The sequence below is a fragment of the Aotus nancymaae genome, unplaced genomic scaffold (genome assembly GCF_030222135.1).
Source record: "Aotus nancymaae isolate 86718 unplaced genomic scaffold, 86718_ANA_hifiasm-v0.15.2.pri h1tg000059l, whole genome shotgun sequence".
NCBI lineage: Eukaryota > Metazoa > Chordata > Mammalia > Primates > Aotidae > Aotus > Aotus nancymaae.
The window spans coordinates 54,584,499-54,656,587 of NW_026988473.1; the positions used below are offsets into that span (position 1 = coordinate 54,584,499).

Consider the following 72,089-nt stretch of genomic DNA (forward strand, 5'->3'; position numbering starts at 1 on the left):
CCTACAGAATGCCCAATCTAATACCTGGCACCATCACTTACTAGTATATATTTTTTGGTGGATTCTTAACTGCTAATGTGCAGCAATTTTCTTATCTGTAAAATTTGGATACAAATGGACCTAAACAGAATTAAAAACAAAAATCACATGATCACCTCAATAAATGCAGAAAAAGCATTTGACAAAATCTGGTATCTCTTTATGATTAAAACTCTCAGCAAAATTGGCAATGCAAATGACATACCTCAATGTAATAAAAGCCATCTATGACAAACCCACAGCCAACATAATACTGAATGGGGAAAAGTTGAAAGCATTCCCTCTGAAAACTGGAACAAGACCAGGATGCCCACCCTCACCACTTCTATTCATCATAGTACTGAAAGTCCTAGCCAGAGCAATCAGACAAAAGAAAGAAATAAATAGCATCCAAATTAGCAAAGAGGAAGTCAAACTGTCACTGTTTGCTGATGACATGATCATAATATGAAGATTAAAAATTAGAAATTTTTCTACCAAATCAAAATGTAATAAAAGATTGTTTAAATTAATGAAGCCTCAGGAATCCCTGGGACAATTACAACTTGTCAACAAAATAATTGGACAATCAGTAAAAGAAGAATAAGATTGAGTAGAATATTATTTTGAGGATAATTATGTTTCTGATATTTTAGATAAATAATACCCATGTGTTCAAGAAACTCAATAAATGACAACAAGGATAAATGGACAAAAAATACAACACTTCCATATATGAAAATGAAATCAGAAATCACTGAATGTAACAAAACAATGAAATAAGTAATTGCTAAATACGCTCTTAATGCACTGAGGGAAAAAAAAGCAAATTATATTCATGGGTTTGTAATAAGAATTAGTGATTATTTTTCATTAGAGACATTTAAAACCAATAAATAATAGTTACATGTTTTTAGGTTTTGTATGAAAATCCAGTCTATAATTTTATATTTTTAAAAGAAAAATCCTCACAAATTGAGGTGAGAGAAGAAGGACTTCTGGAAAAGCAATTATATCTCAGTTAATCCACTAATCATAAAATAAATTTTAAAAATCACTAATAATTCCAAAACCAACATTTTCAGAATCCTGGTAATTAACCAAAAAACAGCAAAAATTTGAGGACCATTTATTCAAAAGAAAACCGCTAAATTTTTATAAAAATTGAAGTAGTTGAAACATTTTAATTTTGCTTACTTCAATTCCCTCTAGCAAGCACTGCAATTTTCTTGAAAACTATCAATTTCAGAACCATTGTAGCTGAGAAACCTCATAGGCATGTGGCCACTAAAAGGGACAGAGCAGCATTGTTGCTCCACGAAAGGTCTCCTCATCCTGAGCATTATTACTACTTGGCCTCTCTTAGCTCCTTAAACAAATGAAAAAACAATCATAATGCATTGTCCTTTGACTTGACTCTCAGCTCACTATCTGTAGGAAAGCCTATTCCCAATTCATTTATTGAAAACGATCAGAGGCAATTGCTGAATATCACAGTTGCCTGATTGTTTAACATCATATTTACTGATGTTATAATACTATTTGTGGCAAGCAAGAGCCTGGTTAAAAACATAAAAGGAAGACTTTAGAAATGAGATCTCCATAGAAAATTCTGAAAAGCTCTGACATATTCCTTGTAATGTACAAGGCAATGTGTATGTTCAGGGCTGTGCATATAGCCAGAAAAGACCTGCAAGTATTTCCACCTCTCATGTCTGGGTCATCTTGAGGAACTGCACATGGGGACATGAAGTCTAAGATAGAGTTGTAAGCTGCCAAAATGGTGAAGGAGTGCCATACCACATAGAGGGATTCCCTTGGCAAAGAGTAGAAAAATCATTTGTTCAAGGTATTTAAGGAGATCTCGGAATAATCACTAATGGATCACTAAAGTATCAAAGCATGGACTGTGAAGACACACAATATGAGAAATAAATACTTTATATAACTTATGGAAGTAATCTAAGAAGGTCACTGATAGCAACAACAACGAAAAGTAGCAAAAGAAAACAATAACAACTGAAATATTACTTCAGAGAGACAGAAAGTCAATTTTTACAACTTTGCACTATGTTACATAAAAGTTTTCAATATTCAGAAACATAGAAGACTCACAGGGACACAAGATAGTATAATTCACATACCGAGGATGAAAAGGTCAATAGAAACATTCCCTGGGGGTACCAGATGTTTGACTAAGGAAGGAAACAATTTCATCTTAATCATTTCAAACATAAAGGAATAAGGGAAATGATAATTGAGGAATCTTTTTAAAAATATGGCAACAATAATTCAAAAAAGAATTAAATTATTAAACAGAAAATCTAAGCTTGTAAAAAAAATAAAGTTAAAAATGACTACGTCGGACTCAACAGCAGATCTGAGCTAGCAGAAGTAAGAATCAATAAATATCAACATAAGTCAAATGAAATTATCCTCTGGGAGGAACAGGAAGAAAGAATAAAGAAAAATTGTCTTAAGGAAGAATTTGCCCTGTAATCTCAGCATTTTGGAAGGTGGAGACAAGTGGATCACGACAGGCCAAGACGGTGAAACCCCGTCTCTACTGAAAATACAAAAATTAGCCAGGCGTGATGGTGGATGCCTGTAATCCCAACTACTCTGGAGCTGAGGCAGGAGAATTGCTTGAACCTGGGAGGCGGAGGTTGCAGTGAGCCAAGATCGAACCACAGCACTCCAGCTTGAGTGACAGAGCAAGACCCCGTCTCAAAAAACGAAACAAAACAAAACAAACGAAAACAAGAAAACATTTGCAATGTGTTTTTCTTAATTTTCAGGTAGCTTGCCTGCACTAAGTTTATTTGCTCTTCTTAGTTTTCTTTTAGATTTCTCTAGTTAATTACACATTTGATTGGCACCTCAGGCCTCTCATTTGACTCGCCACCATGAGACAGTCTCTGGAGACTCTCTGTTCTTCATAGGGGAAACACATGAACACTAAGCGCATATAAGCTCCGGGAGCAAGCAATGTTAACATGGCTGTGCCAGAGGGACTTTGCTGTATGTTTATTTTCCTTTTCATTTTGATTTTCTGTCTCCTAAGGGACATGACATCTTCTCTTCCAGACTTGAAGGGCCTCCTGAGCATTTATGTAGCCAGTTACAAAGCAACTATAACTACCAACTTTACAGAGAAACTTTCTGCTTCAATGATAAACGGTGTCATAGTTTTTAACTGTTACCACATATGCATTTTCCCTAGATGCTGCAGTGAAAAATGATCATTTGTAGATTTGCAGAGGATGTTACAACAGTTATTTAATTCTAATCTGCAACATATTATATATTGTAAGATGGTTTTCAAGATAAAGAAGGTGGAAGTAAATGAGAAAGGAAGATGTGTTAACATGTAAATAATGTTATATATTTCTAAAAGACATGTGGACATTTGAATTAATGTGAATTTCTAGCAGAGAAGAGTAAATAATCCTAGAGGACACACACATACACGCACACAAACAAAACACAAAAACACACACATAGACACACTCAAATATCTATACTCAATATGCTACTTTTTAAGGAAAAACATTGAAAATTTCTAATCAAGGTTTCTGGCTATGTAACTCATGGTCAAAACAATTTTAAAGGAAGATACTCTAAGAATGCAGTTGAAGTGAATGAAAGGTAGGCAAAAACTGTAAATAGACTGATCATCTCTAAAGTCAGAAGCTTCAGTAATAAGATTAAACTACTGTGAAATTATTAAGAGACTGGAGAAGATATACAGGAACATCTGATCTCCACTGGAAATTTATTGGGAGTTTGCTGGAATTCTGTACCTTCTTATTGGTGTTCACAGTCTGATGAAGGAGGCTAACATAAAAATAAACAAATGCAAAGAATACGGTAAGAGTTCTATGAGACATTTAATGACTACTTGACTCAAGTATTAAAGTTAAATAAATGAGATAATGGCTGGGTGGCTGTTGTTTCCATCAATAAAATACAATCAGGTAGAGGAGAATGAAAGAACTTACTGAATTTAGTTTGGGGTATATTTATGTGATGTCGCTAAAAAGCACTGACTATATATATATACATATATATGTATATATGTGTGTATGTGTGTGTATATATATATAATATGTAGTACCTTCAAAAAAGACTGCCTAGAAAATACCATGATATTCAAATAAAGCCACCTACTCTGAAGTAGCAATTTCCAGCAAGGGACTTTCTGGACTGATCCAGAAACAAGCAAAACATTAAAACCCAGGCTCTCAGAAGGAATCAGGTATTTATTTGGTTCAGAAACAGACAAAATAATGGTGCCAACATGTAGTTACAGAGGTTTGGGCAGGTATTCCTATTACCGTCACAGATTGTTTGTTGAAGATAATGTCAAGAATGGACTTACTGAAATAAATGGATGTCTCCAGAGTTTCATTCAAATTAAGCCTGAGAGAAAACAGAGAAGGCTTTCTAGGAGGGAGGGGTGACTGCATAATCAGATCATACTTTGGGGGTATTCTCCATAAATTTCTTGGTGTCTCACTTCTGTTGCCTTAACAGAAAGCTTCTCTGGGTTAGTAGGAAGTCATTTTACTTCTTTTCTCTTGATGTAGATTAGAAATGTTGCCATCTTACAAGTAAATTTATTAGAAACTAAATGATAATGGTTTTAAAATGTTTATACGTATTTACCAAGCACAATTATGCTTGTTTGTAATCTTAAGCAATGTTTCTTCACTTGAATCTATGTATATATTTCTAGGTGGGTTAAGTTGTTTCTTATAAGTACAACTCTATGCTTAACATTATATCCTATTATTTTCCACTGTTCTTTTGTGTGTCTGAGTCTCCCAGAAGCAGATATATGAATGGAACTTGGTAAACCACATTTACAAATGAAAAACAGTCATTTAAGGAGTTGCACAGAGGACAAGTTTAATAAATACTTTTAAATCTTTCATGCTTTGAAAGTTAAATATTTGTTGATTTTGTCTTAAGTTCCTATCTGTGGGGGTTACAGGCTTCATCTGTTCTATGTCTCTGTTATTCTAATAAGAGTTAAAGCTCTGTTTCTAACATATTTTATGACACATTAACTTTTTTCAATTCTTTACTATGAAACACCTCAAACACTCACTCACATAGGCCCAGCATAGCGTATCTTTAATGGTAAAATGCAGATACCATAAACAGGAAAACATTCTCCCATACAGGTATTATTTGGACATCCAGGCAAGGAAGCATTGTCATTACAAGTATCTATTAATATTTATAAAAATATATGATAAGGACATATTTATCAATATATCTTAAGCTTTTACATCAACAAGGTTCAGGACCAGAAATTGCCATAATGCGAGAAAATATAAGTAAGTGTGGAGCAAATATTCTACATTCTTTGTGGGAGGTAGACACTGGATTCTAGGAAGAAGGATAGACAGCTGTTATCAAAATTAAAGGATATGGTCAGAGCAAGAGTCATAAGAAGCTATTCTTGCTGTGTATCTGTTTTAAAAGGATGATTTATAGATGCTATGCTCGTCACTGTCATTATGCAGATGGATCCGAAACCCAGAGCCAGAGCTGAGTCAATAGATGAAATCTATGAATTTACAGAAAATGGACTGGACTTACTAACTGATGTTTTTATTTATTGTAATTTTAAATGATTTGCTAGAATTAGGAAATAAAATATCTCATTATTTTTACATGGTTGTGTTACTCTGTTCATCTTTAAATCTTCTTAAGGAGTTAGCCTAAAATATGTATACATTTACTTTTGATGGATAATATAGCATTTATTGTCTTTAATTTTGACTTTTTTTCTTATACTTTAGCATTAAGAAATCTTATTCTGAAATCCTGATTAAGTTGTACTTCCTAAGGATAACAGTATTATTTAAAAGTAGATGCATGTTGAAACATCCATTAATTATTTTGTGCATGAGAGTGTGTGCATGTGTGTGACTTTGTTTCATATCTTATGTCAATTTCCTTGAAAACACATTCTAAGACTCTAACAGAATTCAACACTTGCTTTGGCACAAGGATGAAGTTACATTGTTACTAACTGCTTTTCTTAGAGGAAATAAAAATTATGTCGTAGAATTAAACAAACTTGCCAAACTCAGAAGAAATAAAAAATAAATACACCAAATCTTCTCATTTACAGAAGAAGATGCTGGATCTCAGAATGGTGAAATGGTTTAACAGGAAATGTATGGATACTGAGGAATAAAGTCATTTCCTCAGGTAGGCTGTTACACAGTATGTCTGGATTCTCCCACATGCAGAATCATGGAAAAATCATTTTGAAATCTTGCTTTGCCTGGGTACTTTGAACTATCATACAACCTCTCAAGTTTTGACATGGGAGACAATGCTACACATCACCACATCTCATCCTTCTTCCTGATTGGTATACCTGGTTTGCAAGATTTTCACTGCTGGATTGGCATCCCTGTCTTCATCCTGTTCATCCTGACCCTGCTGGGGAACAGTGTAATCACTGTTATAGTCAAGCTAGAACCAAGCCTCCACCAGCCTATGTATTTTTTCCTTTGCATGCTGGCAGCGAATGACATGGCACTTGCCTCTTCCACAGCACCCAAAATGCTTGGCATCTTCTGGTTTAATGCTCACAGGGTTGTCTTTAATATCTGCCTGGCACAAATGTATTTCATCCACACGTTTTGCATTATTGAGTCAGCCCTCCTTGTTGCCATGGCCTTTGACCGCTATGTAGCTATTTGCATCCCACTACGTTATACAACCATCCTGACAACACCAGTGGTTGTTAAAATGGGTGCAGTTGGTGTAATTCGAGCTATCCTAATGGTTTTGCCCTGTCCTCTTCTTATTAAGAGACTACCATATTATACTAAATGTGTCATCAATCATGCCTATTGTGAGCACATGGCTGTGGTGAAGTTGGCCAGTGCCAACACCTTCATTAACAGAGTATATGGAATCTCTGTGGCCCTTTCAGTGATGACATTGGATCTAGGGCTCATAGTCACATCCTATATCAAAATCCTTCAAGCAGTCTTTCGTCTCTCTTCCCAGAATGCCCGCTCTAAAGCACTGGGCACCTGTGCTGCTCATGTCTGCACTATTCTTGTCTCCTACACGCCGGCACTATTTAGCTTCCTAACTCACCGCATTGGCAAGAAGGTACCTCCAAGTATCCACATAATTTTTGCAAGTTTGTACCTTCTAGTTCCCCCCACAGTAAATCCTCTGGTATATGGTGTTAAGACCAAGCAGATTAGAGACCAAGTGGTGGGTCTGCTTTTCTCAAAGAAAAAGATTTCTACTAAATAAAACATGTAAATGCCAGCCCTAATTGGTATTGTGACTCTTAAAGACATAGCTACCCTGCTGAATAACTCAAATCAGGTCGCCAAACTGTTCTTTCTTGCTTCTTGTATGCCTTGTAGGAGAAATAATTGATGTTGTACGTTCACTTCATTTAATATTACCTTTCGTCAATGTTTTATGTTTTCAGTTTATATCTGTTTGAAATGAAAACAAATCAGAAATTATCAAAGCTTGCCACATGGGAGACATTTAATATATTTTAATAATTATTTTTATTTTATATATAGTTTTATACTGATAATTTTATTATTTTATATTTCATCCACTAATGTGAAATAACTATATAAGTATTACAATGATTGAAGAATTTCAGTTGATTTGGTCAGATTTCTTCTTGAAAAATGATGTTACCAGCCAGGCATGGTTGCTTATGTCTGTAATCTCAACACTTTGGGAAGCTGAGGCAGGAAAATTGCTTGAGGTGAGAAGTTTGAGACCATCCTGAGTGCCATAATTAGACCTCATTTATACAACAATAATACAAAATGAATTTGATGTTGTGGTTCGCACCTGTATTTCCAGCTACTCTAGAGGCTGAAGTAGGAGGATCACTTGTGTCCAGGAGTTCCAGGCTCTTTATAAAAGAGCAATTTATATCTGTACTCCTTAAATGTGTATTGCAGATAGTTACTTTAAAGAGTACAGTATGGGAATATTTTTTTAAAAAGAAGTTTAAAATGGAGAAACCTGGAAACATTATCTCAACCAAGTCATCAAGGTCAACATACACAGTGATAAATTAGGTTGAAGATAGGTTCCCTTGATATATTATGATCAAAATGTCACTTTAACTCTGTTCTTACTTCCAAAATCACATAAGCAAGCTCTAGTTCTAAGAATGACATCAGATAAATTCCAGCAGGAGGGCATAATACCTGAATAATATCAAGGCCATCAGAATCAAGAAAAGTTTCAAAAATTTTCACAGCCAAAAGGAGCCTGAGCAGACATGACAACTAAATGTAATGTGGCATCCTGAAGGAAACCTTGGGGAAAAAGGGAAATTAGACAAAAAATAAGAAAATGTGAAAAACACTATAGACTTTACTTAATTATAACATATGAGTATTCATTTATTAATTGCAAAAGGTATGCCAATCTAATGTACAATGCTAACAATAGAACAAACTAGGTGTAGAGTCAGTGGGAATAATTTATACTATGCATGTACTCAGATTTCTGGAAATAGCAATCAGTCCTAAGAATAAAGTCAGTAATAATGCACTCCAATGCATAATTAAGTATTTGATACTTTCTAGTGTGCAGATTATCATAAGACACAAAATAACTTAAGACTTGAGTGGTAATGATGATGATGATGATGACAATCAAAATTTGAGAAGAAGAATTGGTTCGTTGTCATTGGAATTATCAGCTTTAACACTACATTTGTTCTGGTGTTAAATAACTTCATGCACTTAACATTTTTAACCAGAGAACAACACTGAAATTTAAGGGTGTTTTTGATTTAAGATTTATTGAGGTATTTTTAAGACAATTTTACACTGAATAATTGAAGAAATATCTTGAGTTAATTGGACTACAATCTTCATGATTTCTGTTTTTTTTATGACATCTATTGACTGATTCTGTATTCCTATCTACTGAATCCATTTAACTAAAAATCCGAGCCTTACTGTCTTAAATGCAAACCTGCAACTTTATATATCAGCACATTAATATAGTGATTAGTATAGATTAGTGTGACCATAAAAACAGTACAAATGATTTTGTTCATATTTATTAGAATTATAATACATTAGACTAAATTTTTTATGCAGTAATGACAATGTAACAAATTTTTAAAACAGATAAAAATATTAACATTTAGTGTTGCTTTTTAAAAATATCCATTATTAAGAGCTGGGTAAACTTTATAATTTGTGCATTTATGCCATCTATTAATTAAAAGTCATTAGCTCTGTGCTCTTCAATCAATTTTGTAACCAAAACAAGTGAAATTGTTTAAGTAGGAGTCAAAATCTTACTGTTTTGAATGCAAAAGTAAAGTTATTTCAGCTCACAAAAAACTTGAGAAAACACAGGTTCTCATCAAGAATGGGACCGCTTCAAAGTGACTTTTTGTTATTTAAAATGAGATAAATGAGAAATCAGGAAGGATTTTTGGAGTAGAAGATCTTGAACACTCCATTTCGAATTTGTTTGGTCTTTACCCCATAAACAATAGGATTGAGCAAAGGAGGGACGAGTAGGTAAAGGTTGGACAGAAGAATATGAATATAGGGTGGAATATGGAACCCAAACCTGTGTGTAAAGAAGGAAAAGAAACCCAGTAGATAAAACTCAAGGAAGACACAAATGTGGGCAATGCAGGTGTTAAAGGCCTTGAATCTTGCTTCCTTTTGAGGCAGATTGAAAACGGTTATAAATATTCGAATGTAGGAGAGTGTGATGAAGATTATATCAAGTCCAAGTATACTGAAAGCCACAAACAGACCATAGATCTTATTAATTTGAACATCATCTGCTGCCAACTTCACGATGGCCATGTGCTCACAATATGAATGTAAGACCACAGTGGTCCTGTAGAATTTCAGCCAGCATTTGAGGAGAATGACACATGGAGATACAAACAGGGCTGCTCTGAGTGTCACCCCAACCCCGATCTGAGTGAGAAACTGGTGGGTAAAAATAACTGCATGTCTCAGAGGATCACAGATTGCCACATAACGGTCCAGGGCCATGGCCAGCAAAATACCTGACTCAATACACTGCAATGAGTGGATGAGCCACATCTGCAAGAGACAGGCATCAAAGTATATTTGTGGCAGGTGAAACCAGAATATTCCTAGCATTTTAGGTAGGATGCAGGTACTGAGAGCAATGTCTGTTGCTCCAAGCATTGCCAGGAAGATATACATGGGCTCATGGAGGCTGCGCTCAGCTTTGATGATGACCAAGAGCAGGGAATTCCCAAACACAGCAATGATGTACATGGCAGAGAAAGGAATCCCAATCCAAAACTGCACAGGCTCCAAGCCAGGGATCCCAATCAGTGTCAGCACTGAAGGCATGAACACTGTGCCATTGAGCTTGAGCATGTTGGCTTACAGCTGCTTTAGAAAGTCTTCCGGTTTAGTTAGCTTGTTTGTTTTCTTTCTTGTGCTATCGGTTCTCACCTGGATTTATAGAAATTTATATGATCAGAAATTAAATATGGCGTTAAGGGTGTTTTGTCGAGCACACTCCTGTACTGGTTAAATAGATTCAGGAATACCTCCTAAAGCCTCTCTCCCTTACTTTTTCTCTATCTCATTTTGTCTCTATTTCAACACAAAAGCATAGAATACTGCACACTATTCAATATACAAAGAAGACCTGCTCACAATTTATTTCTATGTATTTATCAGTCAAAGAATATCAGTTTGGTTTTCCAATAGGCTTAGAGATAAACAATACAGAATAAAATTGATTATATGTTAAATGGTAAACAAGCCAGATGGAAATACCTAAAACTTGATATAAAAAAAAAACTTACCAAATTTTAGATCTAAAAATGTTGTACTGACAAAATTGCACTTGATGAAATAACAGTCTAAAAGAATACTAGCCTAAATCATAATATATTTTATTTATCTTAAAGCATTTTCTCATGTTAATATCATATCAATAAGTAGTATCTTTTAAAAATACATAAGGCAATTACAAAATCATCAGTAAAATAAATCTGAAAGCATCAAACAAATAAACACAAGTATTTCAAATGATCTAGAAAACATTGAAAAGATAAATGTATTTGTTCAATGGAATTTAATTGTGATGTTATTTGTTAACAAGAATAATCAATTTTTATATATTTATTTTTTATATACAGAACATCCGTTGATCTTTATTTTATTTGACAAAATTTGCATTATTAAAAGACAGATAACAAAATTTGAGCTTATACTGAATCTGATAAATTGAGGTCTATAGTATCTTGAATATCATATAAGAAGTATCAGCTGAGGGAAAAGAGAAACACCACATGCAGATGCTCCTGGCAATACAGATATTTACTGTATCTGCAGGTGAGGTCCAGAGTGTACTGTGCATAAAAACAAGCCTAGAGAAAATGCCATTAACTTACTTGGGTGAAATGTTTTTCTTTTGAGGTAGAAGAGGAGGTGGTAAAGAAGGGCAGGCATTCAAAGGCAAATGCAGAATGGCTTCTCCATTTCAAAATGGTAATAAAAATATTTAAATCGTTGCATTAGGGCACACTTGAGGAAAAGAATATTTTAACCAGAGTAGGCTCATTGCATACTGCTTTACTAATATGTACAATTTTCAAGTAATTAAGCAGACTTAAAGGATAATTTTGTTTTAACAGCAGCTATCTATTTTTCTTCTCATCCTCTGAGGCTTGATCTGTTTCAGCATCACAGAGACACTTTCCCACACATTTTCTAGGGAACCATCCCCTCATTCTTGAAATACCTTCTATAAAGGAATCATCAAGAATATTGTCTCCATACAACCAGTATCGTAAACCTTTTGTGGCTAGAATGAGTTCCCCTTTTTGTAGCTGTATTTGGGGGCCTTCTGTCCAGGGCTTGTGAAGAAGGTTTTGATTCTTTTATTCAATGGACAGCAGGTACCACTATAATCTTCTATTACTTCTGACTCTCTTATCTGCTTTTTGTTTCTACTGTTCTATTGTTAAGCTGTACTGGTCACAGCCTTCTCTTACTGGCCACTCAAGTCCATCTTCTTCAAGGATCCCTGACCAATGTAAATACCTGTTTAAACTTCTTCCATCTACTTACCATATTATAAGGAAAAACATAGACTTCATTTAGCTGATAATATTGAATTAGATCTTTAGTCTTCTCTTCAATCCATGATTCAGTAGAAGTTTTGTTTCTGAGAATTAATTTCATCTGGATTAAAAAAAAATCCCAACAGCTATGGTTGTTTCTAAAGCTAATTGCAAGGCAAACAAGGTGGTTTGCAGTTAATCCAAATGGAACAATTGGAAGAGGACCTCTCCTGGCTGCACTCACGTCAATCTTCACTGTGTTCCATCCGGAGGAGAGCCGATTATAAAGCTTTATGTGGCCGGGCGCGGTGGCTCAAGCCTGTAATCCCAGCACTTTGGGAGGCCGAGGCGGGTGGATCACGAGGTCAAGAGATCGAGACCATCCTGGTCAACATGGTGAAACCCTGTCTCTACTAATACAAAAAAAAAAAAATAGCTGGGCACGGTGGCGCGTGCCTGTAATCCCAGCTACTCAGGAGGCTGAGGCAGGAGTATTGCCTGAACCCAGGAGGCGGAGGTTGCGGTGAGCCGAGATCGCGCCATTGCACTCCAGCCTGGGTATCAAGAGCGAAACTCCGTCTCAAAAAAAAAAAAAAAAAAAAGCTTTATGTACGTAGTCATCACAAAAATGAAAGCAGTATGGATATTTATTTCTCATTGGAATATTTGTATATCTTATGTAAAGTCTAATTGTTCTTTGGCTGAATGGGTAGGATAAAATGTCTTTATGCCAAGATTGGGTGTCTAACCTTGCAGAAGAAGAGAGTAAAGTTGCTCTGAACTGATTAAAAAATTTGAATAGAAAATTTATTATATTTTTTCCTGGAGTTGTTCTTTATTGATTCCCTTTTGAAAATACATGAGTTATGCATATATGCACATTACATGGTTTCCTCCAATAATATCTCTGTTAGAAGAAGATTCAGTTAATTAAAACCCTGACTCTTCTGATGCCTTAAGCATGTGTTTAGTTGATTGCTGGATAATCTAGGACTGAGATGAATCTATAATATTGGTAAACAGCCCTCCCATCGGTTTAGCTCTCAGATATTTCCTGAGTGCATGACTGGAAGCCACGTGTGGACTTTCTGGGCTGATCTAAGTATTCTTTGCCTGGCTCTTTATGTTCTTCCTACAAAATCTTACCTCCCTAAATACAACTATCCCATTAGCATTCTCTCTCTCTCTTTCTCTCTCTCTCTCTTTCACACACACACACACACACACACACACACAGAAAAAACACATGTCATTTTTCCCATCAGATCCATTTTAATTAAAGGTAAGACAATATGTATAGGTATGTATAGATACTTTTCTCTCTCCAGTGTGAGATGTGAGATGAAAAAGTTTTACTCCCCAAGAAAACTGTCATTTGCATCATATCCAGTTTTTCATACTTCCTGATCACTTTCTGTGATATTTTGTATTAGCTGTGGTGGAGCCACAGTGTGACTTGTGACCACATTGTGCAAAATTCAGAGCCACAGGAAGGAGCTTTTCTCCGAAGATAGCTTAATAACTAGGAGAAAGCTGATGTCAACTTTGATGGGTATTTCTTCCATCCTAATATCAAAGAATCTCTTACATGGAAAAGACTCAAACACTAGAAATGCTTTATATGTTTCGTTATAAGAATCTTCAATTTAACCTCTTAGCTACTCTGTGTGCTACTAATTCCACCAAGAGGTAAACATCTGTGGATCCAATTTATATTTATACAAAGTATTTTATAGAGAATTCTATTAAAGGACTATTTTTCTAGAACGAGAGTAGAACTCTAAATTACCCAGGGTGAAGATTTACTTTTTATTCATATTGGGTGATGATAGTTTTTTTTCCTTCAGTAGGCTGTACAAAATATTTTTCAGAGGCATCACGGAGTCAGAATTATAAGTGAGCCAAAAATGCCATCTACTAACTCCCTTAGTCTCTTAAGGACTATAAACTCAAAGGTATTTTTGTTTGTTTGTTTTGATTTGCCTTTTAAATTCACCACTTATCCTTGCTGACTAAGGAATATACCAGTCTCCCTGATCCTGTATCCGTCTGTCATTAATTCTCATGATCAACTCTCCATACCCTAATGAGGGTCCTTAATGTGAAGTCATTATTCCATTACTTTTTCATTGTTGCCTATTCAATCAGGCAAAACCTCCTGTGCATAATAACATCCAGATAAGTTACCTTCTGCCAATCAATGCCTAAAAACAGCCTATCCTATATTTGTCCCAGAGAAACCCACAGCTCAGTGTAGTTCCTAAACCATTGTTTTTCTATATAATTCATTTATTTTAATATTTTGCTCCCTCTGTATTTGTGTCGATATATCACCCAACAAACTCCTTCAGAATTTTTATTTTCTGGCGGTGTGTAGAATTAACTTGGGGAATGAGACACCCTGGTTTCAAAGTCATATACATCTAAATTTTGATAATTAAAAAAGTAAAGAAATAAAAAAGCACATCACATTTTATAATTAGCGTACAAAAAGGTAAGAGAGATAAATATTTTTGTGTCTGGATCTTATTTTTTTCCTTGGTGGATACACTAGTACACTAACTCTGCTTTATGCATTAATACGAGGACAATAGCCATGTCTCCCTCCAACAAAATAAACAAAAGTTTCCATTCATGCTTCACATTAGCTTCACAGAACTGCAAAATAAACTTGCACCTTACCTTGGAAAATTACCTATTAGACATTCCATGTCATTTACAGTCTTGTATCCTGACAAATCTCTCATTTTTGTATGCAGTATATTGTCACATGTCATTTTTTTCTTTCTTTGATTCCACTACTCCATATTAGTAATTCACCTTCTTTTACATTTTGTTCATGGTAAAACACATTAGTTACTTCTTTGACACCTGACACAATATCTGTGCTCCCTCTGTGCCTGAAAATCTCACATTTTATCAGTACATTCAGCTTTTCTAACAGAGAAGCTCAATGGTACAGAGAAAACTACAATTCTGAAAAGGTTGCCACTAAAATTTATCCATCTCTGAATTCTCTGGCTAAGTTCTAGAATTTCTACTGTTAAACTTCACCTCTGTCTTCAAATTGTCCGCCATAACTCCTCTCTCCGTCATAAAATGTTAGTTTTAAGTATACAAATTCCTCTTCCTATTCCCAATCCCAGCAGGAAGGACATCTCTCCTCCACTTCTAGGCTAGTCTTCCTGTCTATGTTCTCTGTTTGCTTGCTTATTATCTTTTTGCTAAAGCCTTGTAGTATAAGCATTGAAAATATGTTTGTTTTTCTTCTGCTAACAAAATATTCATGTTCATACACATTATGTTATACTATAAGCAGCGATCTCCTCCTTCTAATATTCTGTTTTACATTTTATTTATAGCTAGAAAGTTCAAATATGAATGAAAAATAAGTATCTCAGATTTAAAGTTTCTTTGAATTAAACTCACTCTTTACATTGCTGTTAGTAGAAATTTTCTCCCTTTTATCCCTAATTCCTTCTGATCAATAAAGTAGGAAATGCCTCCATTCAAAAATTTGGGAAGGTAAACTACTCTTAATTCCACTTAATCACTCATTTTTCCAATGAGGTGAAGATGAATAGTGACTCAAATTGTTGTTGAGATTGGGAAAGGTGTGCATTTCATGGGAGCCACTTTATTGCTTTTGATGGTCTAGCTCTAAGTTCTCGCTTTCTCTCTCTCTTCTTCATGCTCTCTCTCGCGTATCTCTCTATCTACCATCTTTATCTATCTCTATCTCTATCTCTACCTCTCCAATTCACTCAAGACCAGTATGTCTTTCTGTTTCTGCTGTCACATAGTACATAACTTCATTTTGGAATGGTTGTGGCTGGGTGGGGAACTCACTCTACTTCAGGAGGTAGTGAAATAGCTGATTTGGACATGATTTTCAAGTACTATGATTTAATATGGCTTCACTAATCATGTAGCCAACATAGCTCAGTAGATTTAAGATTCCTGAAAGAGATGTTTGATTTTGTGTAATTGCATGTGGAAAAAATCTTATTTCTCTAAAATAGAACTGGATAACTACTTTTCATTTAAACCCAGTCTACACTCAGTGATTAAATGCTTAGCATATAGGAGACTCAATGTAGTATGTACTATTAACATATTTGTTTTTACTTTATATTAACATTGCTAACAAACTTATTTTCAGTATTAACAAAACTATCTTAGAATTTTAAATACTATTTTTAAGTTGTACAATTTATTTAGACTTTTCTCTGTAATCCTTTTTTCTTTAGATTTTCTTGGCCTTGCCACCTGACCAATAACAATTTATCATTCAACTCTCAGTTCAAGAATCACCTCCTCTGTGAAAACATTCCTGACATTCTTAAACAGAGCTAAAAATTCTTCCTTTGGATCTTAAATGTAAGAAGATGACTATTCAGTGCATCCTAGTAGAAATGAATTTAACCTGTTACGTTTCCTGGATCTATTTTACACAAAAACGCATAAAATGTAATATGGTTGCAAATTAATTTATTCTATTGCCCGGAATACATCAGAACAAAGAAGGGATTGTGAGGAATTAGAAAATGTGAGGAATCAATCTAAGAAACATGCTAAGAATCTTAGTATCTTGGTATTTAAACTTTCTTTGTTTCCATTTTGGCATTATCTTCATATATTTTCCTGAGTTGGAGTCAGAACATATACCCGCTTTAGTAAAAAAATCTGAAAAGATACACCATAAACAAGAAAAGAAATAAAAACTGAAAATGTTCACTAAGCCAAGAGAAACTGGTGTCCTAGGTCAAATCCTGACAACTGGATTATTATTTTCCTTTAAGAATTTTTACTCAGAGTAACTTTTTATGCAGAATTAAAGATTCAGTTATCATACTCTCCTTAGATCCTTTATAACCATTTTTCTATCTGTATCTCAGAGGCACCGAGAAGAACACATACTCACAAGTTTAATTTTCCAACCTTCTCATGTGCTTGCACCTACTCATGTTGATGTAACAATACATGCAGTTATAACTAATGAAATTTTAAAGAGATAAATATAGCATCAGCAGTTGTGCAAGAGTATGAGACAATTCTCTTGAGGAATGAAAGACTGATAAATTTTATTCCCTATGGTGAACACTATTTAATCCATCTGCCTTTAAAAAAATGTCGGTATGAGAATAAGGTGTATAAAAATAAATCTAAAACTTCTAGGTCTCTACTCTCTGAATATTAGTGATTCCTATTCCTATCCCACAGAATTTTCACAGAAGAATTTCAGTCTTCTGTTTTTCTTCAAGCTTGAGTTAATAACAAACATGTCAAGGGATGCCCTCCTATCATATCACACACGAGAGAGAAAGAGAAAACTGATTGCATTCATGGTGGGAAGAAGTCAGAACCAATTACCAATTCCAGGAAAGCATTTCCATTATATTCAGAGACTTATAATTTAATTTCATGAAATTTAAAGAACGAGTGAACTGATTGATCATGAACTGTCTGAATAATGAGAAAGAGCTAAATGTTGGGGAGACCAAAGTATTTATACTTTGGAAAAAAAAAAACCAAAAAAGAGAGAGTTCCATATTAAGAGAACTTTAAAGACATGAAGAGAGTTCCTAACTATTCAGCATAGTACTGGTTGGTATGTGCATGTGACAAAACCATTTGAGGGTGGGAAAAATATTACCCTAGACTTTCATAAATAACTTTGGCTAATACTCTCATGAGTATGAATAGAGGATATTTCTGTATGTCAGAATAGAAACCATTACAACTCAAAGAGCATTTGGTGGAATAATCGAAGGTTTATTACTTGAGGCATATTAGCCCTGGTCTAAACAATATCCAGACCTATCTAAAAAGCCTTGACTTCAACACCAGAAATGATCAATTTATGTCCATGTAATATGGCTTTCTTCCAGAACAATTCCCAAAAATGTGTACAGGGATGTAAAATTAACCATCCATCACCTACAAAAGCAACTTTCACAATGTCTGACATCCAATAAAAAGATTAGCAGGAATGTAAAGAAGCAGTAAATATGATACTTAATGAGAAACATCAATCAATTGAGCCCAATCAAGAATTGTCACTAATGTCAGAAATACCAAAAAAATTTAAATAGTAATGATGATGATATTTTATGTACTTATTTGAATAAGGGCTGGAAGATATAAAGACACTTAATTTACACTTTTAGAAATAAAAACTGAAATGCCTTAGATGAAATACAACTAAATAAGATTCAAAACAGATTAGAATATTGAAGAAAAGATCAGTCGACTTGAAGACATAACAATTGAAATGAACCAAATTGAAACACAGAGAGATAAAATGAGCAACTTAAACACTTAATAAACAGAAGAAAGGTTAACAGCAAGTATCAGAGCAGTTATAAATTAAATGAAACACAGAAAATAGAAAAAATCAATTAAACAAAAGGTCATTATTTTGAAAATGTCAAAATGATCTTGCCTTGCAAGATTGATCATGGAAAAAGGTAAAATATATAAATTTTATGTAATAAAAATTAGATAGGTAACACTATTATAGATTGCACTCATGTTAAAAAGATAACAATAGAATATTTTGAGCAATCTTCTACCAATAAATTTTAAAAACTCTTGCAACAGATAAATTTTATGAAAGACACAAACTGCTTTTGTACTCAAGAAGAAAAAGATAGTCTGAGAATAACTAATCTATTAAAATCATTACATTTCGAATTATGAACTTCATACAAAGAACACTCCAGGTGCAGATGCTTCTTTTGTGCTTCTGACAAAATTGCAGGAGGAAGTAATACCAATTCTACATAGACTGTTTCAGAAAAATAATGTATATGGAAAACTTTGCAACTCATTCCATGAGGGCAGCATCAAGGCCAGACAAATAAAATTTATACACGAATATCCCTCAAGAAGACACTTTTCAATTGAAGATATTTATGCAGCCAAGAAACATATGAAAAAAACCTCATCGTCACTGGTCATTGGAGAAATGCCAATCAAAACCACAATGAGATACCATCTTATGAAAGTTAGAATGGCAATCATTAAAAAGTCAGAAAACAACAGATACTGGAGAGGATGTAGAGAAACAGGAACACTTTTATACTGTTGGTGGGAGTGTAAATAGTTCAATAATTGTGGAAGATAGTGTGGCAATTCCTCAAGGATCCAGAACCAGAAATACCATTTGAACCAGCAATCCCAACACTGGGTCTATACCCAAAGGATTATACATCATTCTATTATAAAGACAGATGCACACATATGTTTATTGCAGCACTATTCACAATAGCAAAGACTTGGAACCAACTCAAATGCCCATCAATGATAAACTGGATAAAGAAAATGTGGCACATATACACCATGGAATACTATGCAGCTATAAAAAAGAATGAATTCAGAGCAGTTAGAAATTAAATGAAACAATGAAAATAGAAAAAATCATTAAACAAAAGGTCATCCTTTGCAGGGACATGGATGAAGCTGGAAACCATCATTCTCAGCAATCTAACACAGAAACAGAAAAACAAACACTGCATGTTCTCACTCATAAGTGGGAGTTGAACAACAAGAACACAAGGGTACAGGGAGGGCAACATCACACATTGGGGTCTGCCGGAGGCTAGGGGTCTGGGGAAGCGACAGCATTAGCAGAAATACCTAATGTAGATGATGGATTGTTGGGTGCAGCAAATCACCCTGACACATGTATACCTATGTAACAAACCTGCACATTGTGCACATGTATCTCAGAACTTAAAGTATTATATACACACACACACACAATACTATATATATATTATATACATTATATATATACACACACAATACTATGTGTGTGTGTGTGTGTGTGTGTATATATATGTATATATTTGACTTTAAGTTCTGAGACACATGTGCAGAATGTGCATGGCTTTCTCTGTGTGATATATTACAATGACCAACATTTGAGTGTTAAAAATAACTGGATTATATTTGGTGAACATTTTAGTATATATATATACATATATATACACATATATATACACACACACAAAATATGTATATTTAGTGTATATACACATATATATGGTGCATATACACACAGATATTTATGTATGAAACAAAAATATATATTTAGTGTATATACACATATATATTTAGTGTGTATATATATATACCAAAAAGTTCATTAAATATAATCCAGTTATTTTTAACATTCAAATGTCAGTCAATGTAACATACCATACAGAGAGACTAAAACTACACACATGTACATATAAATACACACATACACACAAACACACACACATATACTATAGTAGTCTTTTGGTTGCTGCAGAAAAATGTACCTAACTGAATTCAACACCCAAGCTGAAAGTTGTGCATATCATTTCCCTTGTTCTCTATCTTACAGATTTGTATATAGATTTATGATCTACTTTGGAAACAGTATGTGGTCTGTATCTAGATTAACATTTTTTTTTGCACATGAATGCCCAATTGTTATAGCATTTTTTAAATCTTGATTGAAGCTTGGCAATCAAAATAATTATATGTTTAAGGCATACAAATTGATATTTTGTCATAAGCATACTGTGCATAATGATTTCAAAAATTATGCTAATTAACATATCCTTCATCCCATGTACTACAGTTTGTGTGTGCATGTGTGTGTGTGTGAGAGAGAGAATTTTTAGGTCCACTCATTTAGCAAATTTCTAGTATATAATGTATAATTATTAACTTTACTTTCCTCACTGTACCTTACATATTTAAAATGTATTCATCTTATAACTGAAAGTCTTACATTTTGACCAACATCTCCCATTTCCTTCACCCCTCAGTCCCTGGCAACTACTGTTCTCCTCTTTGTTTCTCGAAGTTTGACATTTTACATTTTACCTAGGTGATATCATGCAACATTTGCCTTTCTTTGTCTGGCTTCTTTAACTTAGCATAATGTTCTGCAGTTTTATTCACATTGCCACAAATGGAAAGATTTCTTTCTTTTTAAAGGCTGAATAATACTTCCTTGCATAAATATACTATAATTTATTCATCTATTCATCTGTCAGCGGACACTTAGGCTGTTTATTTATATCTTGGCTATTGCAAATAATGCTGCAATGAACATGAGAGTGCAAACATCTTTGAAATTCATATTTCATTTATGTTAGATATAAATCCAGCAGTAGAATTGCTGGGTCATGTGGTACTTCCATTTTCAGTATTTTGAGGAACCTCCATACTTGATTCCAGAGACATATGAAGACTCTCAATTATTCTAAAATGGAAGTGATGTGTAATGATTTACACATTAATGAAGACTCTAACCCAGAATGTGCAACATGACTTTAAAAAACAGTATTATTGAAGAGACCAGAGAATTTACTATAAATAATTTATGTGTGTTCAATAAACAGATATTAAGGATCTACTTACATCATGTACTGTATTTATATTCATAGAAACACAAAATTTCTCTCAATCACAAGGTGTTTACAATATAGTGAAGAGGCACACATTGAAAAATAGTTGTACTCCTTCATAATTAATCTTTTAGGAGGATAGGTAAAGCGTCTTGGGAGGAAATGATTTACTGTGTTCTTGGAGATTAGAAAAGGCTTCACAAATACCACATGTTCTCAATCATATGTGGAATTTGAAAAAAATTGATTTCTTAGAAGCAAAAAGTATAGCAGAGGATACTAGAGGCTGGGACTAATAAAGGAAGAGGGAAACAAGGAGAGATTTTTTTTAAGAAATACAAAATTACAGCTAGATAGGAGGAATACATTCTATTATTCTACACCATTTAGAGTAACTATAGTTAACAATAACGTGTTATGCAGTTTCAAATGGCTAGAAGAAGAATATTGAATGTTTCCAAAACAAAGATACGATAAATGTTTGAGAAGATTGATACTCTGATGATGTAATCACAATATACATTATATATGTATAAAAACATCACTGCTTACCCCATAAATATATATGATTATTATAAGTAAATTTAAATTAAACATTTGTTTAAAAAAAAACCGTTCGGTATAGCTGGCATCTACTTTTAAAACAACACTTTGGAATTGAACATCTTCTGAGCAGTTCTCTCTTGAATGGGAATTTCCGATACTCATGGATTTGTTTCTAAGGAAACAGAGACAAAAAGAACACAGGAAAAGATACAGGAGTTCCTATTTTGTCTTTGGGTTGGCCCCTTGCATGCTAATCACATATTTACACCAGGAGTTTCAAAAATAAACATTTCATACTCGGATTCTTAGTTCATCTCCATGCATCTCAGCCACTTTTCAGAGCATCTTTCACTATGTGTTATTTTTTGTGGCAGAGCCTTAACTTTGGGGCCACTTCCTGCTGGTTTCTTTCATCTCTTCTCTTTGTTAAGCCTCCATTTGTTCTTTTCTCTAGGCTTCATCTCCAGATGACTTCCTTTCCCTGTGAGAGATAGGCAGCATGATGTGCCTGTGACCCACACAGCTTGTGCTATACTATCAGTCCACAGTACAAATATATTTCCATATTTGATATTTCCTTTACTCTGATTTATAAAAATTTTTAAAATCTCTAGGCAGAGAAAGGTATAATTTGTCATTAAGGCAGGCGAGTAATGAACTGTGATGACTGCATGAAACTCAAGTGAAGGCTTTCTGTTTTGTCCTCTGGAATGGGGCATCTTTGACAGCTATCACCCATGTAATTTTCTGGTTCTTTGGAAGCTGTACAGCATGATGTTACATGAACATAATCACGTGCATGAAGAGTGAAGGGATCCATTTCAGTAAATTCAAATTGGAATAAAAAAGCAAATATAACATAACTAGGTAAATGGTATACAGGATCTCTCTGAAGCATTTCTTACAACTGCATTTGCATCTATAATTATCTAAAAATAAAGAGCTTAATCTTTACAAAAAAATAGTGACATTTATTTTCTCTTGTACCCTGTACTATCCAACCTTTTGTTCATATATACCCACTGTATTCTCTTAGCATGGGTAAATTAATGCTCATTGCATTAGTCACTGTTGTTTATTTTGACTGAATCCTTATTTAAAACAAAAAAGCATACCTTAAATGTAATTATGCTTCAAGCTCATTTTTTATCCTTATCAGACTTATTAACTCCCCTTTTCCAAGGATACTGTTCAGATACTCAGTTATATTATGAGGGTAATGCCTAGGTACTCATATAAATTAAATATTTAAAAAATATTATATTCTTAAAATATTAAATCATCCCATGTTAAAAAATAGTTTTTAATTACCCAATTATACAAATCACTTTGTTAGGCTTCCATAGAGCTCTATTTGTAATTGAAATCTTAGAATGTACTGGGTAGTACATACAGCTATAAGAGGCTTGGCCAAGAAAGGACATATTTATGACTATTTGGTTATCACAAAAATGTGTTATGCTTAAGTAACTGATTTTATGTTACCTGTAAAAAGCTAACACATTCATAGATAAAATGGATATTATCAAATATTTTAGTTTTTAGTTTAAAAGGCATATCAGTCTCCCATATCATTTTTTCTGATACATGAATGATCTTACAAGGTGGAAAAAAGAAGTAATTTAAGAGAAGCATCTATTAAACTATCTGATGTTCTGTAAAAATCTGTATTTTCTCCTAAGGTCTGTATTACTGCTTAAATTTATGATGTTTGGCAAGATCAATAACTACAGTGTTATGACATCAAATTATTTACTAATTTACATTTAATGACATATTGCATTCGAACGCATTATTTTCCAATTACTATTATCCATTAAGAAAGTGCAAATTAAAACCACACTGAGAAATTACTGCACACAACCAGATGGCTAAAATAAAAATAAAATACAATACAATTTCTGTAATTGTCATAAACTCAGCAAATTAATGACCTTATTCTTTACCTCTTAGGACAAAACCCTGTTATCTAGACATGGAATCTTCAGTGCTAGTGATTAGAGATTATGGAAGATTAGGGAGTTTTATACAGAAACAGTAATATTACTGGGCCCATGGGATTTAGATTCTAGGTTAGACTTCTGGGAGTCTCTGTTCATTCCTAAAGGAAGAGAGTGTATGATCACTGGTACTGCTGTCATAGCTGGCATCAACCTCTGGAGAATGTGAAATACTTCAGTCATTTGTCTCTTGGGTACTACCCTCAAAGTGTCATAAGTTTTCAACAGAAGTTAACTAGCTAAAGTAACCTAACTTTGCAGAACATAAAGATTATTTAAAAGAAACTATACAAACTAAGTGAAATCAGAAAGAACATTTTTACACATTCCATGTTAGTCCCTCTCCAAATTATTTACTTATTTAAATTTGACTTTATTTTTTTTCTCTATTTTTGTGCACCTTTTTATCTTGTGCAAGATTTTTGTCTTTTCCGGTGTCTCCCAATATTAACTTATGTCTTTTGTGTATGAGATACCATAATTGAAATGTGTTTAATTTTTTTTATTTTTCATTTTCATTTTAGTCATTTATATTTATATTTTTATATTTTTATTTTATGTTTTGCAAAGTTTGGTTATTTTAACCAGTATATACCTTTTGGGATCTTATCCTTTGGGAAAAGTGAAAGAAACAGCTGCAATACCTAAGAATAAATGACCTAATCTCATATTCTCTTGAGGGTGATGCCACCTATAGCAGTGGTACACAACTGTGATCATACACTGTCTTCCTTTAGGAATGAACAGAGACTCCCAGAAGTCTAGACTAAAACCTAACTCCCACGTGCCAGGTAACATTACTGTTTCTTCATAAAACTCCCTAGTCTTCTGTTATTCCTAGTCACTAGCACTGGAAATTCCATGTCTAGACAACAGGTTTTTTGCCCTAAAGGGTAAGGAATAAGGTCTCTATTTTGCTGAATTTATGACAATTACAGAAATTGTATTGTATTTTATTTTCTTCCTAAAAGCAGAAAAACATTACTAAAAATTAGGGAATCACAAACCTATGTAATTTTCATTTTTCTAGAAGTATTTTCAATCCGTTATTAATGTCTAACTCAAACTTCAATAGTTCCAGATTTGTTCTCACTGGTTTTCCTGGCCTAGAAGTTCACTATCCCTGGCTCTGCATTCCTTTCTCCTCCATCTATGCTCTGGTGTTCCTGGGAAACTGCATGGTGCTCCATGTGATCCGGACTGAGTCAAGCCTACACCAGCCTATGTTCTATTTTCTGGCCATGCTGGCCCTCACTGACCTGTGCATCGGGTTTTCCACTGTGTACACAGTGCTGGGGATCCTGTTGGGGTTAATTCAAGAGATCAGCCTGGATTCCTGCATTGCCCAGTCTTATTTCATCCATGGTCTGTCTTTCATGGAGTCCTCTGTCCTCCTCGCTATGGCCTTTGACCGCTACATCGCCATTTGCCACCCGTTGCGCTACTCATCCATCCTAACTAATGACAAAATCATAAAAATTGGAGTGGCAATCTTATGTAGGAGTTCTTTACTAATACCTCCAGTCATCATCCGTCTGAAGTTCTTAAATTATTGCCGTCCTCACATCCTTTCTCATTCTTTCTGCCTGCACCAAGACTTAATCAGAATGGCCTGTTCAGACATCCACTTCAACAGCATTTATGCTCTGACACTGGTGATCATCAATCTGTTGTTAGATGCAGTGCTCATACTCATCTCCTACATTAGGATTTTGCATACAGTCTTAGCCATTGCATCCCGGGAGGAGAGACTCAAGTCTTTACAGACCTGTGTGTCTCACATCTGTGCTGTTTTGGTTTTCTACATCCCAATCATTGGTCTGACCATGGTGCATCGCTTTGGGAAACACCTCTCACCGTTGGTTCACGTCCTCATGGGCAACATCTATGTTATTTTACCTCCCATGATGAACCCTGTTATTTATAGTATAAAGACTCAACAGATACAAAAAAGAGTCCAGAGATTGTTCTGCATGAAAGGAGCATAAGTTCATATCAAATGTGTATGAATTTAAATTCAACAAGTGATGTTAAAAAGGGTGAGTCAATAAGTATGTAAGCATAGATTTAATGCTATATTTTAATAATATTTTATACGTTACAGATACCTTCTTCACTTTTCTACCATCATCAGTCAGTAAAATTGACATCTGTAATACTGTGATAAGTTTTATAAAGCAGAAATGTACATACAGTGGGCTGAGAATCATACTAGTGCATAAAATAGGTTATGTATTACCATTAATACTTTGCTATGGTTAGCTGCATCAGGGTGTTTTGTGATCCACCCATTAGGGAAAAGGTAAATATTGCTATTTAGCATTCTTCAAGTAATTACTAACAGATCAGTTGTTACCTCAGCCCATTTTTGTTACTCTGGCAAGGTTCTTGTATATTGTTTATTATATTGTTTACCCACGGCCCCTGGTATCTGGTTTAGCCACATGACCAGATAGTGGAGGAAGCTTCATAGGGAGATTGGAATATTTGAGTAAATTACAAAGTGATGAAATTAATGATATAAAAATAATATTGATGTTAGGTTGTCCACAAACCAAATAATATTTCTGTACTCCTACTTTATCAATGGCAATTGAATAACAGATATAGACAAACCATGATTGCCAAAGTAGAAAGAAATAGATTTTTGACTAGTTTGTTGATCAAAATTATGATGCCAATAGCAACTAAAACTCAAAACCATTTGAATCATTTGAAAATGTTTAATTTTAATCCCTATATTTATTTGTGTTATCTCACTTAAATCCTCTGCTCAGTAAAAATAGAGTCTAGATTATAACTATAACCAAGTAATACAAATATGTTTCTAATTTTAAATTTCCATTTATTATGTTCCATGCACTATCATAAATGCTTTATTTTTAGTTCCTTAATTAAAAATCATTGTCAAAGAGATAAAATGACTTCCCTAAAGCTTTGTAATTGTAAGCAGTGGAGCAGAGATTTGGTCATTGGCAGTCTGAGTCCACAGGCTGCCCCGTTAGTCATAGCCTGCATTGTTTTAATGCCTAATGCCAAATGTGTTTCCTAATTAGTTACATTAAAATTACTGCACTCAGTAAAATTATTTAAATCTCACGTTTTTCTGTTTTAAGTTCTACTATGTTTGTATATATTCTAGGAATTATTTTCTTTTGTAATCTCCAGCAATAATTACCATTTTTTGACTCCTCAATAATAGCCACTTTTCTACATTCCCAGAATTTCCTCCTGACATGTCTGGTACACATTCTAAAGTTCATATTAAGTAACATTATAACCAGATATCTAGAACAATTCATTGAATGTTGTATTGAAACTCCTAAGCAAGGAAAGGAGATGATTCTGAGTCATCTAGGTCCCTAAATCACCCCTATATAGTCCCAGGATACACTGACTGACAATGTGCCTTGGAGAATTCCACTCTTTTCTAAATCCCTGCCAACCTTCCTTGGGCTGATACTTACTCTTGGAATGATAAATCTGATAGATTCACTTTGGTTGGTACCTGACTGAGTCTCTCCTTCAATCATTGGCTCTCAGAGCCCTCCCTGTGTCTACGATTGTGAAGTCATTTTGCCTCTTGCTATGCCAATTCCATTGTTTTAATGGTATACAGTTGGACCTTGGACCACCTTTCTTGAGAATTATTGCTTTAGTAGCTAGAAGTCTGCGTCTTTAAACTGAACATCTCATTTTAACTAAAGTATCTTACATCCATGTTTTGATTTATTATCTTATCTATGAGTCATCTTTTTCAAGGTTTCTTTAGCCCCTCTATAAACCTAGAAGATCACTGAAGAGTCACCTTTGGAATTTATAGACATGGAGATAACATTCAGAGGGTTCATACTGTGCCAGATAGACAGGATCTTTGACAGTAATCCATGCTTTATCCATTTAACTTGATCTTCAAGAATAACGTCCATGAGATTCTGGGGTCTGAGCATTAAGATGACAAGATAATTGGAGATCCTGAACCTGCTGACACAGTATCCTGATGTAAAGGGAAATCCTGTAACTTTTCTCCTGCCCTGTAGGTCAATGCTGTAACGCCCATCCAAAACTGTAACTTAAGCTGATCTGTGGCTGCAGGAGGCCTGTGCTTGTGAAATGTTCTTGTTTTCAATATGTATGGCTGACCACCTGGCAAGAAGTTAAATCTCTAACCTAATGTATAAACAGGTGATCAGTGCTCGTGAAATGCCTTCTTCACAGGAAGATATCTCCAAGAATTTGAAACATAGAAAGTTTCCACAATGGCAATCAGAAGAATGGAAACTCAGTATTATTTGGAAAATAAAAATAAATTGCATCTGTGTAGACTTTTAAAAAATTGTCATTACTCCCTAAACAATGCCATATAACAACCATTAACATTGTCTTAGTTATTAAAAGTAATCTGGAGATGATTTAAAGTTTTAAAAAGTATGTGCATAGGCTATATGCAAATTGCATTTTATTTCAGGGACTTGAGCATCCTTGGATTTTGGTGTGTGTGGAAGATCCTGGTACCAATACCTTGCAGATACCAAGGGACAACTCTATAGTGTTTACCTTTTGAGGGTGATGGAAAAGGTGGAGGAAGACAATAAACAGTAAAATATATACAATAATCACACATTTTGACAATTCTCTGGAGAAAAATAGTGCATTAGGATAGAATATAGATAAAATTATGGGGATCAGAGACATTCTGTTTTCAGAAAGTATCAATTCCAAGTGATTGGCAGGATTATGGGACCTTAGTGTTCAGATTGTAACAGGTACACTTTAATGAATTCTTCCATTTAAATTATTAGTGAATATTTTTTGAAAAATACCTACCTAGAATTTTGAAAAAACAGATCATGAACAAAGAAGTCTATGCCATATAAGTGTTTTCATTGTTTATGTTTGAGAATGAGCTAATAATATTAGTATTTTGAAAATAAATTAGGGATTGCAGAATGATACATATCATGTAATCTCAATTATATCGTTGTATATTTATGGTTCTGTATATGAATAAGTTGTATACTTATGGTTCTATATATGAATAAGTTGTATACTTATGTTTCTATACATTAATAAGTATACAACTATATAATTGAGATAACATGATATGTACTATTCTGCAACCTCTAATTTATTTTCAAAATACTTTTAAGTTTATCTCCATATAAGCACCTAATTGCAACTTGTTATGAAAAAATTGCACTATTATATTTTTTGGATGTATTTTAATATACTCAGCCTGGGCATTTATAATACCTTAGTATTTCACTGTCATTAATGTCATCGTTTTTTGCTCATAAAGCAAATAAACATACATTTGTGAGTTCGTGTGTATACTTGTACAAGTAAACATGCAAAAATAAACTAAAATTCTGTTAGGTTAATTTGGGATTTTGTTTCTCATTTTTCTAATGTGTGAGAATGAGCTGTATCTTTAGGTATCCTTTTTTTCTGTGTCAATATAAAATTGAAATTAGCTGTTGAATTACTATGCTTCAAGCCTGTTATAACAAAGCTGAATATTGCACAGGAAATAAGGTGTCCTTCCTCTAATATTGTCATGAACAAAAGTAGCATAAACAGTAAGACTTAAATGTTGCCTCATTTTCTCAAAATCATTCTGTTATTATTATTAGGTTTTCTTGAGTTGTAGAGTTACATTAAAATTTTTTTTAAATGAAGAACTAAGCTCTTCGTCTATATCAATAAAACGTCTCGTTCAAGGAAAAGACCTAGATAAATCTCTCTCTTTAATTTGTTTGGTCTGAGCTCCACAAATGATGGAGTTGATAGTCGGTGGTACCACTACATAAAGATTAGCAAGATGGACATGTATATGGAGTGGTATACTTGCCCCCCAAATTGGTGAGTAAAGAAGGAAAAGAATGCTGGTGCATAGAATAGGAGGATGACATGGGAGTCACAAGTACCCAGAGCCTTGAGATGGGCATCTTGGGAAGGAATTCTAAACACAGAACAAAATATAAGGACATAGGAGATGATGATAAGCGCCACATCCAGGCATGTGAAAAACAAAGCCACAATCATTCCCTGGTAGATGCTGATTTTGATGCCATCATAGGCCAGATGAAGAAACTCATAGTCACAGATGCAATACCTGTTTTTACACTGACTGAGGTGGTCAGAAGGGCAGTATATCTTAGTGGATAACAGATGGCCATATATTGGTCAAATGCCATGGGCGGCATTATGGTAGACTCTGCCACAAAAATGAAGTGTAGGAAAAACATCTGAGACACACAGCCACTCAAAGAAATACCCCAGCTTTGAATCAGAAGATTGCTAGCATCTTTGGTGTGGTGACTCTGGAGAGAAGGATATCCACTAGGGCCTACATGGAGAGTAAATGGTACATGGATTCATAAAGTCTTCCCCTTAGTAAAGATGAATAATAAGCAGAAGGTATTGCCTACAACAACTACTATGTACAGGGAATAAATCTCCATCCCTGTACATGGTAGTTGTTGATACCAACATAGTAGAGATTGATGTGTGTGTATCTTTCATTCCTGGGATCCCAGTCATGGTGCACCAGATATCTCCAGTGTTAATCTGCTTAGAATAGATCATCTTTTACTCTGTGCTCTAGTACTAGACTCTGGGATGGAATAAAGAAAGGAAAGGCACAGAGAGAGAAAGAATGAAGAACTATGGTTATTTTATCAGGATGAGTGTGAATTTTGACATTGTAGGAAAGTAATTGCTTTAAAAAAGGATTACTCCTGATTCCACAATAAGGCAGGGAGACTTAATTGATATGGAAGTTATCATGGTTTTTTAGGGTTATTGCTACTGGTTATCATGGTGATGTTAACAGCAATGATTATAAACTTTAAAGGATTTCAAATATGGTCCATGTACAATGTTCAATTATTGGCTTGGCATCAAGCATGAAGTATCTTGTAGGTTCTTGCACTTCAGAGGGGTTTCCTTGTCTGACTCATTATATCTAGTGATTAATCACATTATTATTCCTAGACCTCTAGAAATACAGACAAGGGTTTTTGTAGGAGTTTAACACTCCTGAATCAGTGACAATTGTTATCCTATACTTTAATATGAAGCCTTTCATAAAGGAGCTGCCTTTTTTCTTTCTTCAATAATAAACTTGGGGAGAAATAGAGTAAAAGTGCAGGTAGTCCTTGCATTGCATCATGCTGTATTAACTGAATGTTGTATATATTAGAACCATGTTTTCACTTTATGTGGTTATAATGTGCATGTGTTTCAGTTAAACAGGTAATATGCAAAGTGAGTACTCATGTAGCACGATTCTAACTTAGGAGATAGTACACACTCATTGTTCACACACATGGACTGTAGCTCCCACTATTCCCTCCCACCTACCCTAATATTTACTCATATTTTTTCTTCTATCACGTGTTTTTACATTAGCTCATTTATTTCCCCCTTCTTTATTTTCTTTTCTACTCAAACTTCCGTAGTATTACTGGAGAAAGGAAAAAGATAAATTATAGTAAAGCAAAAAATGAAATGAATTATAAATAGATACAGTAATTAAATAAATTAATGAAAATTTCTTAAAGTTCACTCTGTGTATAGTACTATATAAAGAAAGATTCAAACATAAAACATATTCTCTCCTTCAAGGATGTCTTATCCATGTGAAGACACCAAAACATGGACACAAATAACCAGCCCTCAAGGCAGATTGGAACAGGAATGATGGAGATATTTATTTATTTATTTATTTATTATTTTTTTGAGACAGAGTCTTGCTCTGTCACCAGGCTGGAGCACAGTGGCCTAGTCACAGCTCACTGCAACCTCCGCCTCCCGGGTTCAAGCGCTTCTTCCGCCTCAGCTTCCCGAGTAGCTGGCACTACAGGCGCGTGCCAAATGCCCGGCTAATTTTTTTGTATTTTTAATAGTGACGGGGTTTCACCATGTTGGCCAGGATGGTCTCGATCTCTTGACCTTGTGATCCGCCCTCCTCAGCTTCCCAAAGTGCTGGGATTACAGGCGTGAGCCACCGGGCCCGGCCTGATGGAGATATTTAAGCACATATGTATAGCAACACAGAATAGATATTACTTTTATTTAGGGGTAAAAGACTCATGGAGATGTTGTTTTTACATCAATATAAATAAAGGTTTTTATTATAGAAGTTAACTAGAACTATATGAGGTGTATTGAAGTACAGTTTTATACCCATTGCAAACTCTTTATACTTTGTGATATAAACCCAGAAGGCCCAAATTTGAAAATAACATAAATTTGATTAATAGAGACAAAATGAAAGCTTATGCTTCACTCAAGACAATATAGAAAAATATATTAATTTAAGGATTTTATGATTTTAAAAACCAACCTCACAGATAAATGGGCAGAAAAATTAAACATGTTATATTTAGTGTGAATGCAGCTGACTCTTCACCTCCCTATTCTGCATTAGTTTCTCTTCAGTCTACCCCCAACTTTGGTTTTTCTTCCTATCCTCAATAATTTAGCCCTAAAACAAATAGTTGAAGTGCAGCAATGTAGGCCTCTATAGCGGTGTGTATGGGGTTGGTAGCGGGCATCACCGATGAGCCCAAAAAGGGTGTGGGAACCTGATCATGTGAGGAGAGCGTTCAAGCAAGTTGTTCCCTGGCATGGAATGTAATCAACACAGCGTAAAAACGGTCACATGGGAGCACAGATGAGGGTGTTGGCCTGGCATGGAGGATTCTCAATGTATTACTAATGAGCAGGAAGAACAGTGAGGACAGCCAAAGCCTGAGAAGTAACTTTCTTGTGCATCTGTCTCTTCTCCCGTGCCATGAACTCTGGATACTTTGCTCTCCTGGAATTATCAGAAATAATTTTTCAATTCAGGTAGTTCACAGGCTCTGTCTGGGTTTCCTCTCCATTTACTATGGCCTACAAAGCATTTCAACGCAATCAGTTGCAGCAGTTGTAGGACCTAGTTTATTTGTTTCTTTGTTTCTAAGAGATCATGGTCCTTTATTGCTAGATATTAAATGTCTTGGAAACAGTTGCTGTACACATTTTGTCTAACTATTTTGGTTGTTTTAGGTGAAAAGATAAATTCTACTCCTCTTACTCCATTTTGGCAAACAGCAGAAGTCCCTGTCCATTCATTCTACATTGATCACCCATAGGTTGAATGCCTTCTCTATACCAGTTATTGTATTAGGCATTTGGATGCCTACAATGTTTTGCCATTGAAACACTGAAAAGAGAGAAACAATGTATAACCACAGGAAAGACAAGATGAAACTTTGAAAAGAGTGGACAAAAGTTATAGCTAACAGCTTTACAGGAAGAAAAGAGAAGAAAACTAAAAAAAAAAAAAAAAGCTTTAATGAGGCCACACCAACTCAGACTACCATATACGGCAGTACACCTCTTCAAAAATCTACAACATTGCAATGTTCTGAAACAATATCATAATAATGGGAGTCTATTACAATGGTAATGAAAGAGATGGTTTCCAACACTCAACTTCTCAGAGAAAAGTAGAGAATTACATTTCAAAAGGATTCACCTCAAAAAAATAATAATGATAACCCAACCCAAGTATCAGGAACAATCACTTCTTTTTTATTACATTTTTATGATTATCCTTTACGTTCTGGGTGTGCAGAATGTTTAGGTTTGTTACATAGGTATATACATTCCATGGTGGTTTGCTGCATCCATCACCCTGTCATCTATATTAGGTATTTATCCTAAAGCTATCCCTGCCCTATCCCCCTACCCCCTAGTCTTTCAACCCCTCCACTAGCCTCAGTGTGTGATGTTCCCCTCCCTGTGCCCATGTGTTCTCATTGTTCAACACCCACTTATGAGTGAGAACATGCAGTGTTTGTTTTTCTGTTCTTGTGTCAGTTTGCTGAGAATGATGGTTTCCAGTTTTTCCATGTCCCTGCAAAGGACATAAACACATCCTTTTCATGGCTGCATAGTATTCCATGGTGCATGTATGCCATATTTTCTTTATCCAGTCTATCATTGATGGGCATTTGGGTTGGTTCCAAGTCTTTGCTATTGTAAACAGTGCCGCAATGAACATATGTGTGCATATGTCTTTATAATAGAATGAATTATCAACCTTTGGGTATATATCCAGTGATGGGATTGCTGGATCAAATGGTATTTCTATTTCTAGGTCCTTGAGGAATCGCCACACTGTCTTCCATAATGGTTGAACTAATTTGCACTCCCATCAACAGTGTAAAAGGGAGGATCATTTCTAAAGAAAAGCTCATGAAGTGTTTGTGATGGACAGTAGAGATTCAACTGTTCTCAGGCATGAATGTGTGATTAATTAAAAGGACTTTAGGGTATTAAGAAAAGAGGGCCGGGCGCGGTGGCTCACGCCTGTAATCCCAGCACTTTGGGAGGCCGAGGCGGGTGGATCACGAGGTCAAGAGATCGAGACCATCCTGGTCAACATGGTGAAACCCCGTCTCTACTAAAGATACAAAAAAATTAGCTGGGAACGGTGGCGTGTGCCTGTAATCCCAGCTACTCAGGAGGCTGAGGCAGGAGAATTGCCTGAACCCAGGAGGTGGAGGTTGCGGTGAGCTGAGATCGCACCATTGATTGCACTCCAGCCTGGGTAACAAGAGCGAAACTCTTGTCTCAAAAAAAAAAAAAAAAAGAAAAGAAAAGAAAATTTGGCACTGTTTTGGTTTCAAGTAATTTCTTTTTGTGACACTGCGTGTAAATAGTATTGAAATCAATATCTCATGGGACTATTTTTGATAATCTCCCTCTGGCCACCTTCCATCCATAATTCTCTATTTGTTTTAATTAATAACTCCGCTGTGAGGCAGATGCCTCTATAAGAGGTTTCTGACATCTTATAAGAATCCATCCACTCCCTGCCAATGCCAAAGAGGGCGAGACTGAAAGAGCAGAGCTGTGCTGCTGAATTCCCCTGTGACTATTTCAGATGGCACTGGTTTCATGGAGAGAAGATTGCACACTATGTAAAGTAACTCTTCACCTTATTCCACTAAAAAACAGAGATGAGGCATTGTTTTTAGGAGATGCTCTATTGAAGTTTTCCTTATATTCAAAATAAAATGTCATGGAAGTTCAGAGTCCTTAGAGAGGGAAGGGAAAAGAGAGCTGAGAAAATGTGAGAATATAGAAGCCTAATTGAGGATCCAAGGAGGGAAGTTCAGCTGCTGAAATTTAACTGATGGGGAGTCATAGTCCATAGGTGAGAGACCAAGGTGTTGTTTTGGACTCTAGGGCAGTAAAGATAAATTATACATCCTAAAGCAATTTAGGGAGAATTTGGAAGTGGAACATGTTTAATTAGAAGTTAAATGTCTTTTGGATATACAGGAAAAATCCATAGGATATATTTCTTACTGGAATGTATAGTCTACCACAAGATAAAAGAAAATCAGGATGAGAATACCTGGAAAATGAGCCAGTTGACAAATACTAGAATTAATATTTACATAGGATGATACACTTTTCTTCTCCAACTTTCAAGATAATGGTACCTACTCTTCAATTCTACATAAGCCCCACTGGGTACTATGACCCCCAAAACCTTCCATACATCAAAGTTTAAAATGAATCCTGGATTACTAGTAAGTTTTATGCCTTTTTCTGGGGATTACCAACTATAGGTTGCTGTAGGAATCTCTAAACTATTAACTTATTTGTTTAAACAAAATTTGCTATGTGCCTTCTATTTCCAAACAGAGGTGAACTATCCTTATGCAGATATGTGAAGGGTGAAATCCCAATGTGAAAGGTATTTAAACTCAAATTTAGTGAAAGGAAACAGTTGGAAGATAATATGAATTTATATGTGGCACTTTTCATAAAGAGGAATTAAGCTATACATTCATTGGGGATTTTATGGCTGGAAAAAAATTCTGATTATTTAAAATAGTCATGGGATTATTTTTATAAATTGTTGAATACAAAGTATCTTTTAAGTGTGGATTTAATTAGTATTTGCTAAGATGAAGCATGACCACAGTTGAGATAATATTAAAAGGTGTACACACATTTTGATGTGAGAATGAGTAATATATCTAATGCAACAAAACAACCAATCTAACTAGAGAGTAAGTAGAAAAAATTAAATTAATTGAATTTGAAAAAGACCAGAAATATAGGCAGAAAACATATTAAAAATGAAGCACACAGCAATATAGACTAAGTATACATTTGACCTTTACATTAGTTGTTGTAGTCTTCTTGATGGTGGTCTTGATGCTGATAGTGGTTGCAGCAATTGCAACAGTGATTGAAAAAAAAAAAAAAAAAACAGAAGAGAAAGATGAATACAAAGAAGTGAATTCCAAGGAATGAATTCCAACATATTCTGGAAGAAATTTGAAGCCAAGGGAGAGCTGGTTATGTGTGCATATATGAACCTGTAGTATATTCTATATTTCTGTTTAAAAGATGTGTATGATGTATTGTAGTGGGTGAGAAGTTTATGTTTAGAATAGAGTTGTCTTAGAGTGGCAAAAAGTAGTGTGTTCAGTGACTGCATGGGCAGAGTTTATAGTGTGATTAGATGTTCTATTATATTATTCACATTAACTTTCTTGATTTTCTATTTTTAAAAAACATGAATGACTCTGATACTTCACATGTACAGCTGAAAATAAATTGTGTAATGTTAATTCTTTCACTTAGTATTCTAAGTCCCTAAGCAGTTGACCTCCTTATAAAGGGCTATATATGTTAGTTATGACTCTTCCTCCTCTAAAAGGACATGTTTTGTGAAATTCTCCTTACTAGTCATACCATGAAAGAATGTAGTAAATTGCAGTAAACATTCAGTGCCAAGAATGTATGAATGAAAGACTAAACAAGCATAGGTCTACACATCAATAGATGGAAATACACAAATTCCTCTTCGGTCTGTGTTTTAAAGTTACATTAGCATCTATGGAAAGATTATTTTCTTTTATTTAATATTTATGTGGTTTTAAAACAGTACAGAAGTTCTAATTTTGGCTGATTAAAAAAAAAGAATAATCTCTTGTTCTAATCCTCCCTGCTGTTAGCCTTTTTTTCTGAGATGGAGTCCTGCATTAATTTCTGTTCAAATTTTCTTCTTGTGTTTTTAATTTGGTGTATATTTTTAAATTATATGATTTTACTAAAGTTATTTATTTGGATTTCATGCTCTTCTAGGTAAGAGTTTAGCTCAGTTTTATTACCTTCATTTCTACTCCATCCTTGTTTCCAAATGTAGCTGAATCAGTAGTTTCTGTTTCTGCATGGCAATTTGTCATTTTAAACAGAATACTGAAATCTAAATGTATTTAACCAGTCACAGATGTCCTCCTATCTTCTTTGTAGGATAAAGATGTGACTTAACACCATTTCCCCTAATCATGCTATTTTTAAGACAGTTACCAAGATATTTAATGTTACCTAAGGTACTATATTTATATTTTGAAATGGATATATTTCAAATTCTTTCAATAAATTATTTGTTGATGTTCAATACAATTTTAGAATCAGTAGAAAAGTAATATCAATACCCACTTCAATGATTTATCACTCTGTTGTATTTTGATGAGCAGATTCCTTTGAAAATATCAGCATGTCATTTTAAAACAAAGCATTAACTAAAGTAGAAACTTATTTTAAGAATAATTAGTATCCCATGAAGTTGGAAAAAAATGACTTGGGTTTTATGTGGGTTATTGAAATACTTTACACTTTATTCTGCATGTAGAAATACCAAGAAAAATTCTCATGTTTCCAGTTCCCTGAATATGTTCAGGTATGATGTTTATGCCAAAGAAAGTGCTGGAAAATCTTTTGAAGATTCACCAAAGATGACTGAAAGTAAATGCAGATGGGAATGTAATTTGATTAAATTATCAAGACAGAAAATATGTTCTGAGAATAAAATTTTTCTAGGAATTTGGATAAGAGAGAAAATTATATACTTAATTTTCATTTTCACCAGATTGACAATTGAGTGTTCTTGGCCAATATAATTCCACGAGCTCTTACATTTTGCCAGCAGTTATCCATTGACTAAACACTAGATAGTTATTCTGATAGAATTGAAACTTTTTAAGGATTAATTCCTTGATGTAAATTGCCTAGAGTAGATGCTGCCCCAGGAGTGGTAGACATATTAGCTGTAACTACCTTACAACTTACGATTTTATTTATCCAAATAGAAAAATTTGGAAGCTGATCTGGGCTGCATTTCAAGAAATTTGCATATGGAACCTATAAACAGTAGCTGGTTTCAGCCACATATTCTCCTTCTAGCAGGCATCCCTGGACTGGAGTCTGTACAAATATGGATCTCTATCCCGCTGTGTGTCATGTACCTCACTGCCGTCCTAGGAAACTGCACCATCCTCCTTCTCATCAAAACCACCTCCAGCCTTCATGAGCCTCAGTATATCTTTCTGTCCATGTTGGCAGCTACAGATTTGGGTCTGTCTTTGTCAACTCTACCTACAGTACTCAATGTCTTCCTCCTGAATCACAGGGAGATTGAGTTCTACTTTTGCCTGACACAGATGTTCTTCATCCACTTCTTCTCCTGCATGGAATCAGCCATCCTGCTGGCCATGGCCTTTGACCGGTTTGTAGCTATTCACAACCCACTGCACTACACCATGGTTTTAACTCCTGCCAGGATTATTCAGATGGGGCTTACAGTTGTGGCTAGGAGTGTGATGTTGATGGCACCCTTGCCAATCCTCCTCAAGCGACTGCCCTTCTGCAAAGATGTCATTCTATCCCACTGTTACTGCTACCACCCTGATGTGATGAAGCTGGCCTGTGGCCCTGTCAGAGTCAACATGATCTATGGATTGTCTCTTGTCATCTGCTCCTTTGGAATTGACTCTGTGTTCATTTTCATTTCATACATCTTGATTTTGAAAACAGTGCTGGGTATTGCCTCAAAAAGTAGTCAGCTCAAGGCACTTAATACCTGTGTTTCCCACATCTTCACTGTCTTCATTTTCTATGTGCCGCTCATTGTGCTGGCCCTAATTCATAGGTTTGGTCAATTCACATCTCCTCTTCTCCACGTCACCATGGCCAATCTCTTCCTTTTCTTGACTCCTGTCCTTAATCCTTTGGTTTATAGCCTGAAAACCAGACAGATAAGGTCAGCAGTGCATAAGATATTCAATGGCAAGAGAAATTTGCTCAAGTAGTAAAGTATTGCCCTACTGAAAAAGATACTCTGTCTCTTTCTTCCTCTTTCATCTGTCTGCTTCTCTCTGGGGAATATGTCATCACTTCAAGAGATAGTCTTATGAGAATGAGATATTTTCTTCTTATCTGCCAAGAAGATGATAATATACTTAGTTGTTGTCTAAGAAGTAAATTACCAAATATGGCACTTTATCACATTGTGAAGAGAGAGTAGGTATATGTGGAAATTGGTGTAGAATATACATATTTTTCTTGTATTGTTTAAAGAAAACATGGAATACATAAATTGAAATACTGTGGAAACAAGATAGTTAACAATAGTTTTCTGGAAAACAACAATGAAACTAGAATATACCAACAGAAAGGAAATAAGTTTCCTGTATTTTTGTACCCCAAACTTCAGCATCATGAAATATACCAATATTAAAAAAACCTGTACCCATACCTACTGCATCTAAAATAAAAGTTGAAATTTAAAACAAAAAAAAAAAAATCAAACAAACAAAACTAAAATTATTTTTTCAAAGAATCATCCACGAACACAAGGGACACATCTAAAAATTAGGGAAGGCATACAGGATTATTTTAGTGTTCACGAGACATTAGAAATTCAAAGTTGATTATTTCATAAAATTTGGTAATTTCATTGAAAGTTGATCTATCATATGATGTATGAATGAATAAACAAAATTTTCAGCCAGAAAATGGAATGAAGTACTGATGTGCTACAACACAGATGACCTTCGAGAACATTATGCTAAGTGAAAGAATCCAGACACAAAAGGCCACCTATTACATAATTAGACTTATGGGGAATACTTAAAATAAGTAAATCTATAGAGACAGAAAGTTGACTGGTAGTTGCTAGATGCTGGGTGGAGACAGGAATGAAGAGTAGCTGCTTAAAGAGTATGAGATTTTATTTTGAAGTCATGAATATATGCTGTGACTAGATAAAAGCAGTAGCTTGTAAAACACTGCAAATGTATTTCATTCCACAGAATTATTCATCTTAAGGTTATTAATTTTATACTATATGAATTTTTTCCTCAATAAAAAAGTTGTGAAATGCACCATATTAAGTAAGATTAAGAAAAATGACAACAAAATGGAATGTTTGATCCTACAATGAATCCTGATGGGGGGCAAAAAGCTCTTAAAGAATCTTATTGGTACATTGACAAAATGAAAATACAAATGGGAAATTAGATTTAAACATTTTGTAGTTATGTAAGAGGATATCTTTATTCTTAGAAAGAAACACACTGAACTGTTTAAGAGTAAATGTCACGATGTATGCAACCTCCACTCACATGGCTAAGACAAAATTTGTTTGTTGAGGGGAGAGTGGGAAGATATAGAGAGAAAGAACTCATAAGAGACAGTACTCTAGTGCATGAATACAAATGTTAAAGAAAGTGAAATAAAATTTTAACAATAGATTAATTATGGTAAAGGCAATATGGCAGCCTTTACTAGATAAAAGTGGTAGCTCGTAAAACACTGTGAATGTATTGAATTCCACAGAATTATTCCTTAAGGTCATTAATTTACAAGAATAAGAATAGTATGTATTCAAGAATACTATTTTATTCTTATTCTTGTAAATTTTCTGTAAGTTTTAAATTATTTCCAAAGAAATCCTAAAGAAAATCCACGTATCCACGGTCCGGCTTTAAAATACAGCATCATAAATACAGTTGAAACACCCTCCACATACCTATTCCTCCCAGAGAAAGCACCATTATGAATTTGGTGTTTGTTACCCCCAAACATATCTTTATACTTTGACTGCATATTTATATATACCTAAGCACTGTATCTGCATAAATAACTCTCTAAATATGTTAAGTGAAATAGAAGTAAACAAATAAGGTCAGCAGTGATATAACAAGGATTATATAGTATGATAGCATTTACATAATATTTAAAACCATGCAAAATATTAGGGGCCAGGTCCCTCTCCCATGACACCATATCTACAATTCCTTGGCACAAGCCAGGCCAAGTCTTCTTCATTTGAAAGTATACACTGTAAAGCACAGAACCGTTTTACTGTTTGAAGAGGGAGCAATTATGTCTAGTCGATGTTTGGATAGATAACCTGAGTGCACCTTCAGAGGAGACATAATAGAACCTGCTCATGTATAGAGAGGGAGAAAGTGGACACGTGCAAAGAAAGGTCTTTGTATTTATATAAGAAAATTGCAGAGACAATAATCCTGATTGAGCCAACAGTCCCACAAGTAGTATGTCTTGATTTTTCTCTCTTTCCTTTATTTACTACAATGTACATTCCACAATAGTAGGAATGTTTTTCTCCTGTTCATACATTTATTTCTAGTGTTTGCGTAAGAGCCTGGCACATAGAGCATGGAAATAAATATGTATTGCCTGATTTTAACAAGTTTCATTATGCCCGCCAAACCACTAGTCATTTTTCCTTCCTTTTTTGCATCTTCTTCATTTGTATAACTTCTTAGAAGCTCACTGATACGTTTCACATTTGCTAGAATCTAGAGCTATAAAAATAATCCAGCAAATTTCTTTGGGTTTTAATCGTGTCTACTTGCCGGGCGCAGTGGCTCACGCCTGTAATCCCAGCACTTTGGGAGGCCAAGGCGGGTGGATCACGAGGTCAAGAGATCGAGACCATCCTGGTCAACATGGTGAAACCCCGTTTCTACTAAAAATACAAAAAATTAGCTGGGCATGGTGGCGCATGCCTGTAATCCCAGCTACTCAGGAGGCTGAGGCAGGAGAATTGCCTGAACCCAGGAGGCGGAGGTTGCGGTGAGCCGAGATCGCGCCATTGCACTCCAGCCTGGGTAACAAGAGCGAAACTCTGTCTCCAAAAAAAAAAAAATTAAATGGTATAGAGTGTATATCATGATAGAGGTAAGATCAGAGTCCTATGGAGCTCCTTGCTTTAAAAGTCTTTTTTAGTCGTCTATTTTCATACATTCTATACATCAGGCTTTAAAAGTTAAGAAAAGTTTCCTGCAGGTACTGAGATGAGAAAATATGTAAAATATGAGATGAGAAAATGAGTAAAAATCACAGCAAATAGCAATAAGTCAGACAAAAGTGGATTGGGTACATTAAGTAAAGTTAGCGCATGTACTAAGACACGGGACAAAAATAGAGGGTGGAGGAAGTGCAAGTAACAGAACGTAACAATAGCAGATACTCTTGAGGGAGGCCGAGGAAAGACAATGGCAAGGAGTGGGTATCAGAACTTTAATCAAGGTTTTACATTTAATTAACAGATCAACATTAATTTGTATATTTATTCTATTTGTTAAAATTAATTTTCAGCCAATTTTATATTTCTCAGGGCACTGAAATGCTCTGCATGGAATAGGTGGATGCCCACCATCATGCTACTACTCACAATAACCACGGTCACCCTGAAGATCTGCTGGGAAATCATTTCACATACATTTAAAAAAATTATTCAGCAATCTGCTTTTATTAGAGTTTTTGTTTTTAAATCCCCTTAAATAAAGAATATTTTAGTTTGCTATTTTCTCTATATATTTCATGAATCTCTTCCTATTTTTCTCTTTCTCTGTGTCACACATATGCAGCATGTATGCACTTGCATGCACACACAAACACACACACATACCCCCAACACTAAAGATGTGGGTTGGGGGAAACAGTGGTTTTTCCAGTTCTCACATAGTCACTCAATACAGAACAGAACACTCTGACATCAGATATCTAAGGGTTTTTCTCAACATAACTAGCAATTCTGTAGTGGACACCAACTGGATGTCCCCTAATTCAATTCAATTCTGACACTATTCACTTGGAGATAACATGAAGTCTTAAAGGTTTAAGGGTTCAGTCCCATAAGATTACCACCACTTAGGGGTCATAGGACAAACAAAAGTTACAGTCATTGAAACCGTGATTAAAATTTTAGATGTAACAAAAGGTTTAAATCCACTAATCTCATTCTTAAAAGATAATAATCTTCTCAGAGAAGGATGAAAAGCACATAACAGGTATAGAGAGCAGCAAGTACAAAAATGTCCGCCCTAACATGCGTTGTTCAGAGAACTGAAGCTTGTTTAGTAAAACTGGAGTGTGGAAGAAATGGTAGACACGGACCTTGCGTATCAAATATGTTAGGATAAATTTATCATATCGAACAAAAATTCTATTGCAAATATTCAAAATAAAGATTCATTGTGGGCCAGGCAGAGTGGCTTACACCTATAATCTCAGCATTTTGGAAGGCCGAGATGGGAGGATCACTTGAGCCCAGGAGTTCCAGACCAGCCTGGACAACAAAGTGAGAGCCTGTCTCAACAAAAATTTAAAAATTAGCTGGACATGGTAGCACACATCTGTTGTCCCCACTATCTGGGAAGTTGAGGTAGGAGAATCACTTGATCCCAAGAGTGATGAGGTTGCAGTAAATCGTGTTCAAACCACTGCACTCCAGCCTGGGTGGCACAGTGAGAGCCTACCTCAAAAATAAAAAATAATAAAAAATGCTTCGGCTGGGCACAGTGGCTCATGCCTGTAATCCCAGCATTTCGTGAGGCCAAGGTGGGTGGATCAGGAGGTCAAGAGATCGAGACCATCCTGGTCAACATGGTGAAACCCTGAATCTACTAAAAATACAAAAATTAGCTGGATGTGGTGACACATGCCTGTAGTCTCAGCTACTTGCGAGGCTGAGATAGGAGAATCGCTTGAACCCAGGAGGCGGAGGTTGCATCGGCCGAAATTGCACCACTGCACTCTAGCCTGGTGACAGAGCGAGACTCCGTCAAAAAAAAAAAAAAAGAAGCTTCAACATGAACATGTTTGTTTATATTTGTGTAGCAAAGATTATTCAGCAATGTAAATCATAGTTTGATCATGGAGTAATACAATACGAAGAAAACTCTGCTATTAAAATAGAAAAAAAAGGAAAAATTAAAAGCTTGAATTAGTGAAAGGACTTATATAGATGAGTGAACACATTTGTTATATGTTTAGGCTATGTAAATTTCAAATATCTCTCATCCACATGGTATAATGAAGACACACCCATTGAAAAATAGTTGCACCATGGCCAGGATTGGTGACTCATGTCTGTAATTCCAGCACTTTAGGAGCCCAAGGTGAGCAGATAGCTTGAGTCCAGGAGTTTGAGATCAGCTTGGGTGACATGGAAAAACCCTGCATCTACAAAAAATACAAAAATTAGAAATTAGCTAGTCATGGTGGCACATGCCTGTAGTCGCAGGTACTCGGGAGACTGAGGTGGAAGAATTGCTTGAGACCCAGAGGCAGAGATAACAGTGAGCTGAGAGCCTGTCACCGCACTCCAGATGTAGCAACAGAATGAGATCCCATTTCAAAAGAGAGAGAGAGAGAAAGAAAGAGAGAGAGAGAAAGAAAAATAGTTGCACCACAAGTATTTAATTAATTCTATGTTAGGAACAGGAGTAAATTACCTTGGAAAGGATTCACTCTGTCATTGGAGGCTAGGAATGGCTTCACAGAAATGGTGATGTTTATTTGCTTTTGTAACTTGAACTTTGAAACTTTTTAGCTACTTTCTCTTTTTAATCTTTAACCTTTTTATCTTTAAGGATAAAATAACCTTTTATCTTTACCTACTGGCTTCTCTTAGCTTTGTTAGTAAACACATTGCATTAGTCACTGCTGTTTGTTTCCATGGAATTCTTATCAAATTTTAGCATATCTTAAATGTAATTTCATTTCAGAATCATTATATATATATATTATATATATATATAATTTACTAGCTCCCCCTTTCTAAGGCTACTATTTATTTCCTCATTTGTATACTGAGAATACTGCCTAGGTGCTCATATAAATTAGTCTCTTTATATTTAAAAATTTTTATTTTTTAAAAAGTCAAATAGCTACCTCTTAAAAATAGTTTTTAATTACCAAATGATACAAATCATTTTAGTAGCCTTTTATAAAGCTTCATTTATGTTCTGATATCCCAGAATTATTCTTACAAGCTCTAATTATTCATAGAATTTCTTAACCAAAGAAACTCACATTATGTTGCCTTATCTACATCAGATGGGAGATGCTGAAAATATTGGGTAGTAGACATAGATCTATAAAAATCTAGATTAAGGCTACTTTAAGACTATTTAGTGATTACTAAATACTGCTTGCTTATATAACTGACTTTATTCTACCTATAAAGAGCTGACAGAGTCATAGATAAAGCAGATACTAACAAATATTTGTCTAGGACTTAATTTAAAATGCATGCCAATTGCATTTTATATGATAGACCTAAGACACTATTGTGAGATTCAGAAAAGAAAGAAATCTTACAAAGAATAAACGAGTGCATGAAAATGAAGAAAAACAAAGTCCAATTTAAACAGGTAAATAACTTGGAGTGGAGCTAAAATATGTGGAATGTGCAAAACAGTTTCGATTCCACTTGGTTTGTTTAGTTTCTCTTGACTAAACTTTATGTTTTGCAAAGTTTGGTTATTTTAACTATTTAATAGTATATACCTTTTGGGATCTTATCCTTTGGGAAAAGTGAAAGAAATAGCTGCAATACCTAAGAATAAATGACCTAATCTCATATTCTCTTGAGGGTGATGCCACGTATAGCAGTGGTACACAACTGTGATCATACACTGTCTTCCTTTAGGAATGAACAGAGACTCCCAGAAGTCTAGACTAAAACCTAACTCCCATGTGCTAGGTAACATTACTGTTCTTCATAAAACTCCCTAGTCTTCTGTTATTCCTAGTCACTAGCACTGGAAATTCCATGTCTAGACAACAGGTTTTTTGCCCTAAAGGGTAAGGAATAAGGTCTCTATTTTGCTGAATTTATGACAATTACAGAAATTGTATTGTATTTTATTTTCTTTCTAAAAGCAGACAAGCATTACTAAAAATCAGGGAATCACAAACCTATGTAATTTGCATTTTTCTAGAAGCATTTTCAATCCTCTATTAATGTCTATCTCTAACTCAAACTTCAATAGTTCCAGATTTGTTCTCACTGGTTTTCCTGGCCTAGAAATTCACTATCCCTGGCTCTGCATTCCTTTCTCCTCCATCTATGCTCTGGTGTTCCTGGGAAACTGCATGGTGCTCCATGTGATCCGGACTGAGTCAAGCCTACACCAGCCTATGTTCTATTTTCTGGCCATGCTGGCCCTCACTGACCTGTGCATGGGGTTTTCTACTGTGTACACGGTGCTGGGGATCCTGCTGGGGTTAATTCAAGAGATCAGCCTGGATTCCTGCATTGCCCAGTCTTATTTCATCCATGGTCTGTCTTTCATGGAGTCCTCTGTCCTCCTCGCTATGGCCTTTGACCGCTACATCGCCATTTGCCACCCGTTGCGCTACTCATCCATACTAACTAATGACAAAATCATGAAAATTGGAGTGGCAATCTTATGTAGGAGTTCTTTACTAATACCTCCAGTCATCATCCGTCTGAAGTTCTTAAATTATTGCCGTCCTCACATCCTTTCTCACTCTTTCTGCCTGCACCAAGACTTAATTAGAATGGCCTGTTCAGACATCCACTTCAACAATGTCTATGGTCTGGCCCTTGTGATCAGCAATCTGTTGTTAGATGCAGTGCTCATACTCATCTCCTACATTAGGATTTTGCATACAGTCTTAGCCATTGCATCCCGGGAGGAGAGACTCAAGTCTTTGCAGACCTGTGTATCTCACATCTGTGCTGTTTTGGTTTTCTACATCCCAATCATTGGTCTGACCATGGTGCACCGCTTTGGGAAACACCTCTCACCGTTGGTTCATGTCCTCATGGGCAATACCTATATCCTTTTCCCTCCAATGATGAACCCTATTATTTATAGTATCAAGACCCAACAGATACGAAGAAGGCTCCAGAGATTGTTCTGCTTGAAAAGAGCCTAAGTTTAAATCAAAAGTTTATGTATTTAAAAGTCAACAAGTGGAATTTAAAAATGTCAAAGTCAGTAAGTATTTAAACATAAATTTAATAACTACTATGTTAATTATAATTTGCATGTTACAAATACCTTTCTTTTTATTTCTCCCAATTATCCTGCTAGTAACATTGACATGTTTAATATTGTGGTCCATTTTACAAATCTGAAAATGCATATACACTGGAATAGGAATCATATTAATGGATGAGGCAGATGAGATATTATAATCTATACCTTATTATGGCCAGTTGATTGCAGATTTTTTTGGTTCTACCAATTATGGCAAAAGTAAATTTTGCTAACCTCCTTCAAGTAATTACTAAGAGATCGACCATGATCCTAGTTCATGTTTAATTCTAAGCAGCATTCTTATTCATTCATTGTTTGTGGTTGCTGCTAGTTTTTCCAAATGACCATAAAGTGGAGTAAACATCATGAGGTAACTGGACTATTTAGCCCAGTCAAAAAGTAGTCAAACAAACCACAAAAAAAGTAATCTTGATGCTAGGTTATCCACCAACCAAAAAATCTCTCTCCTATAAAAAATAATTTTATACGACATATAGACAACAAAAAAATAGAGTTTCTGATTAGTTTGTTTATCCAAATAGTAATGCCAATTGCAGTTACCATTTGAAAATTATTTGAATCATTTTTAGACATTTACTTTGAATATGCATTCTTTATTTGTCTTGCCTCATTTAAATTCCCTGCCCCAGATAATAAAAATAGAACTAGACTTTTACTATCACCAAGTAATGTAAATGTTTCTAATTTAATCTCCCCATCAAGACTCTGAGAAAAATATTATTTTCTATTATACAAATTGATTTTTTAAGCTCAGAAAGGCTAAATAATATGTCAAATGTGAAAAGGTAATAAGTGATAGATTTGGGTATGTTTTCTGTTTGAGTTAATTTCAAATTACATGACAGCTTTCTTTTCTATCACCCTTCTGTACTTCTTTTTAGTATAATATTTTTATAAAATTATACAGCCATCATAAGACAATTATATGATAAATAAAAGTAGAAAAATTAACCAAGGTAAATTATGAATAATGATAAATGGTACATATTTGGACTCTTGTTGATATTTGTAAATCTTCTCAAAATGTTATTTTTGAAATGAAATGTATATAATTCAATTCATATTTTAAGTCAAGTTTATTCAGTTTTATTATATATGTATAATATATATTATATATATGTATAATATATTGTTTAATTATATATGTATATTTACTGTTCAATGAGCTTTCAAAAATATTTATAGTTATGTAACTACCACCACAATCAAGATATAGGATATTTTAATCACTCTGAAAATTGCCTTTATGCCTTTATCCTTGCTTTTGTTAATATTCTCCCACAACCCCAACTTCCTGGCACCACTAATCTGATCGCTGTCAAGTAGTTTTTGTTTTTTTAAGAGCAGGGCGTTGTGAATTAAATTTTAACAAATGTCTTATTTTCTGTCTGAATGCTACCACTTATAATAATGTCTTTGAGATTAGTTGTGTTGTTACCTGTATCCATAATTTATTTTTATTGTTGACTACTTTTTCATCGTATTATATACACCAAACTGTTTATTTAATCATCAATTGATTAACATTTGAATTTGAATATGAATAAAGTTATTATAAATATGCCAACCATATGATTATAAAGCATTTCCCTAAAACTGGTAGAGTTTACTTCAATGTTTATATTTTTACTATTAACAATACAACCACCACAACTGTAATGATAATAATGGTCTCATAAATATAATAGTTTACATTTATCAGAAGCCTATTATCTGCCAGGCACTTTGGAAGCACTAGGTAGTGATTTTCACTATTAATCCTTGAGAAACTCTACAGGGTAAATTTATAGCAATTCAATTTTAGATGTAAGAAAATTGATATAAAGGGATTTAAAATAACTAGAAAATGATAGGGCAATTTGTTTTCACAGTTTGCACTTTTACCAGGTCTACTACTGTTTTATTTTATGTTCTAGTTATTTATTTTGGGTGGTGTTAATGAGGTTGTGAAAAAAAGAGATGCTTCTATACTGTTGGTGGAAGTGTAAATTAGTTCAACCATGTGGAAGACAGTGTGAAGATTCCTCAAAGCCCTAAAGACAGAGATACCATTCGATCTAGCAATCCCACCACTGGGTATATACCCAAAAAAATACAAGTCATTCTATTATAAAGACACATGCATGTGTATGTTTGTCACAGTACTATTCACAATAGCAAACACATGGAATAAAACTAAATACTCATCAATGATTGACTGGATAAAGAAAATGTAGTATCTATATGCCATGGAATACTATGAAACCATAAAATGAATGAGATCATGTCTTTGCAGGGACATGGATAGAGCTGGAAGCCATTATCCTCAGCAAACTAACACAGGAGAAATATTGGTGTATTTTTTTTTTTGTAATGGATTGTCCTATTGTTTTGTAAAATGGTATGGATTAATTCCCAAGGGAACTGCATTTAGGTATCACTGAGAACAAAGCAATGTTCAATGCCTGCAGGAAATGGGTGCCATAAGAGGATGGAAACCATAAAGCCAAAAACTAATTGTAGGATAGCCAAGGTTGAACCTTATGGAGATCTTTAGTGAGTTTAAGTAAAGCTTGAGGAACCAAGTTAAGAAGTGAGGCAATGACACTTATGGTATTTTTTTTTCATTATTATATTGGACAAAAGACATAAACAACAGGTACTTCAGCAGTAGGTACAGTTCATGATGAAAGGAAGCTTCAGGGAGCAATAATAGTGTTTTGTTTTGGCTTTTGTTTTGGTGTAATAAAAGTTTTAGATAAAAAATGTGTCTATAAACGAATTCAACTTGTGTTGATTGAATATATTCATAGAAAGGCTGTGTAAGAAAACCCAGACTTTTTATTTAACTCAAAGGACATAATTTGCCCTTAAATGGGAGACTATTTCATGGGAATCCCCACTCACCACTACCTGCACACATGCTGCTGTCAACAGTAATTGACTTGAGAACAGTACTATGTAATTTTTTTTTTTTGAGACGGAGTTTCGCTCTTGTTACCCAGTCTGGAGTGCAATGGTGCGATCTCAGCTCACCGCAACCTCTGCCTCCTGGGTTCAGGCAATTCTCCTGCCTCAGCCTCCTGAGTAGCTGGGATTACAGGCATGCACTACCATGCCCAGCTAATTTTTTATATTTTTAGTAGAGACGGGGTTTCACCATGTCGACCAGGATGGTCTCGATCTCTTGACCTCGTGATCCACCCGCCTTGGCCTCCCAAAGTGCTGGGATTACAGGCGTGAGCCACAGCGCCCGGCCCTGTAATTTAAAAAAGAAAAGTCCCTTTGTATTATTTGAGATGCATTTGAATATTTTTAGCCTTGTTAAATATAAAAATTTAGTTTATCATTAAATTGGTGTTGGGCTCTGAAGTAAATTAAACCATTTAAAAATACTTTTGTGTAAGTTAAGATTTCTAATTCATACCATAAACAAATGAGAATTAGATGCACTTACATTGTCACAATAAACCCAAGAAGCTAGAACTTAATGAACTGGTTCTGAAGCCAGACTGTTTAATTTAATATTTGCCTGTGAACATTTATTAATAAGTTACTTAACCTACCTGGTCCTTGGGTTTCTTCTCTGTAAAGTAAAAATGACATGAGTGCCAATCCCATGATGATCAACTGGAAAAAAAAAATAGAAGAGATAATAACAGTGTTTGACATGGAGAGAGCATCTGTTAATTTTTGCTATAAATGTAAATAAAAGTTCTTGCTATAAAAGTTAACTATAAAATTAATGAAGTGTATTGAAGCACAGGTTTTTGTTTATCTGTTTGTCTATCTTTTTAATTTTTAACTTTTGTGGATACTTGTAGGTATATATATTTATGGAGTACAGGAGATATTTTGATATATTCATGCAATATGAAATAAAGTTTTATAACAACTGCAAACTACTTTTATTTTATGATTTAAACTCAGAAGACCTAAATTTTAAAATCTCATAAATTTGATCAATGAAAATATATAAAAGTTCATGCTTGGCTCAAGGAGACAACACAGAAAAAATATAATTTTACAGATTAAATTTCAGAAAATTAAAAACACATATCTAGCAAATATCATTAATTAATTAGCATGCTTTATAAAGTAATTCTTCAAATCAACCTCATAAATTGGCAGAAAAATTAAACATGTTTTAATTAATGTGAACAAAGCTGACTCTTCACCTTCCTATTCTTTTTCACGTTTTTCTGTTAGGCCTACCCCCATGTAGTTTTCATTTCCATCCTGAATTATTTAGTCATAAAACCAGTGGTTGAAGTGCAGTAATGTAGATATCTACAGTGGTGTGTATGGGCTTGGGGATTGGGTACCACCAACAGAACAGAGAAGGATGTGGGAACCTGACCGTGTGAGGTGGGTGTCCATCCAAGTTGTTTCCCAGCATGGGATGTACAAACAAGACAGCATGCAGATGGTCACATGGGAGCACAGGTGAGGGTGTTTTCCTGTCAAAAAGGATTCTCAATTTAATACTAATGAACAAAGTATTCATTACTGAGGAGACCCAGAGCCTGAGAAGGGTGAGGAGGAAACACACATGTGGGAGGTGGTTGTCCAAAGTGGGGGGTCAGAAACTGTGAGGGGAAGAGGGTGTTCACATATAGGAAGATGGCTGCCTGGCCTGGAATGCTATAACCCAAGTACAAGTATGAAGGTGTCACAGAAATACAAAAGCTCATTCAAGGCTACCATGAACACCTTTACTAGGAAACCTGGAGGAGACGGATAAATTCCTGGAAAGATGTAACCCTCCTAGCTCAAATCAGGAAGAAGTAGATACCCTGAACAAACCTATATCAAACAATGAGATTGAAATACTAATAAAAAATTGCTAACAAAAAAAGTCCAGGACTATATGGATTCACAGCTGAATTCTAACAGGCATTCAAAGAAGAATTGGTACCAATTCTATTGACACTATTCAACAAGATAGAGAAAGAGGGAATCCTCCCTCCATCATTTTATGAAGCCAATTTCACCCTAATACTAAAACCAGGAAAGAACATAACAAAAAAAAGAAAATTACAGACCAATATCCTTGAGGAACATAGATGCAAAAGTCCTTAGTGAAACACTAGCTAACTGAATCCAACAATACAGCAAAATGATAATCCACCATGATCAAGTGGGTTTCATACCAAGGATCCAGGAACGGTTTAACATATACAAGTCGACAAATGTGATACACCACCTAACAGAACTAAAAACAAAAATCAAATGATCATCTCAATAGACACAGTAAAAGCATTTGACAAAATCCAGCATCCCTTTATGATTAAAGCCTTCAGCAAAATCAGCATACATAGGAGATACCCCAATGAAATAAAAGCCATCTATGACAAACCCACAGCCAGCATAATACTGAATGGGGAAAAGTTGAAAGCATTCCCTCTTCAAAGTGGAACAAGACAAGGATGCCCACTCTCACCACTTCTATTCAACATAGTACTGGAAGTCATAGAGCAACCACACAAAAGAAAGAAATAAAAGGCATCCAAATTAGTAAAGAGGAAGTCAAACTGTTGCTTTTTGCCGATGATATGATTGTATACCTAGAAAACCTTAAAGACCCATCTAAAAAGCTCCTATAATTGATAAATAAATAAATTGAATATAATTGATAGATAAAAAAATTCAGGATAAAAAATTAACATACATCAGTCAGTAGCTCTTTGATATACCAACTGCAACCAAGATGAGAATAGAATAAAAAACTCAACTCCTGTTACAACAGCTGCAAAAAATATATAATACTTACGAATATACCTAACCAAGGAGGTGAAAAATCTCTACACGGAACACTGCAAAACACTGCTGAAAGAAATCATAGATGACATGAATGAATGGAAACACATCCCATGCTCATGGATAAGTAGAACCAATATTGTGAAAATAACCATAATGCGAAAAGTAATCTACAAATTCAATGCAATTGCCATCAAAATACCATCATCATTCTTCACAGAACTAGAAAAAGCAATCCTAAAATTCATATGGAAGCAAAAAAGAGCCCACATAACCAAAGCAAGACTAAGCAAAAAGAACAAATCTGGAGGCATCACAGTACCTGATTTCAAACTATACTATAAGGCCATAGTCACCAAAATGGCATGGTACTGTAATAAAAATAGGCACATAGACCAATAACAGAATAGAGAACCCAGAAATAAACCCAAATACCTACAGCCAACTGATCTTCAACAAAGCAAATGAAAACATAAAGTTGGGAAGGACATCCTTTTAAACAAATGGTGTTGGAATTGGCAAGCCACATGTAGGAGAATGAAACTGCATCCTCATTTCTCACCTTATACAAAAATCAACTTAAAATGGATCAGGGACTTAAGTCTAAGACCTGAAACTATAAAAATTCTAAAGATTAAAAACAAACAAATAAAAAAAACTCTTCTAGATATTGGCTTAGGCAAGGATTTCACGACCAATAATCCAAAAGCCAATGCAATAAAAAGAAAGATAAATATCTGGGACCTAATTGAATTAAAGAGCATTTGCATGGCAAAAGGAACAATCAGCAGAGTAAACAGACAATCCACAGAATGGGAGAAAATCTTCACAAACTATACATCTGACAAAGGACTAATATCCAGAATCTACAAAAACATAAGCATATTACCAAGAAGAAATAAACTAGAGCTCCTTGAAGAAATGGTTGATTTCAAGTTTAGCCTAGGGAATTTACCAGATCAGCATGAAACATTTTATTATGTCAAAAAGCAAGGAAGTACGTAAAGAATGAGGAAAACATTTGAAACAATGAGAAAGCCAGCTTGAGGGTCTCACACTTGCCAAATCTGGGTTCAGTTGATGATCTAAAAATAATTAAGTAATAATATTAATTGATTATGCACTCTTAACTGTAATAGGACTGAAATTGGGATATTAATATAATTATTACAGTTGATAAAAAGAAAACATCCTTTAGAAGGTCAATATTTCATTTGTATGTTGTTATCTTTTTCACTTAATTTTTTTTTTTAATTTTGTTGGCCTGGGCACAATGGCTCATGCCTGTAATTTCAGCACTTTGGAAGGCTGAGGCAGGCAGATCACGAGGTCAAGAGTTCAAGACCATGCTGAAACTCTGTCTCTACTAAAAATACAAAAAATAGCTGGGTGTGATGGCATGTGCTTGCAATCCCAACTACTTGGGAGGCTGGTCAAGTATAGGTTTAATGCCTTCTGTATACCAGGGACTGTCTTAGGCACTTGGGAAAAAATAGGAAGTAAATGATAAAACATTGAAAGCAAAGAGAGCAGTTAGAACCACAGGAAAGACATAATAAACCTTGAAAAGAAGAGGGAAAGTTACAACCAACACCTCTCCAGGAATAAAAGAGGAGAAATAAAAAGTGTAATGAGATTACACTAACTCATACTAACATATATGGCACTATGCCTTTCAAGAAACCTGAAACATTGCAATGTTATGATACAATCTAATAATGAGTATTCATAAGAATGATAATGAAAGAAATGGTTTCTGATATTCAGCTTCACACACACAGACACAAAAGTAGAGAATCACATTTCAAAATGGTTCACCTCAAAAATGACCCAAACCAAGTATTAGGAACAATCACTTCTAAATGTCAGCTCATCTCATGTTTGTGATGAACAGTAGGCACACAACTGTTCTCAGTATGAAAGTGTGAATAATTGTAAGGACTCTGGAGTATTGAGAGAAAATAACTTTGGCATGGCCTTGATTCCAAATAATTTGTTTTTGTGCCATCCCATGTGTAGCATATTGAGACCACAGTCTCATGAGAATATTTGGTAACCTCCCTCTGGCCTCCTTCTGTCTATGATTCTCTATTTGTTGCAATAAATAACTGTGATTGAGGCAGGGGCATCTATCAGCGGCTTCTAACATCTCATAAGAATCCATCCATTCCCTGTCAATGCCAAAGAGGGTGAGACTGAAAGAGCAGAGCTGTGCTTCTGAATTCCTTTGTCAGCCCTTTCAATGTGTGCTGGCTTTATGTGAGGAGGTCACACAGTATGTAAAAATAACTTCCATTTATTTCCACTAAAAAAACAGAGAGGGGGCATTTTTTTAGGAGACGCTTAGCTGACGTTTTTCTTATACTCAAAATAAAACATCATGGAAGCTCAGAGCTTTTAGATGGGGAAGAGAAGCAAGAGATGAGAAAAGGTGACAATATAGAAGCCCAACTGAGGAGCCAAGAAAAGTTCAGGGGTTGAAATTTAACTGACGGAAGTCACAGTCCACAAGTATATACATACACATACATAGGTGTTGTTTCTGGCTCTGGGGGAAGACTGGAGAATTTATACATCCTAAAAGGTTTTGGGGGGAAGTTGCAAAGGGGTTATACTTTGAGCAGATAAGTGTCTTTCTTTCTCTGAGAATGGTCTATGGAGTATCTCTCTGGCTAGGATGAGCAATCTACCATACAGATAAAAGAAAATTCAGGATGAGGATACGGAGAAATTGAGCCAGTTGACAAATACTAAAATATGTATTCTCTCTAAGATGATACACCTCTCTTCATCTACTTTTAAGTTTAATGGTATCTGTTCTTCAGTTCTAAATGAGTCCAGTGGAAGTATGACCCCTGAAACTTTGTATACCAACTTTAAAATAGGTTCTGGATTACTGGTAAGATTTTCGTCTTTGCTAGGCATTTGCAAGCATATGCTGCAACCAAAATCTCTAAACATTAATTTATTTGTTTGAACATAATTTGCTATGTGTCTTCTATGTCCATAGAGAACCAGACTATCCTTACTGAAATATGTGACAGGTTCTATATTAATCTTAAAGGTAAAGTCAAATTGGGTAAGGGAAATTCAAGTAAGACGCAGCTTGGAGCTAACGTGAAATTATATGTAGTAAATCTCAAATACAGAAACAAAGCAGTATATTTGATATTGACTTAGTGACTTGAGAAATTCTGCTATGTACTACTCATGGAAATGTTTTCTAGATTGTTGCATATAAACTGGCCTTTAATAAATGGATTTAATTACTATTGGTTGAAATGAAACATTTATCACAATTGTGAATATGATCAGAAGTTGTGTACACATTTTCATGTGGGAATGAGTGATTCACATCTAGTGTAATACAACAAAAAATCTGGCTAGATTAGAGAGCAACTAGAAAAATTAGATTAGTAGAAACATAATATATTCCCACTGTAAAGGGCCAGGCATACAGGCACAAAAAGTATTAAAATATGAAGCAGACAACTAAATGGAGTAACAATACACTTGACTTTTATACTAGTTATTGCAGTCTTGTTGACTGGAGTTTTGATGCTGGTAGTAGTTGTAGCAATTACCCCAGTGCAAAAAACAGAAGGGAAAAATGATTACAAAGAAGAAAGTGAATTCCAGCACATTCCAGACAATAGTTGAAGCCAAGAGAGCTGGCTATGTGTATATACAACCTATAGTATATGTGTATATATATGTTTAAAAGAGGTGAATGGTGTATTGTGGTGGGTAAGAATTTTATGACTCTAAGGGTTATTTGTCTTGATATGGCAGGGAGCAGTGTGTTGAGTGACTGAGTGAGCAGGATTTGTGGAATGCAGTAAACACTCACTGGCAAGAATGTATGAACGAAGAGTGAATAAGCATAGGTCTACACAACAATGGATACAAATGTATAAATTGTAACTCATATAGGATCTATTTTTCTTCTTTTTTTTTTACTTTTGGCTTGAAAACTTTATTAAAATAAGGATTAAACCTGAAAATAGAACAATCAGAATGCCAACCCTTGCATACAATCAGCAAATAAAAGGAAAGAGGAAGAGAAAGAGAGAGAAAAAGAGAATAAAAGGGAAGGAAGGAAGGAAGGGAGGGAGGGAGGCAAGGATGGACGGGAGGGGAGGGAGGATCTATTTTTCAAAGCTATATTAACACTCATAAAAAGATTTTTTTTATCTTTACATAATTTTAAAACAGTACAGAAGTTCTAATTTTGGCTGAGAACAAAAAAATAGTATTCTCTTGTCCCAATCCTCCCTACCTGTAATCCTTTCTCTGAGAAAAAATTCTTCATTAATTTTTGTTCAGATTTTTCTCTGATGCTTTTTAATTTGGGGTATGTTTTTAAATTACATAATTTTACAAAATATTTTTTAACTTTTAATTTCAGGGGCACACGTGCAGATTTGTTACATAGGTAAATTGTGTCATTGTGGACTTTTTGTACAGAGTATTTTTCATCGCCCAGTAGTTAGGCCTAGTACCCATTACTTATTTTTCCTCTCCCTCCTCCCACCTTTTACCTCTTAAACGTCCCAGAGTGTCTTGCTCCCCTCTATTTGTCCATGTGTTCTCACCATTTAGTTCCCACACCAAAGATGTTATATTTGGATTTCATGTTCTTCTTGATAATCAGATATATTACCTGCCTTCCAATCTGTACCCCTTATGCACATGGAGCTGTACCAGTATTTTCTGTTTATAGATGACAAATTTCAATTTAAACAAAATATTTAAATCTAAAGTTATTAAACCAACTATAGAAAAATATTTCCTTTCTTCATTCATGGTAGGGTAATGACATGAACTAACACCATTTTCTCCAAACATGCTATTTTTAAGGCATTTACTAAGATATATATTGTTTCCTAACATATTTACATTTTGATACAGAGATATTTCAAATTTTTTCAAGAAATTATTTGTCACTATATGGTACTATCTTAGAACCATTTGAGAAATAATTATAATACTCATTTTAATGATTTTTTTTCTTTTTTTAAATTATACTTTAAGTTCTGGGGTACATGTGCAGGTTGTGCAGGTTTGTTACATAGGTATACACATGCCATGGTGGTTTGCTGCATCCATCCCCCCATCACCAACATTAGGCATTTCTCCCAATATTATCCCTCCCCAAATCCCCCAAACTCCCAACAGGCCCCAATGTGTGATATTCCCCTTCCTGTGTCCATGTGTTCTCATTATTCAACACCCACTTATGAGTGAGAACATGCGGTGCTTGGTTTTCTGTTCTTGTGTCAGTTTGCTGAGAATGATGGTTTCCAGCTTCATCCACGTCCCTGCAAAGAACATGAACTCATCCTTTTCTTATGGCTGCATTGTATTCCATGTTGTATATGTGACACATTTTCTTTATCCAATCTATCATTGATGGGCATTTGGGTTGGTTCCAAGTTTTTGCTATTGTAAACAGTGCTGCAATAAACATAGGTGTGCATGTGTCTTTATAATAGGATGATGTATAATCGTTTGGATCTATACCCAGTAATGGGATTCCTGGGTCAAATGGAATTTCTATTTCTAGATCCTTGAGGAATCACCACACTGTCTTCCACAATGGTTGAACTAATTTACACTCCCACCAACAGCGTAGAAGCGTTTCTATTTCTCCACATCCTCACCAGCATCTGTACTCTCCAGATTTTTTAATGATCACCATCCTAACTGGCATGAGATGGTATCTCAACGTGGTTTTAATTTGCATTTCTCTAATGACCAGTGAAGATGAGCAGTTTTTCATATGTTAGTTGGCTGCATAAATACAAACATTTTAATGATTTTTGTCACTCCTGTTATATTTTGATTTTTTACTTTGAAAACAATCAACACATCATTCAAAAGAAATACCTCAAACAACCTGGAAATTCACGGTATAAAAGAATGATATCCCATGAAGTTGAAAAATGAATAAATTGGCGTTTATGTGGGTTGTTAAAATAGCCTATGCTTTATTCCTGCAGGTAGGAATATCAGAATAAATATCCACATTTCCATAGGCCTGAATATTTCTAGGTATGAAGGTGAAACCAAAGGAAGTGCCAGAACTTCTTTCAGGGCTTTGCCAAATAGATTGAAAATACAAGTAGATGAGAACATAATAAAAGTTACCAAGAAAACATTCTGAGATTTGATTTTCTAAGCATTGAGATAAAAAAAGGTAATTAGGTTCATAATTTTTCTTCTCACTTGGTCAATGATTATGTGTTCCAGACCTAAGTAATTCTACTTGCTCTTACATTTTACAAGAAGTTGTGCGTGACCTTAACTCCATTTATTCAGACAGATTTGGAAACCTTCTAAGAATCGATTCCTTTATGAAAATAGCCTAAGATTAATGCCACCTTAAAGGAATTAGATGCATTACTTTTTTCTATCTTAAAATATGATTTTTATTCTCCAAATAGGAACATTTGGAAGCCGATCTGGATTGGATTTCAAGAACCATCCTTATGGGGCTTATAAATAGTAGCTGGTTTCAGCCACACCTTCTCCTTTTAACAGGTATCCCTGGACTGGAGTCTGTACAAATATGGATCTCTATCCCGCTGTGTGTCATGTACCTCACTGCCGTCCTAGGAAACTGCACCATCCTCCTTCTCATCAAAACCACCTCCAGCCTTCATGAGCCTCAGTACATCTTTCTGTCCATGTTGGCAGCTACAGATTTGGGTCTGTCTTTGTCAACTCTACCCACAGTACTCAATGTCTTCCTCCTGAATCACAGGGAGATTGAGTTCCATTCTTGCCTGACACAGATGTTCTTCATCCACATCTTCTCTTGCATGGAATCAGCCATCCTGCTGGCCATGGCCTTTGACCGGTTTGTAGCTATTCGCAACCCACTGCACTATACCATGGTTTTAACACCTGCTAAGATTACTCGGATGGGGCTTACAGCTGTGGTTAGGGGTGTGATGTTGATGGTACCCTTGCCAATCCTCCTCAAGCGACTGCCCTTCTGCAAAGATGTCATTCTATCCCACTGTTACTGCTACCACCCTGATGTGATGAAGCTGGCCTGTGACCCTGTCAGAGTCAACATGATCTATGGATTGTCTCTTGTCATCTGCTCCTTTGGAATTGACTCTGTGTTCATTTTCATTTCATACATCTTGATTTTGAAAACAGTGCTGGGTATTGCCTCAAAAAGTAGTCAGCTCAAGGCACTTAATACCTGTGTTTCCCACATCTTCACTGTCTTCCTTTTCTATGTGCTGCTCATTGTGCTGGCCCTAATTCATAGGTTTGGTCAATTCACATCTCCTCTTCTCCATGTCACCATGGCCAACCTCTTTCTGTTCTTGACTCCTGTCCTTAATCCATTAGTTTACAGCCTGAAAACCAAACAGATAAGGTTAGCAGTACTTAAGGTAATCAAGGGCAGAGGCAACTCGCTCAACTAGTCAACTATGGCCTTATTTTAAAAAATATACCATCTCTCTCTTCCACCTTTTATTTGCCTGCTTTTCTTTGAGGAATATATCATTACTTCAAGGTATAGTTGTGTAAATATTGAGATTTTTTTTTGTCTGCCTTGAAGATGATGGAATTTGGTTAATGTCTTGGTCTAATTCATTATCACAGTGCTATATAGTGAGGCTTTCTGAACCTTTTTGATGTCTCTTCCTATTTCAACTTTTCAGTTTAAACATTTAGGTGGTTTCCAATTAGTTGTAGAATAAAGGCCAAATTATTAACAAATTTTACACAGCTTTCTGTTTTCTTATCCCTCGCCTTCTCTCCAGTCTCAACTCCAACTACACAGTGCCACTTCTCACACCAGGTGATTGAGTATGTATTTACACATGCATACCAGTCTTCAAATGACTCTAGGCTTCACCAATTGCTTGGCTTCAAATTTCATCAACCTTAAAAGAACTTTATTAAGAAGTTTTCTAACATTTTATTAGAATTGACAGTTTTATATGACTAATAAAACTGCAGTTGCACCTTCATATGGTTAACAAAATAACTATTCAAATGGTTTCCACTAAAAGCCACTTTATCCATTTCATGTATTTACTCTTGGACCAGAGTTTTATATTTTCTTTCTCACCCAAATTTTAGGATATATATAGAGAGAAAGATAACTGTGAAGAAAAGTAGAATAAATATATCTTTATAATGTGATGATGTGCCTTACTTCCTTGTTAAAGATTGGAATAATCTGAAAACATGAATTTCAATGAACATGAGATGATTAACAGAATCTTGAAATTCAAGATAATAAGATAATTTTCTATCCACTTAGTCATGTGACGCCCACATGAAAAGGCAGCTTGGACAGATTCCTGATTTTGGTAACTTTTTTTTTGAGATGGAGTTGCACTATTGTTGCCCAGACTGGAGTGCAGTGGCGAAGTCTTGGCTCACTGCAAACTCAGCCTCCTGGGTTCAAGCAATTCTCCTGCCTCAGCCTCCCAAGTAGCTGGGATTACAAGCATGTGCCACCACACCCGGCTAATTTTGTATTTTCAGTAGACGCAGGGTTTCACCATGTTGATCAGGCTGATTTCAAACTCCTGATCTCAGGTGATCTGCCTACCTCGGCCTTCCAAAGTGCTGGGATTACAGGCGTGAGCCACAGCACCTGGAGACTTTGGCATTTTTTTTCTTTTAGATTGAATAACATGATTTATAACTTTGAAAATTCCTAAGAGTCGAGGTTGAAAAGTGTTGGTAAATGTATATGGTGACTTTCCCAAAAATACTACTTTTGATTACAAACTAGATCTTTAAATTAACGTTTTAGTCCTGGGAAATTAATAATTTTCTATTTGAGGCATGTTTTAGAGAAAAGAGATTTTTAATTAAAAATGTCATTTGATGTACTAAAAATACAAACCTCAATTATTTAAAAAAAGTTTCTGTGATTTGATCTTGTTCTCTTGATCCTAGATATGAAAGCGATAGTTACTCTATTCTGTACTAGACTCAGTGTTGTATATGGAATGACCATGGACCTTGACATATTTCAGTGATTTTCATGTTCTGAATGAGGACACACTGCATTCTGAATTTTTATGTCTTCTTTGAGTCCATGACTTGATTCCTGTGAGTCAGTGTTTATTAGAGCATGAATAATATAACAACTTCTGTACAGCAGTTTAAATTTTATGCTAATTTGGTCATTATATTCAAGGCTGTAGTTGACAGGCAGATGAGGAAATGTTTTTACTTTATAATAGAAAAATTAGGCCAAAGAAACATTCACAACCTTAGGATAGAAAACAAGAATCGGAAACTTCACGATACCTCCAGTTATATATCAGTTTCTTACCCACCCCATATTCTCCCATAAATTTGTTCATAGAAAAATAGAATCTTCTCTCCAGTCTGCCATTCAGCATTATGCAGAGAAAAGAAAGAGCAAGTTACTTTCTTTGTAGTTGAGAATTTATTGTCAAATGAGAAAGGCAAAAACTATATACACAGACCCCTTAAAAGTTCAAAACACATACAAATAAACTATGTGTTTAGAACAATTGGCACTTAACAAAAAAGAATTCAGATCCTAGTTTTTCTGATTCATAACAATTTTTTGCAAAGAAAACCAAGTGTCCCATAAAATGGGCATGATTTTCCCATAATCATTCCGTTATTTAGTAACTTCGACCGTTTTATTAATGCTCCTTTCTCCTTCCACTTCATCATGTCAAAATAAATGGCTAGAACTTAACTAAGATGAGGCAATAAATACTTACTTTAAAATTGTCATTTTTTCTAGATATCTCTGTGTGTGTGTGTGTGTGTGTGTGTGTGTGTGTGTGTGTGTGTTTAATAGAATTCAACCACTTCTCTATAAGGGCATCCAACTATACACCTACTCACCTCACTGCCTTTCTGCTGATGGGTGTCCCAGTATTAGAAGATTTCCAGGTTGATCGCCATTCCTTTCAGCTTTATGTACTTCTTGGCTGTGATGGGCAATGGCCTGGTTATGGCATTGGTGGCCTGAGACAGGAGCCTCCATAAACCCATGTATCTCTTTCTGGCTATGCTGGTGCTCAATGATGTTCTTCTTTGCACTGTCACAGTGCCCAAATTGCTTCTAATCTTTGGGCAGGGTCCCTCCCTGTCAAAATTTCCTGCTTGCCTCACACAGATGGTTTTTGTTCATGCTCGTTTCCTCCCAGAGTCTGCTGTTCTACTGGCCTTGGCTTTTGATCTCTATGTAGCTATCTGTGCACCCCTTCATTATACAACACTACTTAAAGGCTCTCTCATTGGCAAGATGGGCTTGGCTCTGGTGACTCAGAGTGTGACTGTAGTTGTTTCCTCCTCATTCTCCAGCTGCACTTTTGTAGGAGTGACATCATCTGCCATACCTAATGTGAGAACATGGGCATTGCCAAGTGGGCCTGCAATAGCATTGCCCTTAATAGCATTCATGGGCTCACTGCTGCTCTCCTCAACCACAGGACTAGATTTTGTCCTCATCGCCCTGTCCCACTGGTTAATTTTGAGAACAGTCTTTTGACTACCCTATAGGAAGTTCCCACACCGAACATTCTTGCTGATTGCATTTGATAGTAACTGGGACATTCGTTAGCATCTGTAAACCTATCTGCCATAATTTCTGCAATATAATCCCTCTTTTCCAGTAGGAAATATTTACCTCTAGATTAATAAAAGAACTATTCCCTGTCATCTAATAAAAAACTGTGTTGTAAATATAGGATTGACATATATATGGTCTTGTGGTTGAATTAATTGGATTGAATAAAAAATTGAAAAAAAATTGGTATCATTCTCTTTATATTATATATACAAAAACATATATTTTTATAATTTTGTGTGTAACTTGTGGTTATTTATACTGTTTTAAAAATGTGCTTTTATTGTTTAAACCATTAGACCGAATGACTGATAAGTGGGATAATGAGGTGTTTTGCAACAATGCTTTATGTAGAATAAAATACCAAACCCTTCGAAGATGAAGGAAACATTACTGTACTCTGATATTAGTGTTTTGTCACAAAGGACCTTTTGTAGCATAAAGATGATCAGTCCATAATTTAAAGGATAGCATTTGACATTGTGAAAATAATTACATTGCATTTTGCCTAAAGATGCGGGGTTGCAATATAAAATTGAAAATTGTTATTTTGGGTTTAAGGATATCTTACAGTTTCTGCCAGAATGCAGAGAATGTTTTCATAAGGCAAATAAATATTTATGACATTATCTAACTAGCTAATCTGAGTGAAAATGGCTCCTAAGTTTTAAATCCATATGCAAAGGAAATAAATGTTTCTATTATTGTAATTTTAGGCAGGAGGAAGATGCCTCCTGTTTTAGAAGTACTATCTGTTTACCGCTGGACTGAACTCCAGCCTTGATTAAGGCTGTCTTAGCTTTCTATAAGATTAAAATTATTTCCAAAATTAAGGAAAAGAAAAAATATATATAGAAGCTGTCTGTTTTTTATTCCTGAGAAAACTAAACCTCCTCAAATAGGGCTAAACGTGTGTAAGCATTTAAAAAGTGATGCTGATGCCTTGTGAGAGATAATAACTTCTGCTTTGAGCCATCATATGCTCTTATATCAGTGGAATAGTTTATGATCTTTAAAAAAGATGGATTATGTAGAATTACAAACACAACAATTGTGTAATAAAAAGGTAGTGTAAGAGTCCTGGCAAATATAAAATATCAAAAAGCGAAAAATATATAGGTTTGGTACACTCAAGAAAAACTTCATGGATTAGCGACCTTGAATAAAGTTTGGCATTAGAAATTGGAGACAATAAATAAAAATGATTTTCAACACACCACTGTGTCACATGTTTGTAATTAAAAAGGATTTATGAAGCACATATTAAATTAGGCTGTAGAGTCCCATTAGTCACTAACCCTGTCCTTTAGAACCTCCCTTGTGAGTCTCTGTTGACTCTACGTCTGCTCTTTAAGTAGTCTTTGGTCAACAACTCATTCCAACATACCTAGAGCAGAAAAATCACTGTGAGTTTACTTCCTTAGTACTGATGCAATTATTGTCTTGAGGACATGCCTACTTCAGAGTAAAACTGATCTTTTTAAGGAAAAACAAGTGGAGGATCCCTTCGCGGATCTGCTGGGTCTTCACACTATAGATGATTGGGTTGAGCACAGGTGGAACTAATAAGTAGATATGAGCCATGAAGATGTGGATAATCAGGGAGGAGTATTTGGCAAAATGATGGATAATAGACAGCCCTATCATAGGCACATATAGAATGAGTACAGCACAGATATGGGATGCACATGTGTTGAGGGCCTTAAGCCTCCCCTCATGGGATGCAATTCTTAACACTGAGAGAATGATAAAAACATAAGATACTAAAATACCCAGTGAGTCCATGCCCCACAGGACAGTGACCAGAACCAACCCACATACAACATTAAACTTGGTGTCAGCACAGGCAAGGTGGATCATGTCCTGGTGTAGACAATAGGAATGAGAAAGGATGTGGGGGTGGTAGAAGGGAAAGAAAGCCAGACAAGCTAGAAGTGGAATCATTGCAATAGCACTCCTGAGCAGGGCTGCAATTCCTATCTTGGTGATAAGTTTTGGGGTAAGAATGGTTGCATATCGCAGAGGGTGACAGATAGCCACGTACCGGTCCAGGGCCATGGCCAAGAGCACAGACGATTCAGTGAAGAAGAAAGTGTGGATGAAAAACATTTGGACCACCCAGATACTGAACTGAATCTCCTTGGAAATGGACCACAACACCCTGAAGAGTGTTACATTGTGGGCAGGGACATTACCATGTCAGTAAGAGAAAGCATGGCCAGGAAGTAGTACATGGACTCATGGAGTCTGGGGTTTGTCTGGACAATATGAAGAATGGTGCAGTTGCCCATTATTCCAACAAGGTAGAGAAGACAGAATGGGATGGAAATCCAGTGGTGAAATTCTTCATAGCCAGGGATACCTGTGAGATAGAATGTGGAGGACAGGGTAGTGCTGGAATTTGAGGTTGACATGGAGTTAACTGTTAAACCACAATCCAATTCCATAATCACTCTTCAATGGGGAAAGAAATAATAAGATCAGAATTGAATCTGCATTAAAAAAAAGAAAACAAAACTTAAATGTTTACCTATGATCACTCCTTAACCCATCCCCACATTTCTGATTTGTTCTTCTCCATTTCACGGCTAGATATTGTTGGTTAAGTAAAGTATCCACTTTATAGACATAAGGATCTTTTTTCCCACGTTCTCATGCAAACTCATTCAATATCATCTCTAAACATGGATGATACTCTTCCAAAGACATTACCCAAACAGAGCAGCACACACAAATTTTACACAAAGATTACAGCACACACAAAGATTACATTTTTATTTTTCTAATTTTCTAACTTTAGGAATTTTCTTGGCTAGGGTCATTGGTCTTACATAAGCATTTTTATGGTGATTTACATTAAATTACCTTATCTCCTAAGCTTGATAGTTTCTTTAACAATGCTAGAATACCATGCATGGTACTTTTCAGAATTCAGACAAGTATTGGCGAGCATGACTCTTCTTCTTACTAACCTATCCCAACTATGCAACTGACATTACAAGCCTGGTCTCTTCAGACAATCAACTCTGATATCATTTGTTTTTGGTCCATCGTCTCCAATAAATGAAGGAAAGGAAGAAAGGAAACAAAGGAAACAAAGGAAGGAGACAGCTGTCCAATCTTACCAATCTCCAGGCACCATTATATTAAATACATTCAATAAATAACTGGCTAGGTTAGGAATTGATTATGTCAATAGAAGTGATAACTATCATGAGGGAAATTTAGTTAATTAATAAAGAATTTCACCATGCACTGTTAGTCCATAGAAGTGAGAGGCTGTTTACACCTTATCACTAGAGAACCCTTACATCTCCCTTTGTGAAACTATCAGAATAATAATTTATCTGTACTGCCCTCTCTGGCAACGAATGTCTTCAAAATGCTCTTGGTACTTTAATTACTTTAATATTAATTTAAATCACTTTGACATAATTTATATTTGATATGATCAAGGATGATAAACATAAAGGATTGTCTCAGGTTAGTGCAACCATACTTCTTTGCCACATGTTGTGTAAGTTTCTCAGGTACACAATGGAAGGAAATAAAAAAGCAACTACACCTGCCACTGGAAAATAAGACCGTGTAATCAGAATTTTACGTGATCTTATTTTATGAAATAAAATACGAAAGAGGAGAATGATAGCTATATGAAAGAGGAGAACAGTAAATCATATGCCCTCTAAGTGTGAGTAAGGCCAACTCTTTTAAGTGACAGTATCCTTAGGAAACCTTGGTAAATCTGCTTTGTTTTGATGCTATAAATTATTGGGTTGAGTACTGGTGGGACTAACAGGTAAATATTGGCCATGACTATATGAATAATGGGGGAGGAGTGTTTTGCAAAGCGATGCACTAAGGACAGTCCTATCATTGGCACATACAGAATAAGCACAGCACAAATGTGGGAAGCACACGTATTCAGGGCTTTCATCTTTCCTTGGTTGGATGCAATGCCTAGCACAGAGCAGAGGATAAAAGCATAAGATAAAAAAATTCCTAGAGAATCTATACCCCAATAAAATGCTACAACCAACAAGCCATACAATATGTTGAAAGAGATATCGGCACAGGCCAACCGTATAACATCTTGATGTAAACAGTAAGAATGGGAGAGAACATGAGAGTGACAAAAGGAAAATGTGGGAATTTGGGCAACAGCAACAGAACAAGCAAGGGAGCATTTGATTACAATAAAGACCCCTATGTAGACAATGCATTGTGGTGTAAGTTTTCTGGGATATCTCAAAGGATCACAAATGGCAACATACCGGTCAAAGGCCATGGCTAGGAGCACATCTGACTCCATCAAAGAAAAAGTATGAATAAAATACATCTGAACTACACAAGCATTCATCTCTATCTCTCTAGCATCAAACCAGAAGATTTTCAGGACCGTGGGCAGGGTGGAGATGGACATGCCCATGTCAGTGAGAGACAGCATGGCCAGGAAGTAGTACATGGGCTCATGGAGACTCTTGTTGGTGTGGATGATGTGAAGGATTGTGCAGTTACCCACTGTTCCAATTATGTAGAGCACACAGAAGGGAATGGAGATAAAACGATGGACATTCTCATAGCCAGGGATCCCAGTGAGGTAGAATGACTTCCCAGTGCTGGAATTAGAAACTGCCACAAAGCTATCCCAAGTAATCATTTTTATACCATAAAAACGTGAACTCCTAGCTGGAAGAGAACACACAATAACAGAAAAGATAGCAACTCATGTTTCTATACTAGATTTTTTCTTCATTCTTATTGTTTTGCAGAGAAACTATCCATACAGCTTGGAAAATAATACTTTGTCAAATACTTTTAAAATATTCAAAGTTAATACTCCCTTTGACACACTATTGTTGAATCCTTAAGACAGCTTAGAATTATTATGCTGTCATCGGTTAATCTCTTATTCTATCTATTCTGGATTTTGAGTTGTTCACAGGATATTCTTCCCTCCCCTCTTATGCTTTCTATCAATATTTGGTAGGTGTATTTGTGTTTGTTTATTTTACATTCATCTTTGACACGAAGTTTTGAGTGTGATGTTAAGTAAGGATTTTTCAAGACCCTGACTTCTCTGTATTAGCCATTTACAGCTCCCTGACAAGGATATTTGTTGGAAACGTTTTCGATATAACATTGTAGGATACAACTGTATACCTCAAAGCATTGCATATAAAGAGAGTGTGTTTACAAATTAAAGAGGCAGATAAATCAGCCCTGAAACTCACTTAAGTGGGAACCAGAGCTTCACAAGCAAGCATCGAAAGGTAAGTAATACTTACCTCATTACTCACCCTTGGGTATTTGGGATTTGGGTTCTCTTTCTTGTTCTCCACTGAGGTTCATATTTATGTACCTACACTGCAATAAGTCCAGAGTTTTATTTAGTGAGTTACTAACATTTGTTCCATCGATATAATTGACTTGGGAGCCATATCAACCTTGTTAATCCTGGAGCTTCCCTTTTGTTGTCACTGAAACTCACAACTGGTTTTCTAAAACTGCTGTATTTTGACATGGGCTTGAACCATTTCTGACAGATGAAAATAAAATCACAGCTCCATCATCTCTAGAATATTAGAATGAGTTATCTCACACCTAGACTGTTAATATCTCACACCAGTGGCCTGTTAAAATTACAACACTCTTGCCATTCTCTTGCTTTTCTGGTTCTTGCTCCTTTGCCTCTTTAAGTTTTTATATTTCAATTTCAAACAGAATAAACCTTATCTCACAATATTGTACAGATAATTAAATGAAATAATGTATGAAAAAGCTTACGACCATTCATTTTCAATTTTAATTGTTTAAGTCTTAATTATATGTGTGTATAAATTATCTCTATGAAATTAATAGAAAGGCAAGTTATAGATAAGTAGGCTAAGACTTAGATTCTTTGCCCAAGGCTGCGTAACTTTAATAATAGCTTTACTAATATTTCAGCTTAGGGGTTCTGCTCATTGGAAATGCAGATTTCACAGGCTAGCGATTGTCTCACCTAGGTGGCTGCTGCGGGCATGTGACTAGCTTTGTCAGTGACTGAAGCTACAACCACAAAGTGACCGTTATTTGCAGTCTCTAATTCCACAGCAATGTTAAAAAAATAAAATCAGTTCCTTCGGTCTCATAACAACATTATTATTTTGCTTATCTATTATACTCTGCTACACTTTCTTCCTGTTTCACAGCCACATTACTTCTTTGGTCTGAATTAAAGACCTGTGATTTACCAACATATGACTTATGCCTCATAACTCAGTAATTATTTCCTGAGAGTTACTTGACTTTTAATGGAAGTCTGTGCATGATTAAAGAAAAACAGATCCTATTATCCAAGTCCTAAACTTTATTCATTAGTCACAATAATATCCTAATATCTAAGAGTACACTTAGACTTCTGAAAATTATATGTTTATTATTATATTTGAACCACAGCGTATCTATTGAGATCAACAGAGGTCATGATTAACTGAGTAATCTGAGGTTTAGAAATGACAGCAAACTAAAAGAAAGTTACGATTAAAATCCAAGACACTGCTTTTAAAGCTTCTACACCCTCCACTGAAACATTTGAACTCTGTATTCAGGAACTAGCCTCAAGTCTGTAGTCTGATGGCCCTTGATCACACACCAAAAGTTAAAGTGGTGAATATAATTCATAAATGGCCCCTTCCTCTCAGACTTTGAACATTTTGGATTGGCTTCTCTGAGTGATATTCCTGACTTCTCTTGCAAATTCCTGTCTCACCTGAATATCTTCTGTCTTCTCACTTTTCTTTTGTATATCAGCAAAAAGATAGGCCTAGAAGAAAACCAAAGGAGGTAGATCCTGAAAGAAAAGTTTTTGCTGGACAGAGAAAAGAGTGAAGGGGAAAAGTTGTGAGAATCTCTTCAGCCACTTGCTTTTTGGGACCCAGAAAGTATTAGGGTGGAGAAGGAACATAACCAGCTGCATTTTGTTGCTTCATTTAATTCACAGGGACGGTCTTCTAACTTACAGCATCTATCAATTACATTGGAAGATTGAGATCTTCCTGCTAAGATGAAGTGAATGCTAAATAAAAGGAAAGGAAAAGTAGAAAGCTTCCAAGTTAACTCTTAGCCTGGAACCTTCAAAACAGTGACACTCTCCTTTGGTGAGAGTTGAAAGCCTAGAACTTGGAATGAGGATTATATATACCTATTTCTGATAACAAAAATGGAAAGTAGATGAATGAACAATATCACCCTGTCAGGGATTATGGATCAATTGGGATATCTCAAATGCAAAAAGAGAACTGTGAGAGCACAATAGAAGGTATAATCTGTCTTTTCTTCACCTTCACTTCATCTCTCTTTAATCTGGATTCTTATACAACACGCTACTAAAGCTGAAACTATTTTAATCAAGTAAATCAATTATCTCTCATCACCAAACTCGAACACCAAGATCCTCCACTCATATTAAAACTCTTAGCAGTATGTGGCATTGTTGACAATTCTCTAATTAAAAAATGCTTTTCTCCATATCTGTATCTGCATCTATCCATCTATATTTCTTCATATATATACATAAATATTTCCGTATACATAGATATATATACACACATATGTATGAAACTACACTTGCTTTTGTTTTTTCTTAACATCTTACTAGATGATCTTTTACTCATCTGTTTCTTATGTTTCTATTATGTACTCTTTCACAGCCAGATTTCTAAATAATTTCAGGGCACCTGAGGTTTTACTTATTTTTTAATTTATTTTATATAACTACACTCTTTTCTTAAGGAACAGTATCCAGTACACATCACATGGCCAAATAGAAATCTTAATAACTATCTTAATATTTGCATCTTGGTAAATGTAACTCATATGCAGTTCAAATGTAAAAACTAAGTATTGTCCCAACTATTCAAATCCTTTAGCATTTATCTGCTCCATCAAGGAGTTCTGTTTCTATGTCAAGAGTATTTCAATTTATTCACTTCTACTCTTTTACATCTTCTTTACTGTATTATTAGCCTCTTAATTCATCTAATTCTTTCCACTCTTACATCATTTTCCTGAATCAATGTTTCTTAGAGCAAGTAGTAAATCTTAAAATCTTAGGCAAGTCAGCCCATTTCCATGCCTGTGACTAAAATGTGTTGTTTCCTATTGCTCTCTCAAAAAAAGGAAAGCATTGTCATTACTTCTAAGACATTTCTTTCTCATGTATGGAAAAAAAGGTAGAAGTAGACGTCTGATTTTATTGCCACTCCTCCACCTCCTCACCATTTGATCCCATATTCAAATCCCTCAGGTTACCTCGCTGACAGCTTTGCTATCTCTCATCTCAAAATGTATCCTTGCTATCCCTTTTCACCAAACTACAAGCATTATTTTCTTTGTTCTATAATAGTCCAAGCCTCTTACCAGTCTATGTGCTTTTTGGTCCACTGCCTGAAATAGCCAGCCACATCTCATTTGTTGTTC

General features: G+C 35.2%; 6 protein-coding genes and 2 pseudogenes across 6 annotated transcripts; 5 read left to right on the forward strand and 3 right to left on the reverse strand.

Annotated features, from left to right (window-relative positions):
• The first annotated feature begins 6,363 nt into the window (after positions 1-6,363).
• LOC110569194 (olfactory receptor 52P1-like) lies at positions 6,364-7,317 on the forward strand. The gene has a single exon (XM_064365570.1). It carries the CDS (start codon positions 6,364-6,366, stop codon positions 7,315-7,317), a length of 954 nt encoding a protein of 317 aa, XP_064221640.1.
• A 2,168-nt stretch (positions 7,318-9,485) lies between these two features.
• LOC105720041 (olfactory receptor 52A5-like) lies at positions 9,486-10,436 on the reverse strand. Its single transcript, XM_012456352.1, has one exon. It carries the CDS (start codon positions 10,434-10,436, stop codon positions 9,486-9,488), a length of 951 nt encoding a protein of 316 aa, XP_012311775.1.
• Positions 10,437-11,462: 1,026 nt separating this feature from the next.
• LOC105720042 (palmitoyltransferase ZDHHC6-like) lies at positions 11,463-14,883 on the reverse strand (annotated as a pseudogene).
• Positions 14,884-25,126: 10,243 nt separating this feature from the next.
• Positions 25,127-26,062, forward strand: LOC105720044 (olfactory receptor 51V1-like). The gene has a single exon (XM_021675196.2). It carries the CDS (start codon positions 25,127-25,129, stop codon positions 26,060-26,062), a length of 936 nt encoding a protein of 311 aa, XP_021530871.2.
• A 12,231-nt stretch (positions 26,063-38,293) lies between these two features.
• On the forward strand, positions 38,294-39,247 carry LOC105720145 (olfactory receptor 51A4-like). The gene has a single exon (XM_012456450.2). It carries the CDS (start codon positions 38,294-38,296, stop codon positions 39,245-39,247), a length of 954 nt encoding a protein of 317 aa, XP_012311873.2.
• A 6,973-nt stretch (positions 39,248-46,220) lies between these two features.
• On the forward strand, positions 46,221-47,162 carry LOC105728078 (olfactory receptor 51V1-like). The gene has a single exon (XM_012468332.3). It carries the CDS (start codon positions 46,221-46,223, stop codon positions 47,160-47,162), a length of 942 nt encoding a protein of 313 aa, XP_012323755.2.
• A 12,355-nt stretch (positions 47,163-59,517) lies between these two features.
• On the forward strand, positions 59,518-60,471 carry LOC105720045 (olfactory receptor 51A4-like). The gene has a single exon (XM_021675195.2). The coding sequence runs from the start codon at positions 59,518-59,520 to the stop codon at positions 60,469-60,471; it is 954 nt and encodes a 317-aa protein (XP_021530870.2).
• A 4,610-nt stretch (positions 60,472-65,081) lies between these two features.
• LOC135270241 (olfactory receptor 51L1-like) lies at positions 65,082-66,040 on the reverse strand (annotated as a pseudogene).
• Positions 66,041-72,089: the final 6,049 nt, after the last annotated feature.

Coding starts and splice junctions, on each gene's coding strand:
- LOC105720041 (XM_012456352.1), bottom strand. CDS start 10,436: ATGCTCAAGCTCAATGGCACAGTGTTCATGCCTTCAGTGCTGACACTG.
- LOC105720145 (XM_012456450.2), top strand. CDS start 38,294: ATGGAACCTATAAACAGTAGCTGGTTTCAGCCACATATTCTCCTTCTA.
- LOC110569194 (XM_064365570.1), top strand. CDS start 6,364: ATGGGAGACAATGCTACACATCACCACATCTCATCCTTCTTCCTGATT.
- LOC105728078 (XM_012468332.3), top strand. CDS start 46,221: ATGTCTATCTCTAACTCAAACTTCAATAGTTCCAGATTTGTTCTCACT.
- LOC105720045 (XM_021675195.2), top strand. CDS start 59,518: ATGGGGCTTATAAATAGTAGCTGGTTTCAGCCACACCTTCTCCTTTTA.
- LOC105720044 (XM_021675196.2), top strand. CDS start 25,127: ATGTCTAACTCAAACTTCAATAGTTCCAGATTTGTTCTCACTGGTTTT.